This window comes from Rhipicephalus microplus, chromosome 5 (assembly GCF_043290135.1).
Source record: "Rhipicephalus microplus isolate Deutch F79 chromosome 5, USDA_Rmic, whole genome shotgun sequence".
NCBI lineage: Eukaryota > Metazoa > Arthropoda > Arachnida > Ixodida > Ixodidae > Rhipicephalus > Rhipicephalus microplus.
In genome coordinates, this window is record NC_134704.1 from 145,159,282 (window position 1) to 145,231,370 (window position 72,089).

General features: G+C 48.2%; 2 protein-coding genes across 2 annotated transcripts in view; both read right to left on the minus strand.

Moving 5' to 3' along the window:
• LOC142817951 (calcium-activated chloride channel regulator 3A-1-like) overlaps positions 1-13,024 on the minus strand; it is a 14,613-nt gene extending 1,589 nt beyond the window's left edge. The window contains exons 1-4 of the mRNA XM_075896017.1: positions 12,816-13,024; positions 11,083-11,210; positions 8,700-8,814; positions 5,606-5,833 (exon numbers count right to left, since the gene is read on the minus strand). Coding sequence (XP_075752132.1) covers positions 5,606-5,833; positions 8,700-8,814; positions 11,083-11,210; positions 12,816-12,884 — 540 coding nt within the window. The 5' untranslated portion in view covers positions 12,885-13,024. The remainder of the gene's footprint in view (positions 1-5,605; positions 5,834-8,699; positions 8,815-11,082; positions 11,211-12,815) is intronic.
• A 21,371-nt stretch (positions 13,025-34,395) lies between these two features.
• LOC142817585 (calcium-activated chloride channel regulator 2-like) lies at positions 34,396-53,447 on the minus strand. Its single transcript, XM_075894635.1, has 2 exons — positions 53,292-53,447; positions 34,396-34,731 (listed from the first exon to the last, which is right to left on the minus strand). The coding sequence occupies exons 1-2, from the start codon at positions 53,445-53,447 to the stop codon at positions 34,396-34,398; spliced, it is 492 nt and encodes a 163-aa protein (XP_075750750.1).
• Between the last annotated feature and the right edge of the window lie 18,642 nt (positions 53,448-72,089).

Consider the following 72,089-nt stretch of genomic DNA (forward strand, 5'->3'; position numbering starts at 1 on the left):
ATAAGAGTTAATGGAGAATACCTTAGTAACCTGCGCTTCGCCGATGACATTGCATTGCGGAGTAACTCAGGGGACGAATTGCAACTCATGATTACGGAGTTAGCCAAGGAGAGCAGAAAGGTGGGTCTTAAAATTAATCTGCAGAAAACGAAAGTAATGTACAACAACCTCGGAAAGGAGCAGCGCTTCGAGATAGGTAATAGTGCACTTGAAGTTGTAAAGGAATATGTCTACTTAGGGCAGGTAATAACCGCAGAGCCGAACCACGAGATTGAAGTAACTAGAAGAATAAGAATGGGGTGGAGCACATTCGGCAGGCACTCTCAAATTATGACAGGTAGATTGCCCCTATCCCTCAAGAGGAAGGTATATAACAGCTGTATCTTGCCGGTACTTAGCTACGGAGCAGAAACCTGGAGACTTACAAAGAGGGTTCAGCTTAAATTGAGGACGATGCAGCGAGCAATGGAAAGAAAAATGGTAGGTGTAACCTTAAGAGACAAAAGAAGAGAGCAGAGTGGATTAGGGGACAAAGAAGGGTTAAGGATATCATAGTTGAAATAAAGAAGAGGAAATGGACATGGGCCGGGCATGTAGCGCGTAGACAGGATAACCTATGGTCATTAAGGGTAACTAACTGGATTCCCAGAGAAGGAAAGTGGGTTAGGGGGAGACAGAAGGTTAGGTGGGCAGATGAGATTAAAAAGTTTGCGAGTATAAATTGGCAGCAGCAAGCACAGGACCGGGCTAACTGGCGGAACACGGGAGAGGCCTTTGTCCTGCAGTGGACGTAGTCAGGCTGATCATGATGATGATGACGTTCATGTGACTCGTGGTTGCACTTACTAAGAAGAATAGTATTTAGAAGCGAGCTTTATTTACTATGAACTGGACGGCGAGTGTAAGCCAGACTCCAAAACGGCGTAAAAGCCAGTACTCGCAAAAATTTCACTCTTCGTTTCGGCCGGAGTACGGCCGAAAAGTATATATATAAATATATATATATATAAAGAAATAAGTGTATACTTAAGGGATCGTTTTTCCGTGTTTGACACAATATTATTGAGATCTAACAGACAATAATGCCAAAGAAAGTATAGGGGACGATATTAGACCGAATTGTAACGTAAATATGAAGAAAGAATGGCGTATGAAAAGATAATTGCCGTGGGCAGGAATCGAACCCTGCGACCTTCGAATAACGCATTCGATGCTCTCTCTCTCTCTCCACACACACACACACACACACACACACACACACACACACACACACACACACACACACACACACACACACACACACACACACACACACACACACACACACACACATATATATATATATATATATATATATATATATATATATATATATATATATATATATATATATTGTGGGCATTTGTAACTTGCATCGTCCTCATCCCTTCATTATCACAATCACCATCATCCGCTTGTCTCTTTGCCCTCATTGCCACTCTGGATCATCATCGTCATCGTCTGTGTGCTGGCTTTGCCCGTTCGTTTTGCGAGGTCTTTCCTCACATAAACGCTGTCGCAGCCAAGACTACCAAGACTTCATACGTGGTGGAGGTGGATTTTCGGTCCTCTGACCTCCCGCAGCCCGCTATACCCCCTGGAGCTTCGTTCAGGCCGCCGCTTGCGCCCACAGTCAGGCAGCATGTCCCAGACCATGCCTGCCGGCACTGATGTCATCAACCACGCACCGCCGCAAGCTGCCCCTCCTACTTACATACACGGACATCAGCGGGAACCCCCGATCTTCGCTGGTCTTCGGGGAGAAGACGTAGAAGACTGGCTTGATGACTACGACCGCGTAAGTGTCGCTAATAGGTGGGACGAGGCCGCAAAACTGCGTTACGTGCCTTTTTATCTGGTCGGAGTCGCGAAGACATGGTATTTTAACCACGTCGTTGACTTACCAGACTGGGCTACCTTCCAGCAGCAGTTGCGGCACGTCTTTGGGACACCAGACATTCGATCCGCCGTCGCGAAGAGGACACTCGATACTCGCCGACAACATCCCGGTGAATCGTATACTTCATACATCGAGGATGTCCTCGCACTCTGCCAGCGTGTCAATAAATCCATGCCGGAATCGGACAAAGTGCGCCACATATTGAAAGGCATTCTGCCTGTTGCCTTTTGCCCTCGCTGTGCAAAACCCAGCTACCATCGCTGATGTCGTGGCGACATTCCAGCGCCTTGATGCGCTGGACTCCGTTCGCCTTCAACCAGACATCGGCGACCACCACTCCACGTCAGATGGCCATCTGCGTGACCTCATCCGGGACATTATACACGAAGAATTGCGGTCCATGGGCTTCACACCTCCTACACCGCGACCTACACAGCCTTCGGGAATGCCCTTACGTGACATCATCAGGGAGGAACTTACATCCCTGACTGGCTCTGCGCCCGTACAGCCACCTGCTTCTCACCCTATAGCCACGTACCCTCCAGTTGCTGCCGTGCCTCCCAGCGACGCCCACGCGACATTGCCACGTCAATCCTACGCGTCAGTTGCTGCCGCTACCCCGGTGAACTACCATTCCGTGCCCCCTGACCCTTCAGCCCACCTGACCGCGCTATCTCCAGGTGCCCCGAATGCCATCTATTCCCCACCGTGGCGCTCGTCCCGCCCTGTATGCTACTACTGTGGCTATCGCGGCCACATATCTCGTTTCTGCCGAAAGCGCCATCAAGATGAGCGTCGGAACGATGTGCGTGAACGGGATTTGTACACCGGGGCGTCTTATCAAGGTCTTAGGACACGTCGTTAGCAAAGATGGCATTCGGCCCGACCCTGACAAGATTTCTGCAGTCCTTCACTTTCCGCGCCCCGAAAAACCAAAGGAGCTTCGCAGTTTCCTTGGCCTCGCTTCCTATTTTCGCCGGTTTATCCAGAACTTCGCTTCTATTGCTGCTCCATTACACCAACTACTTGCTTCCAACGTCCCCTTTCTGTGGTCTCAAGAATGTCAAACGGCATTCGACCTGTTGAAGCGGGCACTCACATCTGAACCTCTGCTCTGCCACTTTGACGAAGCCGCACCAACTATCCTCCATACCGACGCTAGCGGCCTTGGTATAGGAGCCGTTCTTCTACAACGCGACAAGTCTTCCCTAGAGAAAGTTGTTACATATGCCAGTCGCGTACTCACCGCTGCTGAAAAGAACTACACTATAACTGAGCAAGAGTGTTTGGCTGTGGTTTGGTCGGTCCAGAAGTTCCGTCTCTATCTCCATGGCCGTCACTTCACAATCGTTACGGACCACCATGCCTTATGCTGGCTTTCCACACTGAAGAACTTGTCCGGACGCTTGGGTCGGTGGATACTACGCTTACAGGAGTACGACTTTGACATAACCTACAAGTCAGGCAGAAAACATAAAGACGCCGATGCTTTATCTCGTTGCCCGCTTCCAACTACCCATATGAGCGTTGGTGAGAACTCGACCGCCACATCTACCAAAGTTCATACGCTCGCATCAATAACGCAACCCTTTTCGGACGACGAGCCAACATTTATCTCCCGCCAGCGGTCCGATTCATACTGCAGACGCATGATGGACCACCTTTCGGGAGTTTCTCATCCACCAAACGCACGACTCCGTCGTCAACTCCTGCACTTTAAGCTGGACAATGGGGTTCTCTACCGCCACGTCTACCACCCTGACGGTCAGCGCTGGGTTCCTGTGCTGCCACGCTCTCTTCGACTTCAGGTGCTCGAAGCCTTCCACGACGACTTGACTGCTGGTCATCTTGGTTTTAAAAAAACTCTTGTCTGCATTCGATGTCGTTATTACTGGCCTGGCCTTTCTTCTAGTGTAGCTCGGTACGTCGGTTCCTGCTACCCATGCCAGCGTCGTAAACTCCCCACGTCGGCACCTGCTGGACCTCTACAGCCACTTCCGTGCCCTTCAATGCCGTTCGAGGTTGTAGGTGTTGACCTTTACGGGCCTCTCCCCGTCACATCTGCTGGCAAACGATGGATAGTGACTGCCGTGGACCACCTGACACGCTACGCTGAGACTTCCTCTGTTATTAGAGGCTCAGCAGTGGAAGTTGCAGACTTTATTCTTCACGCAATAATACTGCGTCATGGGGCTCCTCGTGTACTGCTTAGTGACCGCGGCAAAGTGTTCCTGTCACAAGTTGTAAATGAAGTACTGCGCGCTTCTGGAACTACTCACAAGACAGCTTCAAGCTACCACACTCAGACAAATGGTCTCACAGAAAGATTTCACCGAACCCTCGCAGACATGATAGCCGTTTACGTCAAACCGGACCACAAAAACTGGGATACTCTTTTACCATTCCTGACATTCGCTTACAACACCGCCGTTCAGCGAACAACTTGCTACTCACCGTTTTACCTCGTGTACGGACGCACCCCGACTACCTTTCTCGACGTCTCCTTCTTTAGCAGCCATGGGAATTCATGTCAGTCTTCTAGCGAAGAATACATTTCCCGCCTGGCCCAGTCTCGCCATCAGGCTCGCATCAATACTGAAGCGAGACAGCACGAGCGGAAGATCATCTATGACGAATCCCACCGCGTTGTGTCTTTCCAACCTGGTGACGACGTGCTGCTTTTGACACCTATTCACACTCCTGGTCTCTGTGACAAATTCCAACCACGCTTCATCGGGCCATACATTGTTTTAGAACAGACTTCGCCGGTTAATTATCGTGTGACACCACTCGTCGCCCCAACAGACCGCCGCTACCGCAGCACAGAGATTGTCCACGTTTGTCCCATGAAACCTTTCACGCGACGTTCCCCGTCACTTTGACTTACTGCGGCCAGGGTGTCCGCTTCCAAGTGGGGGAAACTAGTGTGGGCATTTGTAACTTACATCGTCCTCATCCCTTCATAATCACAATCACCATCATCCGCTTGTCTCTTTGCCCTCATTGCCACTCTGGATCATCATCGTCATCGTCTGTGTGCTGGCTCTGCCCGTTCGTTTTGCGAGGTCTTTCCTCAAATAAACGCTGTCGCAGCCAAGACTACCAAGACTTCATAATATATATATCCTGATGTCCAGCGACAGGTGCGTAAGCTGCGTACTTCTGACCTCTGCACTAGAGGTTACGCTATCCAATTTAGAATACTGGTGATTTCCTCAAACCGAAAAGAACCAAATACCAAGAAGCATGAATAAGAGTAAGCGCAGAAGGTAAAATTACGCTTCATGTGCTCAGTAATGGCTAAAATACAGTATACCAGTTTCTATCGTTTTCACATTCAAATTTTATGTGAGCTATAAACTAGCCGTTTCCTTGCATTTGCTGTCTTTTATTTTTGTTTTCTTCTCTTGGTGAGATTCTTCCGCAATTATTGTGTTGCCACTTTTCCTTGCTGCGTACACCGCTTTGTTATTAGCTAATTTTTTTTACTTTGTATTTGTGTAAACGTATACTTCTTTGTGCGATTCTGTTTTTTCATGTTACCCCGCTGCAATGTTGCCCTCGCGGCACTGCAGGTACTTGTATAAACGAATAAATAAATACTTAAATAAATAAATACGATAAAGTTTCTTTTCTCTTTGAGCACGCTCACTTGAAGGCACTCACCTGAAGGGTTCGTTGGAGGCCGCATCCAATGCACGTCTGCCCGGCCGCTTTCAAATCCTTCACCGCGTTCAAGAAGCTCTGCCTGGTAGAAACATTTACTGGCATTAATGGGTGGAGTACCGCTGCGCTGCTACTGAACGTAACGATGGCAAGGCTCTTCGATCCATCCGCAATGTCTCGGACGTATCGTGTCAATGCGTCTTTCAGGAAGGTCATTCGATTATCACCCTGGAATATTCAGAGAATACATGAGTGAAATGATTGACAACTTTTTAACTGCTCTACATCTGCACTCAAAAAGACCCCGATGCCTTGCACTGTAGTACAAAGTTCAAGTGGAACATTACCACAACTGAGAGCCAAATTTGTTCATGAGTTATGTGCGTTAATTAGCAGCTTCACAACTGATCATTGCGATATTTAATCGTAAATACTTAACATATAGTGTAACTAACGCTAGCATCATTATAACTTCAACGCCATGTATTAGATAGAACCACCGAGAATTATAGGGTTGTGTTTAAACGAACCGTCAGAGGCTGGAGGAGCCGTTTATTAGGACGTGAGGGTGAGATCAGCAGTCGCATTGTAGATAGAGACTTTTTGGAGAGAGAGACTACAACAAGAGACTTTTTATTCCGGGGTCCACCAAGGCTTTACCGAGCCATTTCCACCACGGATAACACGTTTGTTTTAAGAAAAAAAAATGGTCGGCATATTCACAAACTTAATTAACTGTTAACTTGTCACATAAAGCACTAGCCTCTTAACAAATAAAGGTAGTGCGATTAGCTAATTTTACGACCTAGTTATTAAATGATTGGGGCTGACTCGAGTTGTTACGCCATTACAAAACTGTTAGTAACTGCACAAATAGAGGTTTACGCCTATTTTGTTATGTATGCGCGTGCACTGTCATATCATGATAATGCATTTAATAAAGTATAGGGTACAAAAACAAGGTGGAGTCGTTTTCGTACAATAATTAATGGCTGTTCACTACTTGATGCGACTATACCGTGGTAAGTGCGCATCACAGCAACGTACTTATGGAGAACTGATCACATATTCACGGGATCACATCATACTCGCAAATGGCCCTACTACATATGGTGATGCTCATATGATCATAACATATGCTCGTGTGAGTATGAGAAGAAGAAGAAAACTTTATTTGCGAAAAACACTTCATTGCCGCTAAACCAGGGCAACGCTGCGTGTTCCCGTCCCTATTCCAAGGCGCCGCTGGTCCACGCAATACTTTTAGCGCTCCTGAATAGCATCCGCGTGTCCTCAAGGGCCGGGCTGGACAGCATTGCTTCCCACCTCTCTTTGCTGTTATCTCCTTCCGGTTCTTCGCTGTTCCGTACATTCCCACGTGTTGTGGTAGAGCGTTGGTGTGCTTCCACACCAGGGGAATATGTCTCTATGTTGTGGGGTAGTACGCATGCAAGCTGTGAATGTTTATGTATGTGTTAGTTTGGAGTCGGTGTAACGTCGCAGAATCTATGGCCGAAAGGTCCTTGTGTAGTGCTGCAGTGGGTAATGCCTCCGCAACTCCCTTTGACATTGCCGGATTACTTTGTAACTGGGGAAGCGATTCTCAAATGAAAAGAAAAGAAACGTGAGCCCCGTAACTGTCTTTCAAGGGGAGGACACCTCAACGGTAGTTCATGAGGGGTGTGGATAAAGAGGGATTAAAATGATATGAATAAAAGGCATAGAGATAGAGAGAGCGAAAGGAGAGAGCGAGGCGCAGAAACAGTCACATAGAGAAGTAAGGAGAAGGTAGGAAAGATGTGCACGGTCGCAGTAGTCCGAGGATGGGGCACCACTCGGCTAGAGCTCTTGTCGGCGTTCGGAGATGGTGTATAGGGCGAGCCAGTCGGTCAGAGCTGCGCTGTCGTCGGAGATCGCGGGGGCACAACCGGTTGGCATGAAATCCAGCCAGCGAGTCCCGCTTTGTAACTGGGATTTATGGGTGTCGGGTCCTCCACGGTTTTGCCATCGGCAGCTCGGTAATTCGTGAAACATCGAGCCGCCTCATGTGCATAGAGGTTCCCAGTGAAACCCTCGTGTACCGGGGCCCGAATGATTCTTTGGGTATAGCGTATGCCCAGCTGTCTGCTACATCGGGTGAGTATCTGGTGCGCACTTGTATAAATGGATCACAAGTGAGAACCCACACGCATACGCACACGCAACTTTTCGAGACTTCGTCATAGCAAATTTGTACTGTAGCAGACCTTTAAGGCTATATATACCCCTACTTTGGTATCGCCATCGTGTATGGGTCAGCAGCCATTGAACTAAGTAAAGAATTGTTGTTTTCGACACATCATAGGCGCTTCTATTTGCTGATGTGTGTCATTACGTAGCACGAAACTTCTGTGACAAGGTTCAAGTGCCCATGTTACAAGTGTCCATGTTACAAGTGCCCATGTTACAAGTGCCTATGTTGCAAGTGCCCATTCGTAAAAAAATACATGGCACAAAAACATCTCTTGAAAAGCCTATGAACCTGAATTCGTTGGTAAACATTTTTAGTAAAAATGACATCACCCGCTGAAAGGAACCATGGGAAGATGCGAAGAAGCATGTGCTAACGCTTACACTGGCGGCATTGACGCGCAGGCGCTGATCGCGGAGTTGCGGAGAAAAGAAACCTGAAGAGAAGCAAATCGCGCTGTGATGAACCGGTGTTTCTTACTGGGACACGCTAGTCGCTGCTAATGGGTAATGAGAGACAAAAAGCTACGATTAGACGTAGAGACCTTCAGTGCGTGCACTTTAGGTTAACGTGCATGCTGGGAATTTCTTTTGCAAAACAACGGCCAGGGAAGATCTCTTACCGGCACTATCTTTTAGGGTCAAGTTACAGTTTCTATATATAGAAGGGTGGCCAGTGAACTATGTTCAATGCCAGCAATCAGTTGCTTTCAATCATAAACTCACTCGCAGACGCTCGCTGTGTCAGCGTTGCGGGGTGAGATGGGAGAGCATTGAAGAGGAAAGAGAAGTACATCTGTGTACAGTTGTCGTGTATACTTTCATGGGATTCAAGCGTAGTTTTTTGAGACATCACATCGCTTACTTTCATGCTGTCCGAAACGTCAAGAGCCATTACAACCCGTTGGGGTAGATCTTCCGTGTGCTGCGTCTCTTCGAACGTTGTCTCGATGCGCTTGGACAACTTGGCACGGGCAAGGCTGCAACAACAATGGGAGAGTGCCAGAATGACAGGCATAAGGCTTGGGCGTGTTGGTTTGTGTCTGCTTAGACACTCTTACCCTCCTTTCCTTGGTGCACACCACGAGATATTCTGATGTCCACGAGTGTTGGCAACCTGTTTTTGAAAAATATCCTACGCCGAGGCAAAAATTACTCTACTCTACCCTACATACCATTTCCTATTGCTCTAAGTTTTTTTTGTACACCTAAATAGCACCGTGTAAAAATGATAGCGTAGAGATAACGTTCACTCTAAAACGTTCGGACATATGAGGTGCCTCCTGGATGAGCTCACTTATGACCGGGTGACGATCATTGACGCCCCATTGTTATGTCACAGTGGCGTCACAGGGAATTTCTGATGAGGTCGAGACCTATGACACTATATCTTGATGTCTTCTTGTAACAGACACGTTGCCGCCGACCATCACTTTTAGTTAAAAGACCCTCAACGCAACGAACAGATGGGATATGATAAAGAGAAAAAAGAACACACCAAGAAAAAAAGAAAGCTATTTGAGTGATGTTTGACGCAATGTCTGCTGTATTTTATGCTGGTGAGATTTAAAATAATACAGGCTCAATGCCGATCTTCCCAAGAATGTCACCTTCGGAGAGGTCATGAGGATCTTTCACATTTATCCATGAGCGATGGTGAGCGAAATGTTGAAATTGCCTTACGCCATCGCGGTGCTACCCTACGGTGGCTGGCGAAAAGTTCCGGAAATGCCCAAGCAGGGTCACTCCGCTATGGTTGGCAACCTTGGTGCACACCAAGTGCACTGTAACGCTACCTCCATTTACTCGATGAAACACGCATGCGCTTACGATCGAAAAAGTTCGCCGTGGTTGTACAGTGGAGTTCTCAACTGCTGACCCCAATATTACGGGTTCTGTCACAGCCGTGTCAATTGCATTTCACCGTCATTATCATGGCCACCATCATCAACTTCATAATCATCATCAGCTTGGGTACGCCCACTGCAGGGCAAATGCCTCTCGCTTGAGCCGCCAATCAACCTGGACTTCTGCTTTTCGCTGCTGTGTAATACCTGCGAACTATGCATTATCATTGGGCCACCTAACATTGTCTCCCCCCCCGTGCTTCTGTGAGAATCCAGTCAGTTACCCTTAATGACCAGCGGTTAGCTTACCTACACACAACGTGCGCGGCTCATGTTCATTCTTTCTTCTCGATTTCAACTATAATATCATTTTGTTAACCCCTGTTTGATACCCGACTCTCTCTACTCTCTTCATGTCTCTCAAAGTTACACCTATCATTTGCCTTTCCATAGCTGGCTGCGTCGTCCTCATTTTGGTGGGGGCGAAACGACAAAAACCTTTGTACTATGCTATATCAGTGCACGTTAAAGGACACCAGATTCCGGTGCCCTAAATTACGGTGTCTCTCCTAATCATATCGAGTTTTTTTATGTAACAGCCCAAATATTATTATCATGCGTTGGTAAACGCAAGCTTTATTCTCTGTTTCTAGATTACGTGATAGCTATTCATCTCTGCTGGGTGAGTTTCTAGGGACTGATAACTACAAATTTTGCACGGGGCTTTCACTCTACATCTTTTTACTACCTGATGGTGTGTGGCTCTACTGACAGAGCCTAAGCCAAGGCGTTGGATGTTTTAATTTACTCCTGTTGTTACGTGACTGGAATTCGAAAAGGTATCTCTTCATTGCATGTTCTAAATGAAAATTTGGGAATCGCATAACTCTTTTCTGCACTTTCGATTCTCTTAATTTCTTTTAAGTTTACCTCAAAACAATTAAAGTAGTTTATTGCATTGATAAATTCGCTTGGTTAAATCTCATTTAAGCAAATTGTTTTAACTGATCTATTCGAAAATTCTTCGGGATGACTTTCTTACATCGATTTCCTCCGTTCGTAAATAATTTTTGCCAAGCAATGTGCTTTGTTTAGGTATGCTAGAGAATACCCAAACATGCTTACTTCTTTATCTATAATGCGCCGGAATACAGTTAAAGAAAATTAAAAAATCAAAACTTTTACATATCACCCGAATTCCCGTCAAATCACCGGGACTGCGCCTCTGTCAAACCGAATAGCAGTGCCTTTACGGATGTACGGTTTCTAAAGAAGTGAACAGTGGCGCCGTTCTAATTATCAGAACCAGTTGTTTGTCAGAAGAATGTTACAGCGGTACGGTGATGTGTGTACAAATGAATAATTTAGGCGAGTAGATGAGAGAGAGAGAGCCATAGATACTTAGTGAAGTCTTCGTTCTCGCTAATGACTTCCCACGTGGATCTTCCATGGCAGATCGCATTCTGCTCACTGGGTGCGTATGGGTTGTGCTGGCGTGCTCCGTTAGTGGAATCACAAAAGTGGCTTACCTGCAATATTCGTTGGCATTATATAGCCAAAATACGTATGAACCAAGTATGAACCAACTAGTCTGCAATAAAGTATTGCTTCAATATACGTCGTTCGTCGAACAATCGTACCAATCTTTTATCGGTGTAGGGAAACCATTACACTACACCCGGGAATGCACGGCTGAGATTAATACGTTACGCTTTATTTGTCTCAATTTAAGACGAAAAACTTTAATAGACAGTCATAGTTTACCGGGCTTAGCGGGATAGCGGGATCGAAGTGCGCATGCGCAGTAACGCACGTGACCCGTACCGCTAACCGTACGCATGCTATTTTTCATATTTAACATTACTGTGTTAGCGTGGTGTATGCATTGTACGTAAAACACGTCGGCGTTTTTGGACGCCCGCTCCGAAGTGATTTTCGCGTAGTTGTTGATATATTCACTTTGTTCGCAGTAAACCACAGGTAAAATGGCTTCGCTTGCATCCAGTTGGCTTCGATGATTGAGAATTACGAATAAGTTAGCTTAGCTTTGAGATAGCTTCCCATTTCAAACGTCTTTAGGCCTAACTAGAAAATAGATGTAAAAAATTTGCAACATAATTTTTTTTCGCGGTCAGTGCGTGGTTAAAATTTATTTACAAATAATATTACTAAAATGAATTTGTACGATGGTTTCGCGTGGTGACATAGACAAACATCCTCGTCGTTTTTTTGTCACTGTTCTTTAACTTATTAACCCTTTGATAGGTGGTGCCACCATCCCAGATGGTGCACGTAAACCACGTAAGCGCTATCCCGCTAAACTATAGGGCGCTGTCCGCAACGAATTTTTGCTGCACGGTAACGCTATTCTCTTAACTGCCGCTATCATACTAATGGTGCACTAGAACTGTCTAATATTTCATAGTCGAGTTCATCCTTCCATGACCTGCAACGGTGCTAGCTGCGGTATCTCCCACCCCCTCTCAGCAATCACGTGACGGCAATGTGGCGCATAGCAACAGCTGCGCCGCTGTACCCCTTAGGGTGCTTACTCTCAGATATCACGTCATTGCTTAGGAAAAATGAAGAGGGGAGTAGAGAAATACGGAAAGAGACAGCGTAGTGTAGTATGGTTAGGGGTAGTAGCTAATTTCCACGAAAGAAACTTCCAGAACTGAGATTTTAGGTGTCAGTTCATTGATTGATTCAATCATTTATTTATTCATTTTCTTTCATTAATTATTTATTGTAGTTTTGTTAATTGGGCACGAATCTCCAGAGTTCATTCATTCATTCATTTAGTTAGCACTGTTTTTTGTCACATGCAGTTCATGCAAATAAAGATCTACAAAGGCAGCAATGCTTTTCACTGAGGAATGGCACAATTTTTTCTATTACTGAAGTTTTTTCTATCAGCCCAGAAATACTGTGCTTCATACGACAAAAAAAATTACGTTTTCGTTAAAATTCCCCAGAAAAAATTAAACTGCGCTTTCGTGTAAGCAATTGAAATAGATTTTCGCCGAGATTCATTGATATTCCTGCCTTTGTGGCCCAGGGGCAATCATTTTTGTGGGAAGTGTCAAAGCTTGGATGAACCAATAAGCATGCTTCGAATAATGGAAGGTACTCACGTTGGCGACATACGGCATGAACATGATCGATGATTCCACAGTATCTGTCACGTCTGTTTTGATACGCATAACGCACTTTTCATGAAATGTACATGTAGTTTTGTTCAGTGGGCACGAATCTCCAGAGTCCAGTGTCAAGTCGAAGGTAAACTTTGACGAGCACGCATTCAGTTTGAGTTCTCGGAGTCCTGTGACCTGAGTGAGCAGAAGGTAAGCGCAATTAGCAAAACATGAACATCGGCGAACTGCAAGGTTCATAAGCGAACTGCAAAATTGTCTTGATGTGCTAGTGCGTGTAAACGTTATTCAAGAAAATTGAAATTGAGGGAGAGTAAATGCTAAATACAGTGCTTTAGTTGTGAACTGCTAGTTTTGGCGTCCATAACTGCTTCTGGCAGCTGCCGTGGTCAGACCGAATGCGTCGCACCAAAAAAATAACTGCAGTTTATCCAACACGATCACAACTAACTTCTTTTAAGGTACCCCTGATAAGTTCATTTCTGTCCGAATATGCACTTACGGTCACTGTTTTTTTGGTCACCGGTCATTGTTTGTTGTTCCGACTGTAACTGTGTAAGAGTGTAATAGTGGGTCATGTATTACTTGTATTTTGTGACGCTGATGCTGATTGCAAACAGGAGCGTGAGCACTATGTGAGGCCCTTGTGGTCATTTGCTCTGGCTCCTTGTTTTTGTAAAGGAAGTAAAACAAACTTCTACGACTGGTTTGCTCAGGTGTGCACTTTTTCCTAGCTTTTAGCAATGATTGATTGATTTGTGGGGTTTAACGTCCCAAAACCAACATATTGCAACGTTCCATTTCCCAAGTTTTTGTTATCGTCCCAAAACACCACACGATTCTCAGCGCAAACCGCGCCTGCAGTTTTCTAGAAGGTTCCGGACTGTAGTAGATCATTTCGATAAGATCAAGCCCACTGTGCGAACGGTACAGATTGTTCTGGAAGCTACGCCACCGCCAGCGATAACGCTAGAACATTCAACGGCAAGAGTATAAATGCCGACGCGCTTCGCCGCTTGTCAGTTGTTGATCGAAGGCCGACGCTGCGTTCGCCGCTATCAGTCCGAGACTGCTATCTGCGCAAGACTGCTGCTGTAATTATACTTTCCCTTTACCGGGCACAGGTTCGCCCAAATAAACAGTTAGATCCCAACACGAAGTATCCTGTCTTCGGCCGCGTCACGACCCCGTGACATCTGGTGGAGGTGCTGCTTCGTTCATGTACCGGACGCCCCCGACAAGCCGTGAACCCAGCCCCCGTCGCGAAGAAGATACCGACGCCAACCAAGAGCAGCGAACGAGCCGCCGACAGCAAGGTCTCCCACCGGAGTACGGCCTTCTACAAGACAAGGCGCGGAAGACCAAGACCATGACCTCGACTGCAGCGACAATGACAACCGGAGCGTCCCAGCCCGCGATCGTCATTCATCAACCCAGGGAACCGCCAACGTTCCATGGCTCATCGTTTGAAGACCCGGAAACCTGGCTAGAAACATACGACCGTGTGGCCGCCCTCAACCACTGGGACAACGAAGAAAAGCTCCGTCGTGTGTACTTCTACCTGGAAGACACCGCAAGGACCTGGCTAGAGAATCGGGAGTCCACCCTCCGAACGTGGGATGTCTTCTGCGGCGCATTTCTGCAAACGTTCGCGAGCGTCGCTCGCAAAGAGAGGGCCGCTGCTCTACTCGAGGCCCGGGTTCAGCTACCAAATGAAAAGGTTGGAATTTTCACAGAGGAGATGACCCGCCTATTCCGTCACGCTGACCCAGACATGCCTGAGGAAAAGAAAGTTCGTTTCCTCATGCGAGGGGTCAAACAGGAGCTCTTCGCGGGACTAATGAGGAATCCACCGAACACCGTCCCAAAATTTGTATCCGAGGCGACCACCATCGAAAAAACGCTGGACATGCGCACCAGACAGTATAATCGTCGCCTGACTCCAGAATGCGCTGCTGCTCAAGCCAGTGACTCCGACGACCTGCGTGAAACGATCCGAGCGATCGTGCGGGAAGAGCTGCGCAAACTGTTGCCTTCGGCGCAGCCTCAAGTGGATTCGATCGCCGACATTGTGCGAGAAGAAGTCCGGCAATCGCTTCGAATTCCCGAAACACCGCCGCCCGAGCCAGAAACTATGAGCTACGCCGCTGCAGTGCGCCACAACGCTCCTCCCCGTCCACGCCAAAACGCCGCCCCGTCGCACTTCCGTCGCCAGACGCCACCACCGCCACCACCCCCACCGACGTTCTACCGTTCCCCAGCGGGCCAGCGCAGTGCACCGAGGAAAACGGACGTTTGGCGTGCACCTGAGAACCGCCCGCTCTGCTACCACTGCGGCGAGGCCGGGCACACATACCGCCGTTGCCAGTACCGACAGATGGGACTGCGTGGCTTCGCCGTCAATGCACCGCGTCCGCAGCCAGGAGATCGGCCACGTGACATCGCCGACTACCTGGCAGGAACTCAATGGACACCACGAAGTCCTTCCCGTTCGCCGTCGCACAGCCGCCGCATGTCACCGCACCTCCGGCAGTACTCTGGCCCAACGCGGGGCCGGTCTCCTAGCCCGTATCCGGGAAACTAAGGGCAGCAACCGATGGAGGTGCGGTTGCTGTGCGACGAACTACCGAAGATCCTCCGACGACGACGACGCCACGACGGAGCTTTCCGAACACAACGCCAAACAGGCAAAGCCCTGACGGCGAAAGCTCACTTACCGAAGGTGGCCTGACGACGCAACAGGGAAGCAGCGGAACAAGCCGACGCAGCCGTGACCCGACGCCACGCGCTAACTGTAATGCGAGACGGCGAACTAGCGACCTCGACGTTCTTATCGACGGCCACAGTGTGACCGCTCTCGTCGATACTGGAGCTGACTATTCTGTCATCAGTGGTTCATTCGCCGCGAAGTTAAAGAAAGTTAGGACAGCTTGGAAAGGCCCTGAAATTCGCACAGCCGGAGGTCATCTCGTAACGCCTGCAGGAATCTGCACAGCGAGAGTCACCATTAACGGCCGTATTTATCCTACAGACTTCCTAGTCCTAGAGCGTTGCTCGAGAGATGTCATCCTTGGCATGGACTTCTTATGCCTCCATGGTGCTGTCATCAACCTAAAAACAAAGTCGATAACGTTATCCACAAAAGAAGCACTACCGCCGCGCACGCCGTCAGGACACCATGCCTTGAATGTGCTGGAAGAAGAAGTCACCATTCCACCTCGCTCAAGCGTCATTATTTCAGTCGGCGCTCCTAAATCACCTGACTTGGAAGGCGTCGTTGAAGGCAGTCAGCATCTGTTGGTCACCCGAAATATTTGCGTCGCAAGAGGAATTGCAGAGCTGCGGGGAGGCAAAGCAACGGTTATGCTCACGAATTTCAGCAATGAGTACAAACATGTGAACAAAGGAACAACGGTCGCATACATCGAAGAAATTGTCGAAGCCACCAGTGCTTTCGCCCTCGCCGATTCTGCGGAACCTGCTCAGAGGAACCAAGCCCCTCCCATAGCTTTCGACGTCAATCCCAGACTTCCGAACGATAAGCAAGAACAGCTCAAGGCCCTGCTCCTGCATTACGAAGATTGCTTTTCGTCGTCATCGAAAATTCGGCAGACCCCAATCACGAAACATCGCATCATAACCGAAGAATATGCCAGACCACTCCGTCAGAGTCCGTACAGGGTTTCGACGCGAGAACGTGAGGCCATGAAAAGACAAGTTGATGAAATGCTGCGGGATGACATTATCCAGCCGTCCAAGAGTCCATGGGCATCCCCCGTGGTGTTAGTGAAGAAAAAGGATGGGACCCTACGTTTCTGCGTCGATTATCGCCGCCTGAACAAAATCACAAGAAAGGACGTGTACCCTCTCCCACGAATAGACGACGCACTTGATCGGCTCCATAACGCCAAGTACTTTTCGTCAATGGACCTCAAGACTGGCTATTGGCAAATCGAAGTCGACGAAAGAGACCGAGAGAAGACGGCGTTTATAACACCGGACGGCCTTTTCGAGTTTAAGGTGATGCCCTTCGGCCTTTGCTCAGCGCCTGCAACTTTTCAACGCGTTATGGATACAGTACTGGCAGGATTGAAGTGGCAGACTTGCCTTGTGTACTTGGACGACGTCGTCGTGTTTTCCTCGAGTTTCGACGAGCATCTTCGGCGCCTTGAAGCTGTACTTCAAGCCATCAAGACTTCCGGACTCACACTGAAGCCAGAAAAGTGCAGATTCGCGTATGAGGAGCTCTTGTTTCTGGGGCACGTTATCAGCAAGTCTGGAGTTCGTCCCAATCCACGGAAAACAGCCGCCATCGCCGACTTCCCGCCGCCCACTGACAAGAAAGCCGTGCGCCGATTTTTGGGCCTGTGTGCCTATTATAGGCAGTTCGTGAAAAACTTCGCCCGCATCGCCGACCCTCTCACTAACCTTACCAAGGCCGACGTGGAGTTTAAGTGGGAAACGCCGCAGGAACACGCTTTCCAGGAGCTTAAACATCGCCTCCAGACGCCTCCGTTACTTGCCCATTTTGACGAATTCGCCGAGACAGAAATACATACTGACGCAAGCAGCGCAGGTCTTGGCGCCGTTCTTGTGCAGAGGGCTGACGGACTTGAAAGGGTTATTAGTTACGCCAGCCGATCGCTATCCAAAGCAGAAGCAAATTATTCCACAACAGAAAAGGAATGCCTCGCCATCATCTGGGCTACGTCAAAATTTCGCCCCTACCTCTACGGCAGGCCCTTCAAAGTTGTGAGCGATCACCATGCATTGTGTTGGCTAGCCACCTTGAAGGACCCTTCAGGTCGCCTCGCACGATGGAGCCTGAGACTTCAAGAATATGACATTACTGTCATTTACAAGTCCGGCAAAAAACACTCCGACGCCGACTGTCTCTCTCGTGCGCCTGTAGACCAACTGCTACCCGACGACCCGGATGACGACTACTTCTTAGGAACGATAACTACCGACGACTTCGCTGAACGACAGAGGGCCGACCCGGAACTTAAGGCCCTAATAAAATACCTCGAAGGCCGGACCGCCGAAGTCCCGAAGGTATTCAAGCGCGCACTTGCGTCGTTCTTTCTACGAAACGGTCTTCTACAAAAGAAAAACTTTTCACCGCTTCGAGCTAAGTACCTCCTTGTGGTGCCTTCAGCTCTGCGACCAGAACTCCTGCAGGCCCTGCACGACGATCCGACGGCAGGGCACCTCGGTGTTTCTCGCACGTTCGCGAGGATACAAGAAAGGTACTACTGGCCCCGTCTTACCACCGACGTCACTCGTTATGTGAGAACATGCCGGGACTGTCAGCGACGCAAGACACCGCCGACAAGGACAGCGGGACTTCTGCAGCCAATTCATCCACCTTGCCGACCTTTCCAGCAGATTGGTATGGACCTACTGGGGCCGTTCCCGACGTCGGCTTTCGGAAACAAGTGGATCGTGGTAGCTACCGACTACCTCACCCGCTACGCCAAGACAAAAGCCCTGCCAAAAGGCAGTGCATCCGAGGTAGCTAAGTTCTTCGTCGAAAATATCGTCCTACGTCACGGCGCCCCAGAGGTCCTTATCACCGACAGAGGAACGGCATTCACTGCCGACTTAACTCAAGCGATCTTGGCATACAGCCAAACAAACCACCGCCGGACGACAGCGTACCACCCACAGACCAACGGCCTCACCGAGTGGCTTAACAAGACGATCGCCGACATGCTGTCAATGTACGTCGATGTCGAACACAAGACGTGGGACGCCATTCTTCCGTATGTGACCTTCGCATACAACACGGCGGTGCAGGAGACGACGCAGATATCTCCATACAAATTGGTCTACGAAAGGAGCCCGGCAACGACGCTCGATGCCATGTTACCCAACGTCACCGACGAAGAAAACCTCGATGTGAGCGAGTACCTTCAACGCGCCGAAGAAGCCCGACAACTTGCGCGTCTCCGTATCAAAAATCAACAGACGACCGACAGCCACCGTTACAACCTTCGACGACGCTTCGTGGAATACCAGCCCGGTGAACGTGTTTGGGTGTGGACGCCGATACGCTGACGTGGACTAAGTGAAAAGCTTCTGCGACGGTACTTCGGACCTTACAGGGTGGTTCGACGTCTCGGCCCACTTGATTACGAGGTTGTCCCCGACGGCATCACGAACTCTCAACGACGCCGATCGCGACCTGAAGTCGTACATGTCGCGCGCCTCAAGCCGTTTCATGCGCGTAAACAAACTGAACCAGTGTTTTTTTGTATTATTGTTGTATCGGAATTTATTCATTGTACTTTCTTGCATTATTATTGTACTTTCATCTTCAGTTAAAGCATCGGGACGATGCCTTTTTTCAGAGGGGGGCAATGCCACGTTCCATTTCCCAAGTTTTTGTTATCGTCCCAAAACACCACACGATTCTCAGCGCAAACCGCGCCTGCAGTTTTTTAGAAGGTTCCGGACTGTAGTAGATCATTTCGATAAGATCACGCCCACTGTGCGAACGGTACAGATTGTTCTGGAAGCTACGCCACCGCCAGCGATAACGCTAGAACATTCGACGGCAAGAGTATGAATGCCGACACGCTTCGCCACTTGTCAGTTGTTGATCGAAGGCCGACGCTGCGTTCGCCGCTATCAATCCGAGACTGCTATCTGCGCAAGACTGCTGCTGTATTTAGACTTTCCCTTTACCGGGCACAGGTTCGCCCAAATAAACAGTTAGATCCCAACACGGAGTTTCCTGTCTTCGGCCGCGTCACGACCCCGTGACAATATGATTATGAGACGCCGTAGTGGAGAGCTCCGGAAATTTTGACCACCTGGGGTTCTTTAACGTGCACCCAAATCTGAGCACACGGGCCTAAAACATTTTCGCCTCCATCGAAAATGCAGCCGCCACAGCCGGAATTTGAACCCGCGACCTGCGGGTCAGCAGCTGAGTACCATAGCCACTAGACCACCGCAGCGGGGCAATGACTCTATGGAAGTTTCGTCAGGGATAATTTCCGTCATCACAGATAATGTCTTGAAAAGATCGCTGATGACACGTAATGTGGTGCTGCACCTTAGCGTTAGCTGAAGGACAACTATGGGAAGGAGCTTCTCTGTAAACAACTTTAATAGAACTCTTTGAATGTGCTCCAGTGGTCATCATAGCTTCGCTGGTATTGTGAGTCCCGCCAGGTGGCGCCGTTTTGTTTGGCTGGCCGCATACAGTGCTCCACTTTCACGTGTTCTTGGCCCGTTACCGGGCCCCGCCCGTGTCTGGACAAGCTCACTATTCCTTCTGGAAGACTTCCGGGACACGCCGACACCATCCGGGCCCCGGTCCGACCCCAGGCTGGCCCCCCAGGCCCCTTCAAAAGTACGAAGCGGCGCGGCGCCGCGCTAACCCTAACGCGCCGCGCCTGCACCTCCACGATGCAGAGTCCAGCCCAGCACTCGACACCAACGACAACTGACGCCCTGTCGGTAAGCCCAGCCTCCTCCGGTCGTACCCCTGATACAGCCGTGCCTCCGCTGTCAATATCTGGCAATGTCACCAGCCCCGCGCCGACAACAATACAGCAACAGGCAGCGTTCCTAAACAGCGCGCACGGTCCAGCAACGTGCAACGCTGGTGGCGTCTCTGCTACTCTCAGCTTGATAGCCACGCAAACGCCGGAGCCCGAGAGCCGTAATGCAGCGTTGGCATTGCAATCAACCACGCCTGCTGCTCTCCCCACCTTATCTGCGTCTGGCCTACCCATTGGAAATTCCGAGTCTGTCGACAAGCGCGTTTCGACGAGCGTCGTTCCTTCCATCGCCGAAGTTTTGCCTTCCATCACTTCAGCTGACAACTTATCGACGGAAATGGACTTCACGGCATCGCAAGTGAACGAAGACAATACGCCATCCCCTGAAGGCAGCTGGAACACCGTTAGTGCCAATCGAAAACCTGCCTCGACCGCCCGCCCCCGCTCCGAGCTCATCACCGTCGGAATCCAACTTCCACCCGGAACACTCACGCCGAAACTGCCTCTCTATGACCTGCTTTCTACCATCATAGCCGCCGCAAATCTCTCTCCCAAGACCAGTGCGGAGGTCACCCTTCAAGCCAAACCTGCTCAGAGCCTTGTGTTTCTGAAAACGCACTCACCTCTCACTGCCCACCTCCTACTCTCCCTCACAAGTCTGGAACTTAATGGTAAGCCGATCACCATTAAGCCATATGCCCTCAGTCCTCCAATATCATGTCTCGGCGTCATACACAACGTCGGTGGTCATTTCACAACATCTCAGCTCTTGCATGACCTCGAATCCTTTACTTCAGATATACTCGCTGCACGTATGATGGGCTCCACTGAATCCGTCCTCATAACATTTGCTGGAACCATCATCCCTCGCTTTGTGTACTTCAAACGCGTCTCTTTCCGATGCCGTCCACATAAACCCAAGCCCCCTACTTGCACTCGGTGTCTTGCTATAGGGCACCGTGCTAATCAATGCCCCCAACACAGCGTTCCGGCCAAGTGCCGCCGCTGTGCGTCTCCTCTACCAGCAGATGCCGATGCTCACGTTTGCGCCCAACCCTGGTGCATCCATTGCCAAGTCAACACCCACTCATCTCTCGACTCCACCTGCCCCTACCTTCTAGCTAAGCAACGCGACTGCGCCAAAGCAGCTTTTCTCCGTCGCACAGCCATGCGCCGAGCCACTCAGCCTTCGCCGCCCTCCTCTTCAGCGCATGAGCTCCTATCACCTCCCGCAACATCCCCCCCGGGCTCATACGCCGCTAAGGTTAAGGGAACACCTCCCATGTGCACTTCTTCATCAAACACACCTTCACCATCTTCAAGTAACGAGAGCCGCTCCTTCGATCTGCGACTGGCTATGTTGGAGCGCAACCAGCGCGAGCAACAACGCGTCTCCGATGAGCTACAACAGAAAATACTTGCACTGACGCAGACACTCGCAACTACCACATCCTCTCTTACCTCTCAACTCACAGAGCTAAATAAGCAACTCACCACACTCACCGCCCCGACCTCCAGCTCCCATGTAACCAAATTGGCCGACATGGTTGAAACCACCACCACTGCGCATCACACTCGTTTGGTCCAGCTGGAAAATTCAATTGTCCGGATTCTTACGACCCTCGAAACCCAATCTAAGCAACTGGAATCTTTCACCTATATGCTTAACTCCCTGCAGGAGTCACTTCCCCCGGCAAAAAAGAAGGAACGCGCACGCGTAGGCGCTTCCTCTACTCCAAAGACCTAAATGGCGCGTGAAAAAGACCTCGATATTTTGCAGTGGAACTGCCGCAACTTTCGTCATAATAGGACCCCTCTCCACCAATATCTTCTCACCCGCCAAACATTACCCCATTTTCTCCTTATACAGGAGACTCGGGCGGCCCTTGCCGTCCCGGGCTACCGTGCATATCACGCTACGACGGGAAAGCCACTTGCGTCCATTTATGTACGCAATGACGTTCTCGTTGAACCACTAGACGTACCCTCCCCACTCCTGAAACATTTAGTTGGTGTGGTCTATTACCAACCATCTACCCGTATTTCTCTCGCTCTGATGTCATTTTACAACCCCCCTGTCACGTCCTCTTTGTTTAGTGCTCTTGACAAATTCCTGCACTCCCTTCCATCGACCACCCATATCCTCCTTGGGGGTGACTTTAATGCTCCTCATAGGCTCTGGGGTTACCCCCAAACACTCAAACCAGGTCGCCTTCTACACTGCCTCGCCCAGGAACGCCATCTCACCCTTCTTAATACTCCTGACACCCCTACTCGAGCGGGCACTGTTTCACAGCGTTCCACTACACCCGATCTCACGTTCTCTCGGAGTTCCCTTCCTTTTCACTGGCAGGTCTCCGCTGAAAATTTTTTCAGTGATCACTTTCTCATACACATCACCACCCCTCTTTCCCACAATAGGCGGAAACAACGAGTCGCTCACACTGACTGGGAAGCATTCCGTAATAACCTTTTGTCTGACTCATTTAAAACTTACGACGACTGGACGTCGCGGATCTCCGCAGCAATGACATCCTGTAGTCGCCGCGCTCGTTTTCAACTCCCCATTCCTGACCCTGATCCTCACTTCCTCCGATTATGGCGACGTCATAAACGTTTGAAACGCGCTCTCCGCTCCCAGCCACACAACTTCCAACTTTCCTTCCGAATTGATGCTCTGCGGGCTGAAATTATCGCTTACGGCACTTCTCTCGAGCACTCTCGTTGGAACACGCTGTGTGACGGCCTTGACTCCGCACTGCACTCGCGCTCTACATGGTCTCTGTTTAGGTCTCTCTTAGGTACCAAGCCTGCCGTTGCTCCCACCCTAGCTAAAGCTCTCACTCAAGGGACTCCATCTGATGTGTTTGAAAATTTAAAATCTCTGTATCTCCCACCCCCCCTCACACCTTCCTACCCAGATTACTGTGGCGAAGCTAACCCAGACCTGGACCGCCCATTCACGCTCAGGGAGCTGGAAGCTGCCTTAGCCACTCAATCTACCCGCTCGGCACCCGGTGAGGATGAGATAACATACACTACATTACGTAATCTCCCCGACAACGCGAAAGAATTTCTCTTACACACATTCAACGAAGCATGGAACAGCGGCTGTCTTCCAAGCTCTTGGACATCATCTCTAATTTGCATGATTCCGAAGCCCGGCAAACCTCCATCTCTCTCTAACCTTCGCCCTATCTCTTTGACGTCATGCGTTGGCAAGACTCTTGAGCGAATGGCCTTGACTCGACTGTCTGATTTTATTGAGGCGAAAGAGTTTTTCCCTCCTTCTCTTATTGGCTTCCGACGCCACGTTTGTGCGCAGGACATGTTCCTTGTTCTTCAGCATACTTTTCTTTCACCTTCTCGTAGTCAGATCCATGCGCTTGTAACCGTCGATGTACGGAAGGCATTCGATGGCGTGAGTCATGACCACATACTCGCTCAGCTCTCCTCCCTGTCATGTGGCTCCCGCATGTATTCTTACATCCGATCATTTCTTTCCAATCGAGTTGCTCGCTTCAGAGTCGATACTCACTTGTCTAACCCACACTCCCTCACCCGCGGCACTCCTCAAGGTGCCGTACTATCTCCTACACTATTTAATATGGCTATGGCCCCCCTTGCCTCCCAACTGTCCCAAATACCTGACCTCCACCATATTTTTTATGCAGACGACATCACTCTCTGGTGTACTTCTGGATGTCCCGGCCACGTGCAGGATACTTTGCAACGTGGCCTGGACCTTATTGCTTCCTTTCTCGCTACTGCTGGCCTGTCCCCTGCACCGGAGAAATGTGAGCTACTTTTGCTAAACCGGTCTGCGTACCAGCGCTCCCACAATACCCTCATCTCCCTACATCTTTCTAGCTCTCTCATCCCCATTGTTCAGCAATGCAAAGTTCTTGGCTTCCCTTTGCACGCGACAAAGAACGTGCAGGCCCTACATCACGCTGTGAAGACTTGCCACTCGGTGACCCACCTCCTGCGACGCGTTGTCACTCGGCAGTCGGGGCTCCATGAGGCTCATGCGTGCCGGGTTGCACATGTGCTTGCCCTTAACAAGTTCTTGTACTTTGTACCCTACGTTCATTTCACCGAAACGCAACTCAACACACTCGAAAGAGCTCTATTAGGCCTCTACAAGGCAGCTCTAAACCTCCCTCTCACTACCTCTACCACTAAGCTCTTTGCCACAGGCCTCTTCCATCCATTACGTTCTCTTATTTCTCTGCACCACGACTCTCAGATTGCCCGCCTTTCTCTCACTCGTCAAGGCCAATGGCTATTAGCCCAAGCTGGTATCCCTCACATTCCCGTTTCCGTTCCCACCTTGCCTTCTGCCGCGGTGATATGATCGTGGCAAAGTTTCGTATGAAGCGTCGGAAGTACGAGCACAGGCCCACGAAACTACGCAGTTCTTTGACGGACGCAGGTTTGGGGAATTCGGCCACGGCCCGAAGCTTGGCTGGGTCAGGAAGAATGCCATCCTTGGACACGACGTACCCAAGGATGGTGAGTTGCCGTGCTGCAAAGCGGCACTTCTTCAGATTTAGTTGCAAGCCGGCATTGCTGACACGTGCAAAAACTTCTTTCAGACGTTGGAGGTGCGTAGAGAAATCTGGAGCGAACACAACAACGTCATCGAGGTAACACAAGCACGTGTGCCATTTCAAGTTGCGCAGAACGGTGTCCATCATGCGGTCAAAGGTCGCAGGTGCATTACATAGACCAAACGGCATGACGTTGAATTCGTACAAGCCGTCGGGTGTGATGAATGCAGTCTTCGGTCGAGCGTCATCAGCCATGGGTACTTGCCAGTACCCCGAGCGCAGATCGAGAGAAGAAAATAATTCGGCTCCGTGAAGGCTGTCAATTGCGTCATCGATGCGCGGCAGTGGGTAAACATCCTTGCGAGTGATCTTATTGAGCCGTCTGTAGTCTACACAGAACCGCGCAGAACCATCTTTCTTCGCAACAAGAACAACAGGAGACGCTCATGGACTGTCCGAGGGCCGAATAACGTCGCGTCTGAGCATATCATCAACCTGCTCGTTAATTTCCCGACGTTCAGCAGGCGACACGCGGTAGGGACGTTGCCGTAATGGTGGATGGGCACCAGTGTCGATACGATGCGTAACAGCGGACGCACGACCGAGAGAACTTCGCCCGACATCGAAAGAAGAACGATATTCTCGCAACAGGTTCAGAAGCTGGGAACGCTGTACCGACGTGAGGTTGTCATCAATGCAAGGGCCAAATACATCAGGAGATGACGAATCAGAAGTGGAAACAGCACTGATGGTACGCAAATTGGGACAACGCGAGTCATCAGGTACGTCCAGGACTTGTGCGTTATCCACTGGTTCCACTCTGCTGAGACATTCCCCTCGAACCAAGGTGACAGTGTACGGGGATGGGTTGGTCACGAAAATAGAGGCGTTGCCCTGGGTGATTTGCACGGTCGCGAAAGGTACTAGCAACCTATCCTTCGGCAAGCACGGTCGGATGGCGAAACGAGTGCAATTGTGTCGGAGAGTCCAGCGCAGTAGACAGATACACCCATCGTGGAGCTTGGAGGCACTATAGTATCGTCTTTCACGAGAATCTTGCTCACTTTCGAAGAACTGTCTTCCGGCGTCAAATGCGAGAAGGGGGAGAGTTCAATTTCGGCGGCGGCACAATGGATGACGGCGTCGTTGCGGGAGAGAAAATCCCACCCCAGGATGACGTCATGAGAGCATGCGGGAATGATGATGAATTGGGCGACATACAGAACGTCCTGAACGACAACGCGAGCTGTGCACCCTGCTGTAGGATGGATACGATGCAAACCGGCGGTACGAAGGGACAATCCAGAAATTGGCGTCGTCACTTTACGAAGCAAGCGGCAAAATTTTTCGTCCATAACGGATACTGCAGCTCCTGTGTCAATAAGAGCAGATGCGTGAACACCGTCCACAAGCACGTCAATGACATTAGATGGGCGGCTCTGAGGGCTTTCACAATGCGATAGCATCGCAGTCCTTGCCTCGGGGACTGCGACGACTAGTTTTCCCGCTCGTGAGCAGCTGAACTTGGCCGCATGGGGGACGGGGAACGACGTCGTGGAGACGGTGACCTACGAGAAGATGAAGCTAGGCGAGTTGGCGGTGGCATAGACGGCGTTTCCTCGTGATAGGTACGCCTAATCTGGCCAGCAACAGGCGACGAGATATGGGGCGTCTGTACGCGAGTGCAATAACGTGCTACGTGGCCGGCGTAACCGCAGGCAAAGCAAATGGGCCGGTTGTCGGATGTGCGCCATCAGTTCGCCGGGGTAGGTCTTGTCCATGACGCAAGAGCCGATGGACGGAACGGTGGCTGGAAAGGCTGCAGGGGGTGCTGGAGCTGAGTCTGAGAGGTCACGTCAACATACGTAGCCGGCATACCCGCTGCAAAGGATGGAGGTCGTGCGGCAGCTTCGGCGTAAGTCAGTGGGGCGGGCGCTTGAACGACTGGAGGCGGCCTGGCGACCACTTGGGCGTAACTTGGGGGTACAGGAGCCGGAAGCTGTTGTGGGTGGTACGCAGGGATAACCTCCGCTATTTCCTGCTCAATCGCTCGGCGGATGGGGGGGAAAATGGTAGTGGCCGATTGTTGAGCAGCCGGTGGGTGGGCGAAGGGCAGGAGAGAGAACTGCCGTGCGATTTCCTCACGTATGAAAGACTTGAGGTCTGCCAGCAGTGTCACCTGGTCACAGCTGGCCTCCAAGCCTGCAAGCCCTGCATCTCGTGGTGTGGAGCGACGGGTCATCGAACGCTGCCGGCGGAGCTCCTCGTAGCTCTGGCACAGCGTGATGACCTCAGCTACTGTGCCTGGGTTTTTGGCCAGCAGCATCGTGAAGGCATCATCGGCAATGCCCTTCATGACGTTCCGGATCTTGTCTGATTCGGACATGCTGTCGTTGCATTTCTTGCATAGGTCCAAGACGTCTTCAATGTAGCTGGTGAATGATTCACCGGCCTGCTGAGCGCGTTCGCGTAAGCGCTGCTCGGCTTGCAGCTTACGAACGGCAGGGCGGCCAAAAACGTTGGTGATAGCGGTCTTAAAATCGGACCAGGTTGCGAAATCAGACGCGTGGTTGTTATACCACATGCCGGCCACACCCGCGAGGTAGAAAACCAGGTTGCCGAGTTTACCGGCCTCGTCCCAATGATTGGGGACGCTGACGCGTTCGTACATGACGAGCCAGTCCTCGACGTCGGTGCCATCCGCGCCGGTGAAGACAGGTGGGTCGCGGATGCGGGGGACACCGGAACATGGCGTCGGCGCAGGAGGAAGCGTTTGCTGGGCGGCGTCTTGTTGCATGGTTGAAGGCACGGTACGGGATCTAAGCTCCAAGGGCATCGAATGTGAACCGAAGATGTTTGAAGGGCACAGCACTCTCCACCAAAATGTTAAGGCGTTTAATAGCCGGTCCACAGCGAGCAAGCACAATGGCGACAGTAACGGCCAAGCACGGGCTCTCAGTCCGAGCGGCGTCCTTGTTGGGTAGCCCCACTAGAAGGTACTCAAGAGTTCGACCCATTTCATAGTTCGGAGGCTTCGCTACAATATATATATATATATATATATATATATATATATATATATATATATATATATATATATATATATATATATATATATATATATATATCAAGCACGGTATGCGCCAGGCTCCGATGATGACGTGTCCACTGCGCTACGCGTGCGCGATCCACCTTTTATCGACGATACCAATGAACGAAACGTTGAAGATTGGCTGTCGACATTTGAAAGGGTAGGTGCAAGCAACAAGTGGGACGACCCTTCGAAACTGCAATATGTGCCCTTCTACCTGAAAGAGGTAGCGAGTCTCTGGTTTACCAAGCACCACTCGGAATTCACCGGGTGCTTTTAAGCTACGCATTGCTGATGTGTTCGGTTGGACCCAGGTACGCAAGCTTTGAGGAGTTGCGTAAACAACGGGTCATGACACGGAGGCCAGCGGCCGCGGATGAAACTCTCGTGGCGTTGACCCTCGGCAGAGACCACAAAACACTAATACCGGAAATCAAACGATATGTGCGCGAAGAAGTGGCAGAGGTGGCAAAATTCTTTGCCACCTCTGCGTCACCGACTAGAACCGGAAAACTGACTGTCACAGCTCTGGAGGCACGAGCTTCGTCGTCGTCACAATAATCAAGTACTCGCCTGTCGCCCGCCAACGTTATGGAAGTGTTTATCGGAGTTTTATGAACTCTCGCCCTTCTTGATACCGGAGCTGCCATTTCTGGCATGAGCCGAAAACTTGGCCGCTCCATACTAAATGTCACGACGCCACCATCTGGATTTTCGGTTAGTACAGCGAGAGCGCAACGAATTCGACCGTTTAGAGCGTGTACGGCTGGAGTCACCCTTCCGAACATTTTGTACCACATCGAGTTTCTAATGTTGGCCACCTGTTCGCATCACGTAATACTCGAATGAGACTTCTTGCCATGCCACCACGCCGTAATTGAATGCGCTCGCGCTCAGGTGGAACTTGTGTTCGCCGATGTCCCGTCTGCCAACACCGAGAGACTTAGCGTTGGCAAGCTTCGTGTGGCCACTGACACTGACCATCGTCCTCTTAGTCATTGTCCCTGTTGATCGCACTGACCTTTCTGGCACTACTGTTACGTTCACTCCATCTGCCATTTTCAGTCATCGCCATGGCACGTCTCTGTCATATGCCATTCTGCCTCCCAATGATGATGCAACGGGAATACTTGTTCGCAATCCCAGATTATGTCCTCTCACCTAACACCATCACGAGACACTTGGTCGTGCTCACCCAGTAGACGAACGCTCTATCGTGCCCATTGAATTCCATATGACACTGGCCCAAAGCTTCAGTTGGATGCTGTACCTCCTTGTTTCCATCCGGATGACGTCTCTCTCGATGTAATCAACTGCTACATCGAATGCGAGCTCCCCCGGGATCAATGAGCATGACAAATAACGCTTCTTCGTGAGTTTCTACATTAATTTGTCTTTCCACAGAAGCCACTGAGTCAAACCAACACCGTCACTCACAGTATCGACATGGTAACGCATACTCCTTTGCGACAACGCCCCTACCGTGCACCAGCAACAGAACGCAATATCATTGCGGAGCAAGTCAATAACATGCTTCGCCACCATGTTATCACGCCCCGTTCAAGTCCCTGGTCTTCGCCTGTAGTGCTCTTCAGAAACAAAGATGGTTCGATTAGATTATGTGTGGATTACAGACGACTCAACGATATTACGCGTTAAAATTTGTACCCTCTACCGCGCCTCTCCACCACTATAAAACGAGGTTTATTGGCGTAAGTAGCACTTGCACAGAATGGTATGGATACTGAAAGCGTGCGGCAGCAACCGACATAGAAATCACAGCGCTAGGGCCAACCGCTCGCGCAGAATAGACCTGCTGTGCAAGCGCTATATATTCACGTCAAAAAAGCCCGTTTCACCTAGAGATATATGCCAGAAGGTTTGTTCATTGTTTTTGATGGAACTCGTCAGTTACAGTTTTAGAGTTTTCAGAATGAGATGGTCAGGTTGACATCTCTGTTTTCAAAAGTAACATGAAAATGATTCCTTCTACAACGATGACAACGATGCTACAACGATGACATCGTGTTCAATTTAGTTATGTATGCCTGATTAGATTTTTTTTTCAAGTACAAGGTAAGAATGCCTTCTCTAGGTCCACCTTTAGTCGGCCAGAACCAAAGGTGGGCGTAGCATACAAGTGTGGCCGACCTGTAAATTTGTAAAAGAGAAACCGAGGCGTGAGGTAGGGTACGAACCGGAGTTGTCAGTGACGTTCGAGTAAAATTCGCCAAACTATGAGCGATAAGTCGCCAAAAGTCGCCATTTGTCGTCAAATTTCGTGAAAACGTCGCTACTCCACTTATGTATGGCCAGGGTGGCTATAAAAATTGCAGCAGCATGCTTAACACCTCATATTATCTTGACGTTTTTCAATATCAGAAGCATCATCCGGTTCACCATGGGGGCACAGAAAAATGACATGCATGATCCAGCAGCGTTTTTGATTGTTACACCTCATAACAAAAGTTTTTCATGGTTTCGATTGTAGCGAATACAGGGCGACGCAGTCGGCATAACAACAAGGAGAGGGCGTGCGTAGCATTCGTGCAGATTTGAAAATTTTCGTTGCAGTCGAATCATGCGCCCGCTAATCGAGCAACTTACCTAACAAAACAACGGAAATAAATTCGGAAACGCATTAGCATCAGTGCAGCTTCTGAAGTTTCTAAAGGGTGCCTAAAAGCTAATTTTTTGATCGGCTGAAATAGTGTGTCAATAAAAAAGTCACAGCTTTGCCGCAAAGTCGAAGCATTGAATGCTATAGCAACAAATTGAAAAGTCACACGAAGAATGGCAAGCAGATTGAAAGTATACTCTCAACAATTTATGTACTACAATGTATGTTCAATTTTGTAGTTGTTGATGATTGTATACTTGCGATTACAAATTATTAACACTGTTATTTCATTAGCCCTGCTGTGAAGCTGCTGTCACAGCTCAGTCAAGCTGTGTCTGAGAACATTTTGTGCGCTTCTGCTGTCTGTAAATGTTCAAAGGAGGGAATAAAGAATTTGACTTGAATAACCAAATCTAAGAATTCTTACATTTGCGGCCGCTCTGGACGTGTGGAAAAGCTTTGTATTCTTGCAGAGTACATTTGTCAGCAGAAAAATATGTTATATTGCCATTTTAACATTAACACGTTTAATATTAAAAAAAAATATTAAAACATCAAACTTCGTTCATACATGCTGACCATGCAAATATTGTAGGTAGCGAAAGAACGGCCCCTGTGAGAATTAGTAGGGTGGTTGTACTGCACAAGATATGTCATTAAGATATCTCTCGACTAGATCTGTGCTTCGTTCTGAAAATCGCCAGTGGTGGTGCGCCGGTGTTTTTTCTCCAGTGACGGCGCATCAACGGCGAAAGGGAGAGTGGGGTGGGTTCAACATTTGTGTGTCCCGTGAATTTGAAAAAAAATGTTTTCCTGAAAGGGTGAAGCAGTGAATGCGATACGAACAAGACTTAATGTTATAACGATCTAAGGCGAGCAGCTTACTATTTTCATGCGATCTCTTCATACGTGTCTGTGTTTCACGCTTGTATATGGCTCCAAGTTTTTCATTGCCTTTACTTCTCCCTTGTTTACGTACTCCATCGGGTAAAAAACTGAAAGGATAAAAGGGCATTAAGCCCTTCAAGGCTGGAGGACGCCGCAGTGTGGAGACAAGCAATACCCTTCTGACTTCTGGAGAAAAGTACGTTGGGAGCTATCCTCGATGTGTTCATCTAAAGAAGTCCACAATCCATTTGAGCAGAGTACATTCATTTCCACTAGAAATAGAAAAGTGGTGAGCTGTAATGTTTGCTTTCTACCACGTCCAAGCACCGAACCCACCAGCACATTCCAAGGGTAAAAAGAAGGTGTGCAAAATTTATAAAAACGTGAACTTTTCAAGTTTTAACTTGCATATAAACGTGTCCCAAATGTTTGAGAACGATGCAGGGAGAAGGTATCGACCTTCACAACTCCATTAGAGTCCAAGTTAACCCTGCCTTCGATCAGCATTTATGCACGACCTCTGAGATGTACGCCCAAAAGCGGACGTCTGGGCACCTGCTTTCATTGCGCTAAAGAGCATTAGTGTCGATATTTGTTGAAACTTCCGGACATCGAAATGATGATGCTGAAAAAGAACCGTAAACAGTGATTGTGGTGATCGCTGATATGCAGCTGACCAACTGCTACCGACACGGACAGTACTCCAGCAGGACATATCGAGTATAACTTCACAGTCATAAAAAGAAAATTTGCACATCCCACGTATTGTGGGCATCGATGATTTTCGAAGCACGAATGATTAAGGTTGATATGTCACTTTAAAATGACCACAACGTTACGAGGCGGACGTAAATTATGGCGTTCATGTCTCCCATGCCATGATTATTATGTTTGGATGTGTCATTTGCCTTCGTCGTATATTCACGTTGCGTGATACCAAACTTAGCATCGCGTGACGTGATATGCGTAGCTTGCGAAACAGCCGCGACCATGCTATGAGCGTAACATGTAGCCATGTTTTGCATCACACGCATATCATGACCATCATGTTTGGACGTGTCATTTACCTTCGTCGTCTACTCACGTCATGTGATACCAAACTTGGTATATGTGGAGCTGGCGAAACGGCCTCGAGCACGCTATGAGCGTAGCAAGTAGTCAAGTTTTACAAGACACGCATATCAAATTTATCATGTTCGGACTTGTCATTTACGTTTATCGTTTATTGCAACGTATCACATGACACCAAATTTGGTATTTGTGGAGTGAGCGAAACGGCTGCGGGCGCGCTATGAGCGTAGCATGTGGTCATGTTTTACATGACACTCACGGGAGGATTATCATGTTTGCACCAGTCATATACCTTCGTCATCTATTGAGGTCACGTAACACCAAATTTGGTATATGCGAAGCTAGCGAAATTATCGCCAGCGCATCATGAGCATGGTGTGTAGTCATGACAAGTCATAACATAAAAATCAAGACATGCGTGTCCCGATTCTCAATTTACGGGTTGTTATTTATGTTCGCCATGCAGTCCTGTGATACTATACTGTTGTAGTTACCGGGCACACAAAGGTCATTGCAATCATTACAGTCTTCGTTTGCGAAAAGCGCGTGCTTTTCAGACACAGCGAAGTAACAACTGAGACGCTTATTCGCGTGCATCTGTACCTGTCAGTAGGTTTCGTGCGTCATTTGCACGTGAGATACGCGGGGCACGTTTCAATTTGATTTCCATTCTGTGCATGATCTTACAATTTGTTGCTATCACATTCATTTCTTCGCCTTTGCGGCAAAGCTGTCACTTTTTTTTTCATTCCAAAGAATTAAAAAAAATAGATTGCGACAAGTTGTAATTCCTGCAATGTATTTGAAATAAAATGAAGGCACCCATTCGGCAACACTGACGGATTAATATATTATCAGAAATGCTTGTACTCGTATACTCTTTAGGGGCGTTTGCTCACTTCCTGGGGCGCATACCCACAAAGTGGTTATTCTTTCTCCCAGATTATACTAACAAAAATGAAATCGTGCGTCATTTGCACGTAAGATACGCGGGGCACGTTTCAATTTGCTTTCCATTCGGTGCATGATCTTACAATTTGTTGCTATCACATTGATTTCTTCGCCTTTGCGGCAAAGCTGTCACTTTTTTTCATTCCAATGCCTAGCGAGTTCACAAAAGCGAACAAAGCGCCATAGAACAAGATTTTGGTGAATGCCAGTACAGATTCCCTACACCGCACAAGATAACAAAGCAGTACCAATACAGATTGCAAAAAAGGTATGAATCCGCTCTCAGGAAATGAAACATGCTGCTTGCCATGATCAGTATTGTTCAAAATACGCATAAAACACTGCATGACCAAAATTATTACTCCGATCCGCCTATTCGATGCACCCTCCCATTACATGTATCGGGAACACTGATACATTCTTAACAACAAGGCTACCGATGAAGCAACATGACAATATATTAATACAAAGATATGAAGTGGCTTTTTACATGAATAAGGTGAACGCGCGTCATTCTAAAGGCAACATCTCTCCGAAGCGTAGGACCCGTCTTTGGACCCTGCGGCTTCTTTTCATTTTAATTAAGATTCTACGTTTTTCCCAACTGTATATAAACATGATTTGCGGAAATAATAGAATATATGGTCTGAAATATATTTATGCCCTTGTTTACTTGATTAGGTTAACGTAGCCGGGGACACCGCAGGCGATCATGTAGCCCGACAGCAACATCATAGAGGTGATGCGACTTCCCTCCCAAAACCAGAAAATAAATGCACTGCATTATATTTGTATTTATGTTCTCTTTGTTTATGTAATTTTCGCCGTAGCACTTCTGAAACTTCGAATTCTCATGGCTGTCGGTTTATTTACCTTAAACCAGGAGGTAATCAAGCAGGTGATACATACCAGGATTTCCAAACGTCTTGGTTGTTGAATCGTTCAGTTCAGCTAGAAACTTTGGTGTGACTTTGATGTACTCTCCGGGCTTTCCACAGAGTTTCCACTGCTTCGTGAAGGGCCGTTCCTGCTCTTGTGACTCTGCAGGGAGGTCGATGCGTACGTCGCCTTTCTCGAATAAACTAGAAGACAAGCGGCGTGCACTGTTTCTCTTTGGCCACGTGTTCGGGAAGTTGATGGTCACGTGCTTAAAGTAGACAAGTCCATTGGTGGCACGGTGGAGGAACTGAGACGAAGACCTAAGCAGGCTCTGCAAACATGTGAGTAGATTCAGTCCCTAATTTTTCTTAAGGGTCGGTTTTTAGTGACAGGTGAGAAGAGCAAACTGTGGAATACCTAGCGAGAATAAATGGTAGAGAAGAAAAGCAAAAAGTTTACTCAGTCCAGGATAACCAGTTTTCTACCCTACATATGATCACAAGATGAATAAGATTGAAAAAGAGATACAAGAGACTGAGAGATAGTACAGCAACACACAAGACCGCAATGAGTAACAGTCGCCCACTACTGGTTGCTGTTGCTGCAAGCGGCTGTTGCCCCCTTCTGCTGACTGACTGCTCCTATCCCTATCGTTAATTTTTTTTTACTCTTTCTTCCCCTTCCCCATCCCACTACAAGACGCTGCGCCGTGCTCCCTTAAGGGCTGCATAAATTTGGCGTCTTTTCCTTGCTCTAACCTTAATCACCACCACTAAGAATCGGGCATTGAACACGATATGACTGTCACAACCACAAGTTTGTGCAACAGGTTAATACATCAAAAGCCTCAGTTGTCGATACTTGGAAATCCTTGTGAAAGCTTCTTCGTTGAAAAAAATTATGATGGATACGAAAACGAAAAAAAAATTCCGGAGGGTCGAGCCAAAATTGTAACCAAATAAGGCGTGGCAATCAAGTATTCTGACACAGGTCCCCGAAACTATTTCAGAAAAATGACCATCTATGTGAGATCAAGTACTGTGAAGGGTGACGCTGTTCTATTTAATATTGCGTTGCAAAAGCACAGGATATCAGCAAGCATTAGACAGTGTGGATTTCTTAACGATTCGCTGGTTCAAAGCTCTCTTACGAAAGGATGAGCTATAATTAATCCGCATTAGGCGTAGCACCAACAACAAGCACAGCACCACGGTATACCCTGATTTCTTGTTGTGGTCATGTGAGCTCTTGCACAGCATGCCACGCTTATGGCAGAAAATAAGATACTACCTTCTGAGAAGACAGGATACGCAAGCATGGACCCAAGTAGGAAGTCGGGACACCTCAGACGCTTACTAACAATTGAAGATGCGCTCAATGACGAAAAAGAAAGAAGGCATAGAAACTTATCTGCGCATGCCGATACAACTGGCGAACACGTCAACCTGGCATGTGTGGTGATCTACGTTAAGCACAACACGACTATTAAGGCATTTGATTTCATATTTGTGGAAGGTAATGAACGGTTGGCTTACGCATGTGCTACTACTACTATCGATATATCATGCTTCAACCATCAGACATGTTTCTTCATTCCTATGCAGGTACAGAATAGTGCATTGGTCTAACATTGGCGTGCACTCGCAATACTGAAATGTAAAGAAAAGTTTGAATGCCAGATTGAGAGGTTCGCATATTGCATGAGCATCAGCAAGTAAGCTTTCATCACTTCATTCATTTTATTAAAAGAAAAGCGGCGCACAAAAAGACGGAGACAAAGGAGGGAACCACACACAGCGCTAAGTCAGTTTCAAGGCGTGTGGAAGGAGACTTACGCCCACGGTGTGTAGTTGAGTGTGTTGATGCCTTAGCCAAAGCTGATGGAATTGCGCGGAATGTTTCACCTGTTTTTCATTTGGCTAAAGTGCTCGTAGGAAGGGATTTAAGACCAGTTGTGGCGGATAAGGAAGGTTTCTTTGTCATTTTGGATAGTGGAATGTATTCAGAAAAGGCATGTAAAGCTATAGAGAAGAACTTTAAGCCAGCCTCTGTGACGTTGTCCAAGGTCAAAGATAAGGCGGTTAACCTTTTGCGGGACCTTTATCTTGAGAGATTGGCCTCCTCTGTGGCAAAAAGCCAGGGTTTGGAATTGAGCCCGTTCTTTACGATAAAAACCCATAAGCCTGACATGCCTTTTCGTACCATAATTACGGAAACAGACACGTGGCAGAAAAATGTATCCAGGTATTTAGAAAGCCATCTGAAGCAGCTGTGCGTTCATGATCCCTTTAGAGTGGAAAATTCGGGTGCGGTGGTTCAGTTTCTTAGGGAGCGCGACACGAGCTCCTGTCTGGCGTTCAGTAAAGGTGTTGCTGACATGTTTTTTTTCGATTCCTAATCATAAGCTCCTAGTGTGTGTTCAGGAATGCATCAATGAAGACAATGATGAGCTTCGTTTCAGAAGGAGCAGTGGTATATCTGTAGAATCGTTCACTGAATTACTAGATTTTTACCTAAAGTCTACGTACATTGGTTGGCGAGGGCAGACCCTAATCCAGCGATCAGGAGTCTGTATAGGTTCGTGCGTTGCACCTGTCCTTTGTGAAATTTTTTTAGACAAAATAGATCGCATTGTAGACACAATCCTAAGCGGAACTGTGATGCGTATTTTCCGATATGTGGACGATTTTTTAGTTGTTATAAAGGATGCCACGTTCCCGGATAATGTTTCCAATGTGTTGAAGGTGTTCAGGACAGAAGGCATGGGTCTGTCCTTCACATCGGAGGTTCCAGAATCTGACTGTCTATAATTTCTCGATCTTAAACTTCGGTTTCAGAGTTCCCATATTTGCTGGTGTTTTGAGCCACGATCAGTGAAACCAATTCTTACTTTTGGATCAGCCCACTCAAAGGTGGTAAAGAGGGGCGTCGCTTTCACCTGCCTTAAATCCGCTCTAGAAAAATTGTGCAGACATATGTTGGGCTCTGGTTTTGCTAAGCAAGTTGCAAGACTAGAGGAAGCAGGGTTCCCCCCTAACATAATTGTGGCTGTTTGCGTCGCAAGTTAATTGGTGGTTTAAAAGGACGTGCAGCTAGAAAAATCAATCGGGAAAAAATGAAGTTCGCAGTAATTCCTTATATGCATAAACTGGCACATGAGTTAAAAAATGTTGGTTCCCGCTACGGAGTTGATGTGGTTTTTAGGGCACCCAATAAATTGGGAAAGATATGTGCTTTGGTGTCAAATCAGCTAGATAAGAAGGACAAGCCAGATGTAAAGAAATGTGCCGTAAACCATAGAAATAAGTATGTGCCTTGTGCTGTGGGGGTGGTGTACCGCATTCTTTTATCTTGTGGCCTTCATTATGTGGGACAGACGGGCCGCTGTATCAATAAAGGGTTGCGGGAGCACCATCTCTCTTTGCATCACGGCACGCCTTCCCATTTGGCTTCGCATTGTGCCACGTGTGGGTGCACACCTCTTCTGTCTAACGCTGTTATTATTTTTAAGCACCACGATCAATTCATCCGTGAGGTGTCTGAAGCCTATCATATTAACAAGTCACGTGATGCTTGGGTAAGCCAGACCTCGGTTACATTGCACAAAAAAGAGTTCACTTTTATTGATGAGCGTATCACTTAATCTCGTTGTACCTCACTTGTCATGCGCGGCTATTACTTTTTAAATTCTTGTTGCTCGGATTAAACTTTCAGTTGTGAGGGCAGCGCTGTGTGTGGTTCTCTTCTTTGTCTCCGTCTTTTTGTGCGCCGCTTTTCTTTTAATATGAATATACACCAACTCGCCCAACTTTCTATTCTGTTTCATTCATTTTAGTTGCAGAAGAGACAACGCTTAACGTATACACCACCTAGTAAGAAATAGAATGAAGCAAAGTATGACACCTGTAGATGAGAGTACTTAAAGTCAATAACAAAAATCTTCAGCTTCGCCTTTTAGAATTGAACGCGATAGGGAAATCCAGCTCCTAGTGCGCCCTTCAACCGCTAAGGGCATACTTGATAATAAGTTGTGTCACACACACAGACACACACACACACACACACACACACACACACACACACACACGCACGCACGCACACACACACACACACACACACACACACACACACACACACACACACACACACACACACGCGCGCGCGCACGCACACGCACACACGCACACACACACACACACACGGAGAGAGAGAGAGAGAGACAGGCAGACAGACAGAGTAGATCGTAACAGCGCGCAGCGCGAATGCTACATACAGGTTTTCGATCTAAAGCAAGAATCGCAAAGTGTCGAAGATACACGCCGCGCGCTCGCCATCTCGGAGGCTATAGAGAGTCTCACAATGCCTCTCAGATAGCAGCACTGGAACGGGGTTTATTGGCACAAGTAGTGCTTGCACAGCAGGTCTATTGATGCGGGAACCGGGCAGCAGGAACCGACGCAGGATACACAACGCTCGGGGCAACAGCTCGCGCTCGGCTCCTCTTCCTAAAGGCGTGACCCACTGCGGCACATATTCTTCTTCCTCTCTACAATACCCCGGCGACAAAGACGAGCCATCCTGGCAAGTCAAGGTGATGATATTAGGAGTGGGTCGTGATATGGCTTGAGACGACTCACGTGGACAGTCTCACGACCAAGGCGTCGCCTGTCTGTAGATGGCGTGACCGGCTCGATCACGTATGTGACAGGAGATCGACGTTCGACGACGCGATAAGGACCGTGAAACTTGGGGGCAAACTTAGCGGACAGACCTGGGGAGTCGAAGGGCAGTCGAAGCCAGACAAGCGAGCCCACGGCAAAAGTCTCGACTTGCTGGTCACGGTCGTGGCGGTCTTTTTCGAATGCTTGCTTGTCCGAGGTGAATGATCGGGCCAACTGACGACACTCTTCAGCGTGGTGCAAAATTTCAGAAAGAGGGCTGAACTCTGAGACGTCGGGACGATACGGCAAAATGGTGTCAAGGGTGGAGCATGGCTCACGCCCATATAGAAGAAAGAAAGGCGAGAAGCCTGTGGTTGACTGCGTCGCGGTGTTGTACGCATAGGTCACAAATGGGAGAATGACATCCCAGTTTGATTGGTCGGAATTGACATACATGGCGAGCATGTCTCCTAGCGTTCGGTTGAAGCGCTCAGTTAGACCGTTGGTCTGCGGGTGGTAGGCTGTAGAGGTGCGGTGCACCGTGCGGCATGCCTGAAGGAGTTGTTGTACAACTTCGGATAAAAAGACACGCCCTCGATCACTTAGCAGTTCACGTGGTGCCCCGTGACGCAGTACGAAGCGTCGCAAAATGAAATTGGCTACGTCACGTGCACCAGCCGTAGGTAGTGGAGCTGTTTCAGCATACCTCGTCAGATGGTCGACGGCGACAATGATCCATCGATTTCCAGTGGCAGTGTAAGGAAGGGGACCATATAGATCGATACCAACGCGGTCGAAAGGGTGCGCCGGACACGGTAGAGGCTGTAATAACCCGGGTGAATGGGCAGCTGTCTTTCGTCGTTGGCATAATGAACAAGACCGAATGTATTTTCGTACAAAAGTGTACATACCACGCCAGTAGTAACGCTGGCAGATCCGCTGATATGTTTTTAACACACCAGCGTGAGCATGTTGTGGGTCGGCATGAAAATACGCACAGACATCAGATCGCATGTGGCGTGGTATAACCAAGAGCCATTTACGACCATCCGCGTGGTAGTTTCTGCGGTATAGTTGCGCGTCCCGTATCGCGAAATGTGTGGCTTGGCGGCGAAGAGCGCGTGGGTACGCAGACGTTGAAGAGTCGGAAAGAATGTTAAGGAGAGATGTTATCCATGGGTCTTTCCGCTGTTCAGACGACATGCTTTTGACGGAAATGGGAGCGATGGAGAAGTTGGTGTCCGAATGCAGGTCTGCGGTGGATCTCACTGGTGATCGTGAGAGGGCGTCCGCATCAGAGTGTTTTCGTCCTGAGCGGTAGACGACACGAATATCGAATTCTTGTAGTCGAAGAGCCCAACGTCCAAGGCGACCTGAAGGATCTTTTAGCGACGCCAACCAACAAAGTGCATGGTGATCGGTCACAACGTCGAAACTCTGTCCGTACAAGTAAGGACGAAACTTGCTTAACGCCCAAACGATTGCGAGGCATTCTTTTTCAGTTACGGAGTAGTTCATCTCCGCTTTCGTGAGTGCGCGGCTTGCGTATGCGACGACGTACTCTGCAATACCTGGCTTTCGTTGCGCGAGTACTGCTCCCAGACCAACGCCACTGGCATCTGTGTGCACTTCAGTGGGGGCACTTGGGTCGTAATGGCGTAAAATCGGTGGGGACGTAAGTAGGCGGCGCAGTGTAAGGAAAGCTTCGTCACATTCCGGGTTCCAGTTAGAAAGGTTAGCTGGACCGTGCAGTAGTTGTGTAAGTGGGGCTATTATTGTTGCAAAGTTGTGGACGAAACGACGAAAATACGAGCACAAGCCGATGAAGCTCCTAAGTTCTTTGAGTGAAGTCGGCTTCGGAAAGTCTGCTACAGCTCGAAGTTTGTCTGGGTCGGGGGAAATTCCATCCTTTGTCACAACGTGACCAAGTATCGTAAGTTGGCGAGCCCCAAAGCGGCACTTCTTTAGGTTAAGCTGGAGGTTTGCCTTGGTAAGACACTGAAGAATGGTGCGCAGACGGTCGACGTGGGTAGGGAAATCAGGAGAAAATACAATAACATCATCGAGGTAACATAAGCATATCTGCCATTTAAGGCCGCGTAAAATGCTCTCCATCATTCGCTCAAACGTTGCAGGTGCATTGCACAGACCGAATGGCATAACCATGAATTCGTATAGGCCATCCGGCGTAACGAATGATGTTTTGGGACGGTCACACTCTGCCATCGGTACCTGCCAGTAACCTGAACGTAAGTCCAGCGAAGAAAAGAATTCGGCACCTTGTAGGCAATCGATAGCGTCGTCGATGCGGGGAAGAGGGTATACATCTTTCCGGGTAATTTTGTTCAGTCGCCGGTAGTCGACACAAAATCTAATCGAACCGTCTTTTTTCTTCACTAGCACCACAGGTGAAGACCAGGGGCTAGAAGATGGTTTGATGACGCCCCGCTGAAGCATATCATCCACCTGTTCTGCAATTACACTTCGTTCCTTGGGTGATACGCGGTAGGCGCGTTGCCGCAAAGGAGGGTGCGTTCCAGTGTAGATTGTGTGAGCGACGGTGTTAGTTTGACTCAGTGCCTTTTGAGGAAGGTCAAATGAATCTCGGAATTCATGGAGAAGGGTCATTAGCTGGTCCCGTTGATCCGGAGGAAGCTTGCTGTCGATGGAACGATTGAAAATATCCGAGGAGTAGTCATCCGGCGTGAAAAGAGGAGTAACGGCGTTCAGTTGAAGTTGCTGGCCAGGGTCGTGGGACTCAATAGGCACAATAACGTTGTCATCAACAGAATGAACATAGCCCAGTGTTTCGTGAGCTCTTAAGGTGAGAGGGCATGAGCTAGGATTGCAAACGACAATTCCGGAAGTATCCTGGTGAGGTGGCAGAACGGCGTATGGCAGAGACGTACCGTGGCGGCGACTGAAAACGTCAGATGGCGAGAACACAACGGTAGAGCCGGATAATTCAGTGCGATTGACGGGGACAACGATGGCACTAAGAGGAGGAACATCAACGTCGGAAGCAACAAGAAGCTTGCCCAGGTGAGTGCACTCATTGTCGGTAGATGGCGCATCTGAAAACACAGATAATTCCACCTGCGCGCGAGCGCAGTCAATTACGGCGTGGTGGCGTGACAAAAAATCCCATCCAAGTATCATGTCGTGGGCACAAGTGGTCAACACGAGAAACTCGATGTGGTACAGGACGTCTTGAATGTTTACTCTCGCCGTACATGCTCCGACTGGTCGAAGTGGTTGCGCACTAGCGGTATTCAGCAAAACGTCGGAAGGCGGCGTCGTTACTTTTCGTATCGAACGGCAGAGTTTCTGACTCATCACAGATACGGCGGCACCCGTATCAACAAGCGCAAGAGTTCGTATACCTTCAACAAACACTTCCAGAACGTTTGTGGGGGACGGGCAAGGACTTGTACAATGCGCCGATTTCGCAGCTCGTGCCTCCGGAGCTGCGGCAGTCAGTTTTCCGTCTCTACAGGGTTCGGTCGGCGACGCAGAGGGGACGGAGAACGGTAGCGGCGTGGTGAGGATGAGCGACGGGGACCGAATGATCGGTAGTCGGCAGCAGGGCGGTGGTCTAGTTCGGTTGGTGACGGGTCGCGTTCCACTGATTGTCGGTCGCATTGACGTGGCAGTTCTCGTTGCGCATTGTACGGGGCCGGTAAAGAGTAGTCAGGGTACCTCGGAGGTGCAGCCGGATCCGTTGCGAAGCGCCGGCGACAGAAGCGCGCCACGTGACCTGGATATCCGCATGCGTAACAGATCGGGCGATTGTCAACTGTGCGCCAAGGGTTTCCGTTATAGCGCTGTTGTGTTGCTGGAAATGGCGTCGTTGATACTCGTACAGGCTGGGGAGTCGGCCCAAGCGGAGGTCGTGGTGGAGTAGCAGCAACAGTAGCATAAGTCAATGGCGCGGTGACGGGTGCTGTCTGAGAGACGGACGGCAATGCCTCAGAGACCTGCGCCTGTATTACCTGCCTGATGGCGGGCGCGAGACGCTCAGAAGAGGGTTCCGTTGCCGGTAGATACGACAGGCACGAAAGTTGTCGGGCCACCTCCTCGCGCACATATCGTTTGATTTCGGACATTATTGCGCTGTGGTCTCCACCCAGGCTCAATGCCGCGAGAGTTTCATCGGTAGCCGCTGGACGCCGTGTCATGACTCGTTGTTTGCGCAACTCCTCGAAGCTCTGGCAAAGAGTGGCGAGTTCGGACACGGTACGTGGGCCCTTGGCCAGCAGCATCTGGAAGGCGTCGTCGTCTATCCCCTTCAAAATATGTTTGATCTTGTCTGCCTCAATCATTGAAGGGTCAAGGCGCTTGCACAAGTCGAGCACATCCTCGATGTAGCTTGTGAAGCCTTCTCCTTGAAGCTGTGCGCGTCCCCGTAGGCGCTGTTCGGCACGGAGCTTGCGTACCTCGGGGCGACCGAACACATCGGCAATGCGTAGCTTAAAGGCACCCCAAGTGGCAAATTCCGACTGGTGGTTGTTAAACCAGAGACTAGCCACCTCTTTCAGGTAGAAGGGTACATATTGCAGCTTCGAAGGGTCGTCCCACTTGTTGCTTGCGCCTACCTTTTCAAATGTCGACAGCCAATCTTCGACGTCTTGCTCATCAGTACCGTCGAAAAAAGGTGGATCGCGTACGCGTAGCGCAGTGGGAACGATGACCATCGGAGGCTAGGTCGTACCTTGCTGGATGGTTTCTTCAGCCATGTCTGGGATGGCAGGTAGTTTCTGGTTGCGGAGTTCCAGGTTGAGTTACCCAGCACTTCCACCACTCTGGAACGGGGTTTATTGGCACAAGTAGTGCTTGCACAGCAGGTCTATTGATGCGGGAACCGGGCAGCAGGAACCGACGCAGGATACACAACGCTCGGGGCAACAGCTCGCGCTCGGCTCCTATTCCTAAAGGCGTGACCCACTGCGGCACATATTCTTCTTCCTCTCTACAGCACATTATTCTCAACTTTCACAGATGGTGGCGTCACCATGCGGCATTTGTCGTAACTGTCGTTTGGCGAATGTCCACGAAGCCAGCCCATGCCATCGTTGAGCCGGCCTCCCTTCGCCGGCTCGCTGGTGCTTTATATTTTGTCGCTGGCAATTTCTACTATGGTTATTGTGAAGTCGGACAGTTACTGCTAGTTGTAGTAGCAATAATTGTTTCTCTATTGTAGTTTTGGGTGCACGTTAAAGAACCCCAGGTGGTCGAAATTTCCGGAGCCCTCCACTACGGCGTCTCTCATAATCATATGGTGGTTTTGGGACCTTAAACCCCACATATCAATCAATCAATGGCGAGCAAATGCCACTTCGGAGCCTCTGCAATTCTATGGCCCGTGATCAGCTGTTCAGAGGAATAACTGCCCAAAATGTGCGAATACGACTGTTGCAACTAGGTTCTACCCTAACCTTACAGCAAGCAATTCAAATTGCGAAGGAACAGGAGCGCACCGAACTGGAAATGCAGGAATTCGCGAACCACGCTAGTTGAGAAGATCGGATTACATCCGGGTCCTCAAGATGGCCGCGAAGAACAAAAGCATGGCCGATGGCCTCCCAGACAGAGCTCGGCAGGAAGCCAACATGGCCACGGGCATCACGACTGCCGTCCTACTACATCGAAATTTGGACGCCACCAGGAAGGACCACACCGATCTGAATCCGGTGTCTGCAACAGATGCGGATCTCATTAACACTACGCAATTTTTTTAAATTGTCTAGCCCGCAACCGCACTTGTTCTGCCTGCAGAAAACGAGATCACTACCAAGCTGTATGCCGCTCATCAAATGTAAGCACGTCTCAATAGAACGTAATTGAATAACAAGATGCTACGATAACAAACTCTGTTACAATCCTAAACATTGTTGAACGCTCCAGCCGTCCTTCGCCGCTGAAGATTACAGTTCAAGTTGGTCAAGTCAACATTCCTTTCCTCGTTGACACCGGTGCGACCGTATCATTGCTTAACTTATAATATTTCAAGAAGTACTTTTCGGGGGACCAGACTATACTTTACTCGTACGTTGTTCTTCAGGACTATTTGAAGAAAGGCATTCCCAACCTCGAATACTTCTCTACCAACGTTCGGTACAATGAAAGCACTCACTGCTGCTGTCACACTTTACGTGACGAAAGGGGGTTTTTCACTTCCTGGGTCGGATGCCATTCGAAGCCTGCACATAACCATTCGCGGTGCAACATTGTCCTGCTCACAAGTTTTAAGTTAAAAAAACGCCAAAACTTTTTGCCAATGCTCCTTCTAAATTTCACCACCTCTTCACCCAGAAACCCGGACTGGTTAAAGGCTGCATGCACGAAGTGAAACGCCGTCCAGGTGTGCAGCCAGTTGCTGCCAAACTTCGCAGATTTTTATTCCTGCTTCGGCAACGATCTCAAATGATCTTTCTCGTCTTGAAAAAGCAGGTGTCACCGAACGAGTTTCAGCATCACAATGGGTCTCTCCACCGGTCGTGGTGAAGAAAAAAGAACGGTTTCTTAGGACTTTGTGTGGAATTGCGTGAACCAAACAAAACTATCGTGGTTGATGGGTTTCTCCTACCCCACATCGAAGAACTTCTCCAGCAACTTACAGGGGCTGTTTACTTTTCGAAGCTAGATCTTGCATCAGCGTACCATCAGGTTAACTTGTCAGAATCAAGTAGAGACCTAACTTTCTTTGTAACACATGTTTTACTCAGATTCCGTAGAGTTCTTTGGGCTTGCATCTGCCCGCGCTCTTTTTCATAAAGTTTCAGACATCTTGAAAGATTGCTCTGGATTTCTGTGCTACGCAGGTGACATTTTGGTCTAGGGTGGAACGCGTGCTGAGCATGATGCTAATTTAAAAGTTTTACTAAGACGCATAAGCAACACAGTAATGAAACTGAACGACCAATATGTCTGCCGTCCGTCAAGCAAATTCCAATTTGAGGACACAATGTTAGTGCCAGAGGATAGTCTCCTCTTGAATTCGAAGTGCATGCTTTGTTAATGCATCTGCAGATTGTAAAATCTTGCATTCATTTCTTGGTCTCGCTGGCTATTACACAAAATTCATTTCACATTATGCTGATGTTGTTGAACCACTGCGTTCTATGTTGCGTAAAGGCTAAACATTCAATTGGTCTGGAAGCTAATTCGGCTTTCAACTGTATCAAAGAAGTACTGGCTGCAAATCCTGTCATTCAACTTATTGACGAGAAGCTTCCAATAGTCATTACTACTGATGCGCCATCATAGGATTGGGTGTCATGTTTGACATTTGTACTTATGGGATATACATTTTACATAACGCACTGATCATCAAGCTCTTGTTACGTTACTTTCTGCTGTATCAGAGGGCTGACGCCCATTACGCATTTCACGCTGGTGTGCCAGGCTTTTATACTGCAACTTCACTGCATAGTACTGCAAGGGTGCACATAACGTTGTGACGGATGCACTTTCTCGTTTACCTGTACAGCTTCCAGTCTGCCCAGAACTAGAAGGAGAACTAGTCTCTCTCGTTACTTCTTGCATAAGTAAAACTGACCTACAGGCAGGAACTGCTGAAGATGCTGCATTACAACATGTGCTTGCACTCATTGCCAATTGCTGGCCAGGTAACAAATCTCTGCCACCAGGATTACTGTCCCAGTTTGCAGTCCGATTAGAGCTGTCCTGTGTAGAAAACTTCGTTTTCCGCACAAATAGAGTCACAATTTTTGCATTAATGTGCGGTAGACTCGTGAAATTGGCTCATGAAAGCCACCCAGCCATTTTCAGGACGAAACAACGGCTTAGAGAGATATACTGGTGGCCTAGCTTGGATAGTCAAATTGAACGAGCAGTTCGCAACTGAATCGTATGTCAAACAGCTGATAAATCTGCTAAAACTATTTTTGCACCCCTCCAGCCTGTTCGGTGGCCAAGCAAACCTCGAGAAAAGCTAGGCATGGACATTGTCGGTCCACATGAACGTGCTCCATGTGACTGCAGATTTGAAATTACATTAGTTGACTACCATTCTAAGTTGCCGGAAGTCTGTTTTACTCATGCAGTCACTTATCAAGTGGTCATGACATTCTTGACAGAACTTCTTAGTAGGGAAGGCTACCCTGAGGCAATTGTTACGGACAACGGTCCTCAGTTAAAGTCTCAACTATTTGAAACTTTCCTCTCAGAAAGAGGCATTCAGCACCTTTGCTAATCGAACTACTATGCACAAGGCAACAGCCAATTTGAACGTTTCAAAGGAGTTCTGAAAGAGCAAATTCAGCTCAGTCAACTTGAATGCCGCCCACTGATACTTTCTGTTACAGAGTACTTAGGGACATATCACTTAATGCCTCAAGCTACTACAGGGTTTTCACTTGCACAATTTTTGCATCTTCACCAACCTCATTCTGGAATCGACAAGGTAGGGTTACACCTAAAGTCTTCTGCTCCTTTTCCAACGTTGGATAATGTGAGAACACGAGTATTCAATAAGCAACAGGCAACTAAGCAACGCATTGATTCAAAGCGTGAAGCAAGGCCACCTAAGCTACAGGTGGGCCACATGGTCAAAGTACTGCTTCATGCAGAGCAAAAGTAAACTTCACAGCAGAATTCACTTCGTCTGCCTAATTCTTCATTCATGCAACAGAATAACTCCCCACCTCCCTTCTCCTGCAACGACCCGGTTAGTGACACTTCCAGAAACCACCTTACAGGCATCTTCACAAGAAACGGCTAATGTGCCCAGCCCCAGTGCAGATTGTTTTGAAGGGGGAAAGATGTCTCAGGTACTGATGTATCATGTACGGACGCTCCAGAATCGCTACAGCTCTCCGAGGATGAGCATGTAGGTGAGCCCCAAGGGTCAAAATCATCTGAGATTGATAAGGCTCCATCGGTAAATCCTTCACCTCATCCTCCGGCATGCCGTCGTTCCAAGCTACGCCGTAAAAAACCGGCGCGTTAGGGCCGGTTCACGCTAGCGGCAAGCCTGCCGGAAGACCGGTGCCGCTCGCAGAAAAGCCGCTCAAATTGCACGGCAAGCTCCCCCGACAAACATGGCTGCCCTTCCGAACGCAGTTGTCGACCACTTTGAGTCTATCAAGCGGATCCGTGCTCCCTGTAGATCATAAGCTCCGAACTGAACTCTGAACTGATGATAAGCTCTGAACTGATGCTTCCATTTGCTTTAGACTCATATCTTTGAGCTTCGACAGTACAGTACTCGAATCGATTCGGCACCGTTTTTGAGAACCATATACAAATAATTGATGTTCTAGGCCTGAGCAAGCCTTCCCGAATTTCAAAGGGCATACAATACACGTTTGTTTGTTGTTGCTAACGCTGAATAGCTGGCGTCACTTGTCCAAACGCCTGCTTTAGGGACGTCATTTTGAATTGCTATGCGATTTTTGAGTACCGGACAGGCGAAAATGCTCTATTAGCTGCTGGAACGTAGTCTGGAAACGATACGTACGACATATTGCGAAAACCGCGGAGCAAGAGGCAAGCAGCTCGAAGTGTCGCGCGGTAGACGCAGACAATGCGGAGAGGCGAAAGCAGACGACGCGCCTCAGCCATGTCGCTCCTCCATCACTGATTGGCTAAACCACTATCCGGCAAATGCACAAAAATGGGTCTCGGACCCATTTTTCGAACGTCGAAGAACGGCAGACGTGCGCGAAGCAAACAGCCGCGCTCGGCTGCCTGAGAACATGAAACGCCATACGGTGAGGTATTCTTGTCGCTAGCGTGAACCGGCCCTTACAAAGATTATTTACCTTGAGCGTATTCATTTATATTACTCTAATTCCTACATGTGTTAACTATTGTATAATGCTGTTTTCTTACCGATTTCTTACCACCGTCCACAATGGGTGCCGTAAACGCTACCGATGGGGACATGAAAAGGTAATAAGTGAACTCGAATGCTTCACGTGTGCATTTCAGAAGCGGCAAGTGGGTGCTGTCTGATGTACTGAATTTCGTGAAGAAGAAGCAAGTTCAATATATTATCTTGACCTAAAAATTCTCGATAGTTTTGTTGTGTTGAATCCGCAAAGCTGAACGGCAGTCGCTGCTTCGTTTTTCTTTGCGCTAAGTAAATACCACACATGGTACGTGCTCGTTCTGCACTTCTCGGAAGCAGCGTAGTGCGGCGCACGTGCAAAGAGGAAATGTAAAGCGTGGTCCACTGTCAGAGAGAACACGCAAGCTCGTGGCCGGTGGTCCACGTGGCGCATACTGGCGGCGAGATTTTTAAATACGGTGCGTGCGCAGTGAATTGTAATGGCGGTGCGCACCCAGTTTCGTCTGCTATTTCTCCGCCTGCGCGCACGGAAGCGTAGGAAAGGGTTTCCGTATTTTGCAATGCAATTGATCTAGCTTTCACATTGCCTGCTGCTCGTCGGACTTTAAGCAAGAATAAAAAATCTATGGTTTTAATTTTATTGCTGCAGTTTTTCGCAAGCTCTCACCGTCCAGGCTGTCATATTATTCACGTATATATACTGCTCGCTCCATCTAGCCGCTTTAGATAACAGATAATGTTACTCAAGACTGATGAAGCAGACACTCCAGGCTCGTATTCACCGCCAAGAAATATTGGCTCATTTAAGAATTGAGATGCCGAGTTGGTTTCAGTTGATTTACAGTGCGAAAGCGAGAAGCGCGAAGGGACATCGCTTGCTATCACATGCCGAGTAGATGGGCAGTGAAGTAGCAGGCGACGCGAGGAAGGCTTCACCTTCATGGAGCAACGCGCATGCGCCGCATTTCGAAATCTCGCCAGCAGTTAGCGCTCCGCAGACCGCCAGCCACGTACTTGCACGTTCCCTCTACAAGTGGACCGTATTGTAAATGAACGCACCCTGTACCACGGCGTTACGAAAAGGAAAACAATGTACACTGTCAAATAGTTGGTCAGGAGCCACATGTTGGAGTTGCTCTGGAGCCAATGAAGGCAGATAGGTTGCCATTTCTTAAGATTTAACATTGACCTAGTTCCCGCAGCAACGATGAAATCAACAGGCTGCCTGACAATGTGGTGAGCGTGCACCGCTGTTGCAGAGAGCAATTTACACTCACGGCCACCTGGATTTCAGAGACTTCAGCCTGGATCGTCGCGCACAACTCCGCACCCGCCCGATCCACGTGGCTGTCTCACACTCTGGTCTTCACTATACTCTGTTCCAGAAGTTACCTTAAGCACTGTGGAGGCTACAGGGCCCCCAGCCAATAGAAAATGCAACTAGCCCGTTCACATGTATTCATCCGCGCCGTGTCGTAAGCTCGCCGTCTTCACAGCGTCTGCTCTCTTAATTGTCCTTACACGCTCATTGAATAAACCACGGGTGCTTTATTTAATAGATGAGTAAAGCTGTCAAACAAGTCATTACACTGCAACTTCAGTAAGGTTTGGGCACTTGGGAAAGGAGGGTTGGACACTTCGGAGTGGGTATTGAGAAGCGTGTTGCTACTTTAGTCCCGGCTAGTCCAAGCAGTTACACTATATGCTACCTTTAGCTAAGAGAGTTGCGCATCTTCTTATCAGAGTCGCTAGCGACCATGCACTGCGGAAAAGCTGATGCACAGGCCGCGCCCGCGAAACATGGCTGCATAGCTGAAAGCAGTCATCGTCCACCTGGAATTTATCAAGTGACCATCGTGTGCTTTTTAGCTCATTAGCTACAAACTGGTGTTTTTATTTGCTTTAGATTCATGTCCTTAGGCTTCTACGGCAAACAATTAGCGTATATTCGGCATATATCTTCGGAGGCCTCTGCCACGTCAGCTACGCCGTCATGCAATGACGATGAAGGCCGATGTCGGCAGCGGCAGGAATGGCGAAGCTCATGAATGTTGAAATTTCTAGCATGGGCGAAACGTGACAGACCATCAACTTTGGCTCCGCATGACAACCAAGTAAGATCGACCCTACAACTCGGAGGCTACAAGGCTAGAGTAGTCGGACCAGGGATTAAGATCGGCAGTTAGAAGGGACATAGACAGTTTAGTTTGGACATGCAGGCATTTAGTACTCTTGCGTTTATTTTGAAGACGATAGTCTTTCTTGAGATATTTCAAAGCAGAAATTCGGATCTGTCAATCGATTGAAACACTCGAGCGAAAGTTAAACGCCTTGCTGAACACCCGCCTATTTTGATATCCCTGCTGTGTTCATACTAGTTAATATTGCCAATAAAAAAGCAAATATTGCGCATATTGTGCATATTTGAGCGCGACAACAATGCGTGAGTATTAAGTAGTGACCTCCGCAGCGGCGGCTACATAGAGCGTCCGCTCCCAACGTGGGAGGTGCCGGGTACGATTCTCAGTGCCGATCATGGAACCCATCGATTTTTCCCAGTGGGTAGAGGAGTACGCCTACCTAACGCTCGGTTGTTTCTGGGCACTCATCTCTAGAGGTAGCCCATAAGGGTCTGCAAAGGCCCCTGGGCGTAACTAAACCCGCCACAGCCTTGGTGAAATAGTTGAGCATCCGCCGCTGCTGTGGTAGGCAGTGAGTTGCTGCAACCTGATGCAGTCTGGTTAAATAGGTACAATCGCACTTCCGGCGTAATGTTCGGCAGAACAGAGTTTTAGTCTCTTTAGAGGGCACCCACCCCGTGGAAAATCGGCGGCATGGGACTCTCAGACCTTAAATTAAGTGATTTTTTTTACAACGGCTACATCATATGATCCCTGAACTCTTGATTGCACATACCGCTATTACCACTATAGCAAAAGAAGGCCGTTCAGTAACTGCGTTTCAAACAAAATACACATATACCTAGTAATGATTCAAAAATAGGTTTCCTTTCCCCGAGAAATCACACAGGTTTCTTGTGAAAAAGTGGCGTGTATAAATATCTATCGCCTTGCAATTTAGTGAGTTGTACTTGCATAGTTGTTATTTAGGAAGTCTGGGTATTGCTACACATGCCTTGTTTTTGTGTCTAAAAATATTACACTACACCATTACTATAAATAAGTCTTACGGACAGGCCTCGAAGCATCAGTATTTTTCTAGCAATCTTTTTAAACTATAGTATCAAAAGTGTGAAGCTGTCGTTACTTCTTTTATTAAGATTGTTTACCGTATGTACATTACTGCTCCTTGTGTTTCTTATTGATTGGGACGGGTGACGGAGCCTTGTCAGACTTTAGTTTGCCTTTTTTCCTCTTGTGTCCCTAACTTGTCAGTGTGTACTGTGTAACTCATTTATGATTGACTGAATGAAAAAAATCCAGATTTTTGAATGTATTGATTCTTAATTATAAAGACCACGGTATTTGTTTTCAAAGTTGTCTGCATAAGCTGTTCGTGTTTCAAATTCCGCGCGTTTGCCTTGGTAAATATGGTGCGCCGGTAAGCATGTCTTAGTTCATGTTAACTGCAGCTGCCTGAATCCGTGACACTCACGCATACTCTCCATTATTATCGATATGTCGTTCGCCTCAGTCATCAGACGCGTTTTACATTTGTATGCAGGCACAAAAGAATGCATTCATCCAACATTGACATGCACTTACATTCTCGAAAATGTAAATAAAGTTCAGAATGCCAGATTGATAGCTTCGCATATTGCATGGGCATAAGCAAAAAAGTTTTCAGTTCAGTTAGATAAACTTTCATCGCTTAAGCCATTTTAGTTGCCGAAGGGATGACACAAACGTATACAGCGCGTAGTGAGAAATTGAACGAACCAAAGTAGCGTGGGTGTGGATAACGCGTACCCTAAACGTATGCTAAAGCTGATCGGTGTCCCATGTCGTCGTCCGCGTTGGTGGCGTCAAGACGAATGATAAAAAAGGGGGATAATGGCTCCATAGAAGGTCACCATATGATGTCATTGTGACATTCCAAGTCGGAAAGGGTGTGAAGACATTATGTTGTCTTTGACGTCATCACACCAAGTCACTGCTTGCTCAAGGAATGTGGTCAAGGGTGTGTTGATCTCGAAGGCAGTGCTAAACGTGTTGAGGTGCTCAACGTTCATCATGCCTGCGATCCCAGAGGTGTTGCGAAACCACGCTATTTGCTGGAAGCTTCTGGAAGAGGTGCTGCAAGCTTCAGTATATTGAATAAGAAGAAAATAAAGAGGGCTTTCGGCTGAGGCCGGGGATTTTGTGAGTTTTCTTCTGCCTCTAAGACAGCACAACCTGATTTAAGTTCTTGCTTTTGCCAAAATATATGTATAAATTTTGGGAATGTGTTACATACCTTGATGTTCACAACGATGGTCTCGTTGTACGGCACATCCTTATTGATCGAAATCAGCAAGTCTCGGTAACCTCCGTCACTCTTGTCTATCTCCAAGGTGCTCCCACAGATCAGCAGGCACAGCAGTGCGGTAGCTACAGGCATTCGCGAGGCCATTCTCAGATAACACGCTGTTGAACAGAGCGAGAGACAAATGGTATTTACTATTCGACAGCCAGCAAATGCACGGTGACTAAAAAAAGGTGTTTCATTGACTTGTGTCTATAATAACAGCTTTCGTTGTAGCAGTTGAGCGTCGGGGCCCAGAGCTCGTGAAAGACGCGTTCATTTCCGGAGCATTTCAGAGCGTGCAGTAAAAGAATATACGAGAACGTAGTTTTGAAGCATGTGCTTATTCGTTGAAAACAACTTAGCGACGCGCGCTCGTGGTCATTTGCCTCTCACAACCCGCCAATCCGGATTTGCCCGATTACTTATTTCTTTATTGATTTAATTTGCACACGCAGATACACAATGACACTGACAAAAAAGGGAGAAAGAAAGAGCGAACATGTTTTTGGTCACGTGGCGAATGGCTGTGATGCCTTGAGAGGGCACACGCCATCGATGAAACGATACAGCCGGCCGGCGAACTCTGTCATCAAGACACACGACGCGAGGCACATCACCTCTTGTTTCGAATACATTCGGACCCTGTGTAGGGATGGTAAAATTGAAGAATTACTCCATGAATTGTGCATAATTAACCGAACAATCGTAAGCGATTTCTGTGTTATATTTAATTGAAATAATTGATTAAAACTCTTCGAATAATACATTGTGGCAACCACTGTTTTCCCGCCCCCCTCAATACTGCCCCACGGCCGAACCCAAGAGGCGAGGTAAGCTATGCCGAGATGCGAAAGACGAGCTCACGAAGTCTGTTCTCACTGCAGCGCATATTTGTTCGCTAGTAAAATGAACCAAAAGCTGGAGGCGGTCCTACGTCATAGAGGCAGCAATGAACTCACCCTGGTCTACGTGGCACATGGCATCCACCTCCAAACCTCTAAGTCTTTCTCAACGCTTCAAGCACGAACAGGAAGTGGCCCCAACGCGACGTGGCGGAAATGCACTTGCCCGCTTCTGAAGAAGAAGATGATTATTATGATGATGATGACCTCATATGATGATGACCCACGAAGGGGGATAAGCCAAGAGCCGGGTGGCAGGATGCTTAAATTTATGAACTGCGAAGCTAAAAGCAATCTGAGTAACTTCATTCATTCATTCATTCATTCATTCATTCATTCATTCAAAATACCAAGTTCGCAGTTAAAAGTATGCAGACGAGGTTCCCAAGTCGAGTGACTGCAGTGGGACCTGTTATGTCGTGCGTCGGACGCTATGCACGGGGCATCAAAGGGGGCCGGTGCCCAGAGCGCGAGCCACGAAGAAGCAGAGAATAGGAGCCGAGACCCAGCTGACACTCACGAAACCCCTTTCATTAACAAGGCGCCAAAATATATACAGCAGCATAGCACCTTTTAACATATGTATTGAATCCAAAAGCACTATACAAAATCATCCCCCCCCCTTTTTTTTTAGAAGGGAATTCTTATACAGAAATGAATGAAACCAGTATACAAAATAAAATGCATGCAGGCAACTAGAAGTCTGCACCGCAACGCATGCAGTCACTAATGCTTACAGTAATGATAAAGGATATCTTTATACACTGCCTCTGAACCTGCACCATTCAGAGCATGTCATTATGTCTTCTCTCCCTCCGGGAGGAATGTTGCCTCGCCGGTGCGGCATCAAAATAAAATTACACAATGCAAGGCATACCTAAATATTGTTGTAGAACAGTCAAACTATACAGAATTCATAGTATAATGACCTTTGAATGGTCTGGAGGCTTATGGCGTTCCAACGGATGGCACGGTGGTATGCATGAAAGAATGGCCTCCGCCGAGTCGCGTGAACACCCTCCAGACGCTGATAGCCATGTATCTTATGCACATTAACATTGCAAGACAACGTAGCTGACTTCTGACATGACACTACAGATGGACCTTGTACTGGTGCCGGAACTGACGTACGTAATGCAGTAGCACGCTCTACAGTAGACGCGAGCAAAGTACTGGCACTAGGCACAACCGCATTAACTTCACAGGCTACACCAGGTACATGAACTGTATGCGCTTTAAGCCCGTTAGAAACACTTTGCATGCACCCGCGGCGATAAAACAGTCGCATTGGTAATGCATGAAAACGATGCAGCATGGTAGGCAATGGCAACGGATGCGGCTTAACATGGCTTCTAGGAAAGTCACTGTGATTCTCACGCATCTCAGTCACTTCAGTATTGCAGTCGAATGACCTCACCCTCTTTAGGAGTCCAGCTTCCTCGAGCCGTGCAAGGTCATCGGTCACCTCCTTAGGCAGCCGCAACGAGCGTTGCTGGATCTTCCTGGAATCTTCGTGGCCCGGCCGGTGATCCCGTCGGTGTGCTGACTCCCGTACTCAACGAGCGTTTGGTTGAACCGCAGTACAGGTCAAAGTCTCACCAATCATCACCAGCTGAAGCGCCTGAATTGCGTCAAGTCCCAGAAGCGACGTGCCCTTTTCAGGGACAAAAACTTCACCGGCCCGGTCTTCCTTTGGTATTGCACAGACGCTTAGAAGAAGCCCAAGTTGTCAATCACCTGTTCAGAATGATTGTGGATGTTGAAGTGTGATTTCAGCAACTTGACCTGCGAAAAGTGCTTCTTGTAGTTTTGGATGCTGAGCTAGAGTGTACTAGAAGCTCTAGTACACACTAGCTGAGCAGTGACACGACGACTCCAGTGTCGACGAGCCATTTTATCTGGACGCCATTGATAAGTACGGGAACGCGCATTAATTGAACGTCATTGACGACTCCGTGCACGCTGAGGACGGTGATCGCGTTCGTCACAATACGCCCTCGGCCTTCTTCACCATCTGGTGCAGACGCCGAATCGCCCGACGAAGGGCACATCCTAACTGACATGGTTGTCATGTATCATCTTGTGTAACTAATTATCTTGTGTAACTAAAATCTTGTGTAACTAATTAAAATACAACACAATTTAATAATAAAAAGGAGAAAGAAAAGATAAAAAAAAGAGGGGAGGAAAATGCAAAAAAAGATAATCTAAATAAGGCCAGCGATCAGGGCTGGTTCATCCCACTTCTTCTTTCTCCGCTTCTGTCTCTGCCTGTCCGGCTTGGCTTCCGATCACGACTTCGTCTCCCAACCTCCCTTGTAGTCGTCCTCATCGACGCACCACAGAACACAAAACCACAACCACCGCACACCTTACGAAAGTACCGCGCACAACATCACACTCACTTTTCAGAAGTACCACGGACATAACAACTGAAGGACTTGCCACAGCCGTATTCTGAACGGAAAATTACGCAGCTTGAGCATTTTTATGGTATTTATTATTAAGCACGCAGTGTTTGAGTACAGAATGACTAAGTGAGTTGTGACGAATTGTATGAGTGAATAAGGAACAGATGTTTCGTTAGTAAAAAGAAAACAAGGAAGCGGTGAGGATAAACATGTGTTGCCGAGCCCCGGTTGTCGAACTGGTTGTCAGACGTTAAAAACGTAAAGTTTGAAATTTAAGAATGAGGGCAAGCTCACAGTCGTTTTCTTTGTGTATTATTCGCTTTGAAGCACCGAAGGTAAGTATATTGTCAACTGTGAAGTTCCGCCACGGCTAAAAGAAAGGAGCAACAAAAAGTTTTTTTTAGTAATCTGTACCGGCAATATGATGAAAAATAATGTTCTATTGTTTCGGTTCTGAACAAAAGTTGCATTCAGGCGATATAACCAGACCAGCCCTGTGTGAATACAAATTTAACGGCGGGACACGACTCGTAATCTAGTTAATACGACTTCCAATAGTATAGCAGGTGTTACGACCATCATCATTATTGAAGTTCTTTGGCCTTTGTGAACGGAAAGAAAATATTTCGACGCATTCCAAGCAAGGGTGTGCCATCAGAACGGGTTGATTTCCTCTCGGCAAAACCTGAACGAGGGGTTCGGGACTGGTTCGCGCAAAGAAAACGCACGAGCCAAGAGAGGCCATTGTGAGCTCGACTCAAGAAAGGCCATTGGGTTTGCTGCGAGCAAGGCTTTCGGGGCAGACAAGGAGGCAGCTGTGCCATTTTTGAGGTTACCGAGGATCTGGAAATTTCGGAACCAGCATGGTATGTGCAGTTCAGTCTGAAAGCTAAAGCCAAACTGGTTGTGGCTGCATCTTGTGAGGAGAAGCGGAGCCCCAGAATATGCGCAGCTAAGCCACAGTTTCTAGCAAACAACCAGGAATGGAATGTGGGGTTGAAGGAAAGAAAAGGGAACTATCTGCTGTAGCCCTTGCGGGAGCCTGCCTCGATGACGAGGGATTAGCCGGCCACTCCTCCTTCCCCCTTTCTCTATAAGATCGGCTGAATGGGGCGGCATATTTTGACGAAACGCTGGCACACCACTACATTGTCCTATACCCAAACAGTCAGGCAAGTTTGACACGTGTACTGGCAGCCGGTTTTTTTCAATCTCGCCCAACTGCCAGAAGAATCTTGGAAGCCAATATCATCGGACGTGAGCGAAACTTGGTAACGTGTGCGAAATCGTCGGTGCAGTGCGTTGGTGACCATATTTGGGCACCGTGTAGACTGTGCCCTCTCTGCATGCATTGTGTGGTGTCTTTCCTCTCCTTCGTGGATGGAGCACCTAGAGCATGGAACGCCCTATTGGCGGAAGCCGCGGACAATGTGCCCAGGGTTGGCAACGAGGCGCTATATAAGCTGAAGTCTTTAGTGTGAGAATCCACAGTTCAACAGTTCTCCTGTACAGTTTTTGACTTCTCGTTCTCCTTCTCAGTTACTAACCATGTAAATAAATTGTCATTTTTAGGAGCGCCCCATCTGACTTGTTCGACGATGGGTCCTAGGACGGGGGCCCGCTACCAAATTGAAACCCGCGGGACCCGGAGTCGCAACACAGGACACCACTCAATTTTCAACGTACTTTGAATACATAAAATTTGTCCATTACGGTATTGATTCCATGGCATCTTTATGAAGCGAAACTTTTCTGCATGTTAATACAGTTATTGTAGCCATTTCAGCAATGAACGAAAGTATTGGACCACTTAATGCCGCTTGTCCTAGAAAATGCGTTACTACCTTATTCTTTATTCTCCTCCGCACATGGCACACACCCTGACGAGTAGGTGAATAACACAGTGCAGTCGCCGCCTTTTAATCTTCGCTGAACAACGTCCAAATCACACTTCTTTTCATATTGCTCCTTATTCCGACAAGACAAATGAAGCAGCATGCACGCCAAAATGCAATAATAACGTACTATACCACGCAAGAAATACACGTACTTTGCCCTCAGCTAACCGGCACAACATAGAAAACAGAGGGGGCAAGACGAGGTGAATGGAATGTGAAATGAGTGAATTTCCATTGCATAGATTAAAAAATTTTGAGCATATATGGCATTGATGAAAGGAACAGTGGGAAGTTTTTTGTACCAGATTACGATGTGAAGTTCAACAACTGAATTATTTCTTTAACAACGCTGGACTCAAGGCCTCCCCGTTGTGGATCTTTCGCAACGAAATTGAAACAACTTAATTTTTTTTTCATCCTGTCGTTGCTATTACTATCAGAAAAAAAAATTCCAAGAAGCTTATTTCAGGAGTTAGGAATTCTAGTAATTGTTTCAGTAGTTTTATCTGTTGGCGGCTCTTCGTTGGGTTTTTGCCGAATTTATTGCTCTACTTTATTTGAATACAGCAAAACGAAAAGATTACCATGTTAGCGTATTCTTATTTATTCACATCTTTGGTTTGTAATACGTCGTGTCTATCAGGCCTGACCACTTAATCAGTGGGCATTCTTATTCATTCGATCTTTTATCTGTAATGCTTACTCTAATGCATGCGACTATTTCCATGTCACATAAATCATTTACTACTTTGATCAATAGGCTTAACAACGAACTGACCGATGTCGTTAAATAATGTCGTATGAACAACTTAATTTTAAACCATCCTAAAACTCAGTTCATAATTTTTAAAACCTTTCAAAAAATGCTTTCTTTTATGCCACAAGTGTCTATTGACCATCGCTTCATTACTGCATTTGACTGTGTGTGTTTTCTGGGCATAAATTTAGACCCTTACTTCAAGTTCAATAATCATATACTTTATGTTAAACAAACAACAGTATTTGTTATAACATCACTCATTAAATCTCGTCCGTTTTTTTACGTCAAGCCTTATTGTCATTATACTTCACCTTCATACATAGTCACATCACCTATGGCATTACTTCACAGGGTAATACCTATAACACTCATCGTTCATACGTACAGCTCATCCAGAATCAGGCCATTCGCACTATTACCAGCAGTTCACTATATTCCAATGCTGCCACACTCTTTCAGGCTTACCACATTCTAACTATGTCTGGCTTGTTTCATTTTCAGTTAGTCATATTTTAATTGAAACACTGAACAAACAGCTTGTCTTTGATTCAATCGATGCTAGATTACTCACTAACACCAACAGCACTACGTTCGCTCATAATCACAACTTTCTTTTACATAAATGTAACACCACCTATATAGCGAAATGACTTCCTCCTTCACGATGATTAAACTTTAACGCAATACCGTTTGAGAGCTCGTGTCGCAGAAATCTCGCCGTCGGTGTCGGTTCCGTTGGTTGTGGGCAAAAAATCGTCTGTGCGTCTGTGACCGAAAAATCAAGTTACCGAGATCGCCGCGAGAGGCCGCTACTTGCCTACGCGTGCGCACGCGATCACACTGAAAAAGCTACGCATTCGAAGAAAAAAAAGTTCTCAAGGTCACAAGGCCCGGTAGTTTTTTTTGTCCCTGCCGCCCCTCTCCGCCTAGCTTCCAGCGCTTTCGTCGGGACGAGAGAAGAGAGAATGAAATCGCAGCATGTGACGAACCTTTGTAACTCCACACGCACTGGACGAATTCTTAAATTTTTTGCGACGTTGAATTCGGGAGACAATAAGATATTCCAATAAATTCATTCCACGATTGCTTGAAAAAGTGTTTCAGGGCCCTTTAACGCATCTCGTTCGAAAGGTTTAACGACGAAAACGAACCCATTCGACGATTGTGTGTAGGCGCATTTGGGAAGCTTCACACTACGTCGAAATAGGCCAAGATAGTGCAGTCATCGTTGCTAAAAACACACCGAAACTTTCAAACACCTCTGAAAATGGACAACTGTGCCCATCTAGTGAAAAACATATCGTGCCTTTCCAGAGGCGTTGATCAAGCAAAACAGAAAACGCTAGATAATGTGCTGCTATCTGTGAGGCATTGTGAGACTATGGCCTCAGAAATGGCGAGCACGCGGCTGTATCTTGGAGGCCATGCGACTCTTGTTTTTTTGTTTTAGATCAAAAACCTGTATCCACCATTAACGTGCGGGTGCTGGAACGATCTACTGTGTGTGTGTGTGAGAGAGAGAGAGAACATAAGAAGTATGCGCTTAGCGGTTGAAGGGCGCACTTGGGGCCGTATTTTGCTAGCGCATTCAACTCTTAAAGGCGAGGCTGAAGGGTCCCCCAATTTTTGGTATTATTACCCTACCCACTTAAATCATTGTCATCGTTACATGCATTCAAGCGTGAACTTAAAAATTTAATCTTGTATAACTAGGCTGACAACAATAATAATTTTAATGCGAAAGTGTAAGCGATTACAAATTTTATGCTGGGTTTTCTTCTATGGTCCGTTTGATACACTTGTGTAACTGTTTATTATGTACTTGTATCGCTTTACCGTGTTTTTTTGTTCTTTCACTTGTTTGTTGGAGCTTTTGGTACATCCACAGTTCACTTCCACTTACGTTTTGTAATATTACATGCTGTTAAAATCAAATGTTTTATTGTTATTGTTAACCGAGGGTTCTGTTGTATAGTGGTTTCGGTTTGGTTTCAATACATATGTTAGGTGGCGCTGTGCTGCTGTATATATTTTGGCGCCTTGCGAATGAAAGGGGTTTCGTGAGTGTCAGGTGGGTCTAGGCTCCTGCTCTCTCCTTCTTCGCGGCCCGCGCTGCTGGCGGCGTGTTTCCGTACCGTATACCAAGAGATGTATGGGGGAAATGCGGCGCCGCTGTTGGCTCAAGGAGGTCAGTTGATCTAAATGCGCTTCCGGTTTGTTGTGTTTATTTTTTGTTTCTTTTCGTGCAAGATAGCGGCGCCCACAGAGTGGTTTTTGCGAGGCTGGTTGAAGCCGTACGCCGTAGAAATTTTGGGTTTTTCGGTGGCAAGTGTTACGCACGGCTGTCCAGATAGTTTTACGATGGACGCAGTGGTGTTTAACATATATTCGGGACTGTGTAGTGCATGCCCCTTTGGCGTGCGATCATGTGTTCGACACCACGCAAGGAACTTCCCGCTCCGTACAGAAGAAGCCGTCCGTGCGCCGCAGGCATGACGGACGCCGAAATGTTCGGGATTTCTGTTGCCAAAGGTTTTCGCGGCTGTTGGCAATGTAAACGTGGATATTTTTACGATGGACGACATGGTGTATGCGCGGATTGTGTCGCGATGGGAGAATTAATGCACAACGTAAATCTGGAAGCGTGCGCATGCCCCTTTGGCGTAATATTTATCAGGAGATCGTGTGTTTGCCTTGACGCAAGAAACCCTAGCCCTTAATTTTGCTCGCGTATGAGTGCAATCGTATTCAACTACGGTGTAAAAAAAGACGTTAGGCGACTTGTGAATATTTGTTCATTTCTCACAACTCGGCTCGATGCCATTGCAATTAAAGTTGATGCTATAGAAATGTAAGAGAGAGAGAGAAAACATTTATTAAAAGAAGCTTGTGAGTGAAGGTGGGAGGGTCCCTTATTCCAGGAACCCTCTGGCTTGGACAGCCCGCCGAGCTCAAGCGACGAGTTGACGCTGCTCGACCAGGTCCGGCTGGGAGATCGCAGCCTCCCACGCTTCACTGAGGAGGTCTTGGTCCGCATCTGGTGCTGCTGCTCGTAGTCTTGGGACGCTTACTTTGCACTGCAGTAGGAGGTGCGCCAGGGTGTCTGCCACATTGCAGTGAGGGCAGATGTAGCTGTGCAACGTTGGCCTCATATGGTGCAATAGTACGCCGCGTGTGAACGTGTTGCTTTGAAGACGCCTATAGTCAGTCCCTTCGTCTCTTGTGAGTTTTGGATGTGGCGGGGGGTATAACCTGCGTTCGAGCCGATAATGTTGCAGTAATGCATGGTACGTTAGTGGTATGGCTTCTCTTGTCTCTGATTCTGTTGTTGAGTGGGAGGTGCCTCGGATGTTGTATGGGAATGCCCGGTTGACGCATTCGCAGGCTGCGGTGTGTGCCGCTTCATTTCCCTCGAGACCTTCATGACCCGGAATCCACACGATGCATGTGTAGGGAGGAGGATTGTCCATGCGCTTTAGTAGCCTAATTGCCACCGTGGAGACCCTGCCTTTCAGGTAGTTCCGTGCCGCTGTTTGTGAGTCGGTAAAGAGGACGATGGGATCCTCACTCGTCTGGGTGGCGAGTGCTATAGCAGCCTCTTCAGCTGTTTCCGCACGTTTGGCGAGGATAGTCGCCGATGCCAGTACCGCGCCCTTTTAATCTGCGACGGTAATCGCGAAGGCATTATGTCTCGGATATTTGGCTGCGTCCACGTATCGCGCCTGCGGGTCATTGCCATGTTTTTTTCGGATCATGTTAACCCTGGCGAGGCGCCTTTCTCGGTGATGTTGAGGATGCATGTTCCGAGGGATCTGCTGAATTTCAAGGGTTTCTCGCAGCTGTGACGGTATTTTGCCTTTGCGTTCTTCGTTGGGTTCTAGAGTGGTCTGGTATCCTGTGCGTCGAAGCCGGCTTGCCCTGTGAGTGATAGCTTGAGTCTCTCGACCTGGTTGATGAGGTGTGCTTCGGTGAGTTCTTCCCACGTATTATGAACTCCCATGCGAAGCAGTCGGTCAGTGGAGGCGGCTGGCGGCAGTCCTAGGGCAAGCTTTGTAGCCTTTCGTATCAGCAGATTAAGTTTTTGTTTCTCCGCTGTCTTCAGGTTGAGGTAGGGAGTTCCGTACGTTATGCGGCTGTAAAGGAGAGCTTGTACCATTTTTAGGGTGTCGTGCTCTTTGAAGCCACTGCGGCGATTAGCCACCCTTCGGATTAGGTGGGTGAGCTGTGTCACAGTGTTCTGCAGCCGGGGTAGGGCAGCAGAGGCAGACCCATCTTTATGTATGTGTAGTCCAAGGACTCGAAGCGTGTCAACTTGTGGTATTTGGACTCCCTGTAGAAAGACTTGTGGGTCAGGAGTGTCGTAGCTTGGTGGTCTACCCCGGGTGCGTGCCGCAAGTACGAACAGTTCCGACTTTTCCGGAGCACATTGGAGGCCGCAGGTCTTGAGATATCCTTCAGTGATGTTAATCGCCTCTTGAAGTCGGTCCTCCTGTTCACCCGTGCTTGAACCTCTTGTCCACATAGTGATATCATCGGCGTATAACGCGTGATGTATCCCAGGGACAGCGTCCAAAGAGACGAGGGAGCTTAAGGAGGGCCAAGTTGAAAAGCACTGGTGATATCACTGAGCCCTGCGGCGTGCCTTTGTTAGGGAGTTGAAAAAGCTCGCTCCTGATATTGGCAATCCCTACAGTGGCAGTGCGGTTGGTGAGGAAAGCCAGCATATAGGCGTATGTCTTGGCACCGCAGCCGACATCTTCCAGGCTACGCAGAATGGCTTCATGGCTCACATTGTCAAATGCGCCCTTTACGTCCAAAGCTAGAACAGATGACTTACTGTGCTTGCTCAAGCGGAGAAGAATATCTTCCTTTATCTGCAAGAGGACGTCTTGTGTGCTGAGCATTTGGTGAAAGCCGAACATGGTGTTCGGATAGTGACCATTGTCTTCGAGATGTGTGGTGAGCCGCTCGTTTACCATGTGCTCAAAGAGTTTCCCAGCGCAAGATGTAAGGGAAATGGGACGAAGATTCGCAATCGAGATTGGCTTGTTTGGCTTGGGTACCATGGTCACCTCTGAGTGCTTCCAGGCTTGTGGTAGCTCGCCCTTCCTCCAGCAGTCGTTATAGTGCCGAAGGAGCGCCGTCAACGCCCGGGGCGGTAGCTGTCGTAGGTGCTTATTGGTCACTCCGTCTTTTCCCGGGCTTGTATTGCGCGTAAGCTTAGCAAGGGCCGCGTGTAGCTCTGCCAGCGTGAAAGGCTGGTCTAGTGCTTCGTTCGGTGCTCCTCGGTACTCCCTGGGCGTCGAATTGTTGATGGAGATAGCTTGCAGGTTAACCGAGCCACAAAGTTTTGCTTGAAGTTCTTGGAGTAACTGGTGCTCTGTGCCCTCATAGTAGTGTATGAGCCGCTTAATTGTATTTATTTGGTTAGTTTTGGTGTGGGTGTCGTCAATCAGGGCTCGAAGAATGCGCCAAGTCTTCTTTGTGCTCAATGTCCCTTGAAGTTTGTCGCAGAAGGACCGCCAGTTCTGGCTCGCAAGGTTTTCGGCGTACTCCTGTGCCTGTCTAGTGAGTACGGCGATGCGGCGCTTCAGCTTGCGGTTGAGCTTTTGCCGTTGCCATCGTTTAATAAGCGATCTTCGAGCTTCCCATAGGTGAAGTAGATGATTATCGACTGCCGGATTGTCCTCGTTCAAGTGTATCGTTTTGGTATGTCCGTCAGCAACACTTACAATACTGTTTAACCAGGCTTCAATGTCTTCGATAGTCGAATCATCATCAAGCTCATTCCTGTAGGCGGTCCAGTCCGTGAGCCGAGCTTTTCCTGTCTTGAGCGAGCGATGAGCGTGTTCGACCTCTATTTGAATTATGTGATGGTCACTCCCTAGAGTGTCTGGTAGCCTTGTCCATGTTGCGTTGTGCACGTCTCTAGTGAACGTGAGATCAGGATTAGTATCCCTCGAGACGCTGTTGCACACTCGGGTTGGATGGAGCAAGTCATTCCACAGCGTCAGACCGTGTTGCTGCGCAGCGTCGTGAACACGCGCCCCCTTCTTGGTGGTGCTGTGATAGCCCCAGGCCGCGTGTGGAGCATTGAAGTCCCCAACCATGACGAGTCGGTTGCCGTTAACCATTTGACGGAGCTCGTGGACGAAGTGGTCGTATTGGTGTAACTGCTCCCGCGGAGGACTGTAAATGTTGGCCAGGTATAAGCTTTGTTGAGTCTTCCGAGTGGGGATTATCTCCACGATGGTGTGTTCGATGCCAATGTCTTCAATTTCATGAGCCTGTGCGGTTAGAGTCTTCTTGACTAGAATTGCGGTGCGGGGTGTGCATGTGAGAGTGCTGTAGCCAGGGAGCTTGATTTTTTCTGTGTGGGTTTCCTGCAACGCGATCATATCTGGATTATTTGTTTTAACATATTCTTGCAAGTTTGCAGAACGAGGTCTGTAGGATCTGCAATTCCAGTGCCAAATTTGAAGAGTGGGGAGTGGCTCAGACTGTCTATGTGTGGGAGCTGCCATTCTGGCAGTTGATTCCCGCCTGGTGCTGGTCGTTTGGTGCTGTAAATCGAATTTCCGCTGCAGTTTCATCCCCTAAAGTTTTTCGCTCTTTCCGCTTGGTCCCTGATTGCTCTACCAGCTGCTCATGGGTAACGAAATTTTTGTATGCATATGTTATGAAGTTATGCTGTTGTGCCATGAAGCCATCAAGCTTGGCGTCGAGCGTGCTTACGGTACAGGTCAGTGGGTCTACCTTTTCCATAATTTTAATAACCACTTTCTCTATGGTTGTGTCTATGGATGCGAGGAGTTTCGCATTGAGGGCTTTCTCGAAAGCTTCAAGGCGTCGTTCGACGAGGTCGAGCATCTTCGCTTCATGTGCTTGCAGCCTTTCTTCTACCCGCTTCATTATTCTGGCTTCCGTCTGTTTTAGTATGCTGTTGTCAAGTTCTAGTGTGCTACACTCGGCTGCTGGGCGTTGTTGTATCCTCCGTTGTAGATCTTGGACTTTATTTTCTAGAGCCCGGATGGTCGCTGTCTGAGCAGGCGAGATGGTCGAGGCACTTGTAGTATTTAGAGAAGTGGGCCCGTCACTACCGGTTACCGCGGCGGCGTAACTGATTCCCCTAACGGAGCGAGACCGTGATGGCGTTCGGGATCCAGAGCGACCTTTTTTCTTAGAGCGAGAGCGACTTCGGTCAAATTTTGGGGGAAAAGAGGGGGCCCGTGAAATTTCTGGTGTGATAACTGACCCGGGTAAATCATTGGTGCAAGCACTCCAGTGATTCTTACGGGCGCGGGCGTTATCGAGCTGGTGGCGTCTTACTTGATAAGGAGGGGGGTTGCTGCGGAGTTTCTTCTTGCATTCCCTTCCAGCAGTCTCATGGTCTTCTCCGCAGATCTTGCACATCGGTTGGCAGTCATGTGGTTCTGTGTCCTTGTCGTGGCCGCATTTGTAGCAGAAGTTCGCTTTCGGCTGAGGGCAGATGTCTTGTCGGTGACCTAGGGCGCCACAGGTTCGGCAATATTGGATGGACTTCCGGTATGACTTGCATCGGTAGTCTCCACTGAGGTACGTCACGTAAAAAGGAACGTGCTGCCCGTCGAAAGTGATAACTGCAGCTGTGGAAGATCCCAGCATGCGCGCGCCGAGGACGTGGTATCTTGGGTCTACGCGAAGTCCTGCAACAATCTCTGTGGGGCTTGTTCCTGGTTCGAGGCCGTAGATCACTCCGCGGTACACATCAGGGTGTCGAATGTGCGGATTCACTTGATATATTACTCCACCGAGGTGTATAGGATTTATACTTTGCAGTTTGGAAGCTCGTTCAGTACTTGCTGTGCTTGCGATGATCACATTCTCTACTTTTTGCACCTGCACTCGCACATAGTCATAGAAGTCCTGCTGGGCCAAGCCACTGGATCTTCCGATGGCATGTGTAACCTCGATGAGTGTTCGTTTTGAAAGATCTAGTAATGGTTGCGGGCGGAATACAATTTTGAAGTCATCAGTAGGGAAAGGCCGCATCCTAGTACTGCGTTGACGTTGCGGTTGAGATTCGGCGTCTGGCTTCACAGGTTGCGTAGCTCGTTCTTCGGCTGACTTTTCTTCTTTGGCTGACCTGCCTTTACGGCCAGCTTGAAGCCACTCAATGTGGGCTTTGCCTGTCGTTTTGCCACTATTTTCATCAAACGTCCATTGTGATGCCGTTCTTGAGTTACCCTCCGTGTTGTCCACTTGCATCGTACTCGGGTTTTGTTGACGTGGGTTAGACGTCTGCGTTTCCGTGAGAGCTCTTTACTTCAGACGCTGCGTCTCTGTGTTGCGCGAGCAGCGTGCTCGTGCACCTACGAGACGCTGGCGTCCAGCTCGTTTCGCAGGCCCGTCGCCACAGCGGCGTTCGCGTGGAGCGCGTCCTCTGAATTCCTTGGCGCGTCCCAGCTATCAAACATCGTCATTGTAAACGTCTAAGCTGCTGCTGGTAAGTGTACACTATTTTGCAAAAGGCAGGGAGCACTCACCTCACAGCCTTTCATGTGAACTAATCTATTGTTAATCGCAGCTATGACTTGAGCATGTTATAAAACACCCTAAATGTTCACGTGCGATGCATCCGTCACAGTGAATGAGGCATGCATAACCATGTAACATAAATAGATTGCCCATCAGGACTATAGTGTCGAAACTAAAGAAGTAAAACACATTAAAGGCGTGTTTTTTTGTTAGACACAACAATGTGATCGAAAAGGTAATCTTGTCAAACAAAAAGTACATTCAAGGGCTTGTTTTTGTTTTTGCTAGACAGAATAATAATGATATCTAATGAACAATCATGCTAAATGTTATGATGGTCAGTTAGATCTCATTATATTGTGTCTAACAAAGAAGACAAGCCCTTAAATGTACTCACTTCCTTCATTCATAATGAGGGAGTCGTTCTGACAGTCTTGGTGCCTTCAGGTAGTATATGATGAATTATTGGTCAGCGGCCAACTCATAATAAGCTCAGAAACTACGCGACGCCAAACAGACACAAAAAAAGTGTTTCACACTCGCCGTCATGGCTACTGGCCATACTCTCACACTTAATTTTCATATACCCCAATGAGTGAATGGAAAGGTGGCCGCCGTGGTAGCTCAGTTGATAAAGTATCGGACGTGTTATTCGAAGGTTGCTAATTTGGTCCCTGCCCACGGCAAGTTGTCTTTTCGCCCAATTTTCTTTCTTCACATTTACATTACAAAACCAAAACAGAACATACTGTGGAACGAAGGATATTTAACAAGCTTAGCAACGTGGGCAGGAAAGAAATAAAAGAAAACACGTATGCGTGGGCAACAATTGGCAGGCGTGGATTCACGAAATGTGCCTGGAGAATATACCTATATTTTGTAAGGTCCTGGAATGTCGATTGCGATTCACGGTGGTTGGAACATGTTAGCTGTAAGACATATCTGAATATGCATCTCTAATACTGCGAAGCACGAACGAGAAAGGTTGATATGTCAGTTTAAAATCAGCACAATGTTACGAGGTGTAGGTAAATGGTGCCGTACATGACTTCCGTGTCATGATTATCATGTTTAGATGTGTCGTTTACCTTCGTAATCTATTCACGTCACGTAATACTAAATTTAGTATATGTGGAGCTAGCGAAATGCCCGCGAGCACTCTATGAGCGTGGTATGTAGTCATGTTCTTACGTGACACGCGCGGCAGGATTATCATGTTCGCATCAGTCATATATTTCGTCGTCCATTGACGTCACGTAACACATAATTATGTATATGTGGAGCTAGCAAAACGGCCGCGAGCGCATGATGAAAGGCCCATTATACTCCAATGTAGCGCTGATGCGCGATGCGCACATCGACGCTAAGTTAGGAAAACGCGAGCACTCTAGTCTGACGCAAGGTGCGACGCTTGGACCAGCGTCTGTCGGTGCAGCCCGACGGCAACCTGCGCGAAATGTGACATACTGCATTTCTTGCCGATGCGTTACCCAGACAACACTGCGTCTCCCTCTTTTAGGGGCGAAGCTCCTTATGGCGTGGCTTGTGCATCCCTCGTAGTACGTAACCACTAGTGGCGCATACCCGAAATAGGTATAACATTTGACCTCCAAGGTGGTGCCGGTGGGAGATTTCTTCTGTGCGTTGTTTAACAATAAAAAATAGTGCTCAATGTACATGCCAATGGCTGCTAATGGAAAATGAGAGACAGGAGCATTCGGCTTTTAGTCAACGCGCACGCTGCGATCCCCATTAGCAGCCGTTGGCATGTACATTGAGCACTATCTGACAAGAAAGGGTTGCTACGTTGTACTCGCTGGGCGTAACCTCCTTGGTTTTAAAAAGATTTAGCGAGCATTGGGCCGCAGTGCCATGAATACAGTGAACTAGTATATACCATGAACTCAAGGTGGTTGAAGGTGGGAAGTAGACCCGAAGCGCAAGCCGTAAGAAAGTGTGCGTGTGCCACCTCTCGTTTAGTCCTTGGAATGTCCACTGAATGGCGGTGCTTCTATATGGGGAATATATGATAAAAAGATGCGAGATGGTGGGACTTGGAGTGTTGAATAGATGGACGAACGGACACACAGACAGATGCATGGATGGACGCATGAAAGGACGCAGGGGCGGATGCATGAACGAACGCAGGGACGGGCGCACGAACAGACGCATGGACGGTCACACAGACGGACGCATGGAAGGACGAATGCTTCGCCTCACTCTCCATCATTCACTCCGTGGATATGCTGCCAATTTTTTTGTGAAAGAGGGACCCCGGACGCGCTGAAACGAGCAGACGTCAAAGCAATGCAGTGCGGCACGTGCCTGCGAGTATATGGCAAGGCCGGAGCCTGGCGTGGCACAACGAAATGAACGCCAGAGAGCACGCGCACCACGTCACGTCAAAATGTATTGGGGCCTTGACTGTGGCATGTAGTCATGTTCTCACATGAGACGCATCTCATGATTATCATGCATGCACCAGTCAGATACTTCGTCATCCATTGACATCACGTAATACCAGACTAGGCATCTGTGAAGCTAACGAATGGCCGCGAGCGCATCATTAGTGTGGCATGGAGTCATGTTGTTACATGACACGCATGCCGTGATTATGATGTTTGAATGTGTCTTTATCCCATGTCGTCCGTTCGCGTCGCGTTATACCGAGTTTGGTATAAGTGAATCTAGCGAAACGGCCGCGAGCGCATCATGAGCGTGGCATGTAGTCATGTTGTTACATGATACGCATATCATGATTTTCATGTTAGGGTCTGTCGTTTGTGTTCCCCATGCAATCATGTCATGCCATAATAGTTTTTCAACGTGGCACGTGAACAAATCCACCGCAAGAGCTGTAGAACCATGAAATGTAAATTATGACAATCATGACATACATGTCATGATTTTCATGTTATGACTAGTCGAATATGTTCTTCATATGGTCATGTTTTGCCATACGAAGTTTGGTATCAATACTATTATCGAAACGGCCAGGAGAGATAAAGTCCTAGGCGGCTAAATAGATCGATAGATATATTGAAATACGACGGTTCAGCTGACTCTTTATTCAAGCAACAGCAAGATGGCGCCGATGATGAAGAGAAATGGAACGAAGACTGATGATGGTTATTGACAGATGAGGAAGATGACCTCCAATGAATTCTTACACTTATTTCCCCCGTCCACGGAAGCGGCCAGCCTGGCCCCGCATTACGCTGTGGGACGCATACGATAGGGCTTGAGACGCAAAACGTGCACAATCTGTGTCCCGCGGCAGCGTTGGTCAGTGGGGGCATGAACAGGCGTGACACGGTAGTTCACCGGTGAAGTCTGTTCGACAACTTTGTAGGGGCCAAGATAGCGTGATTCAAGCTTCTCGCATAAGCCAGTCGTTCACGCAGGAGTCCACAGAAGTACATCGTCGCCAGGGCGGTGGAGAACGACGCGGTGAGTGGCATCGTAACGATGTTTGCGATCTTCTTGGCTAGCTTCAGTGTTTACACGGGCAAGACGACGGCATTGAGAACACGGGATAGAAACTGGTCGCAAACGAATGGTGAAGGTTTGACGCGGCCAAAAAAGAATGAAACGTCGAGTGGTGATGTCGGTTGGCGTCCGTATACTAGGAAAAATGGAGAATAGCCTGTGGTTCGCTAAACTGACGTATTATATTCATACGTGAAAAAGGGACGTATGGCATCCCAATTGCGATGGTCCGGTCGGATATACATGGACAGCACGTCACACAGCGTGCGATGAAATCTTTCCGTTAAGCCATTGGTTTGTCGGTGATAGCTAGATGTTGTTTCATGAACTGTTTTTGATGCTTGAAGAACTTCACTGACCGTGCTTGAAAGAAATGCCTTGCCCCGGTCGCTCAAAAGAACACGAGGGGCTCCGTGACGTAGGCAAAATAGCATTCAAGAAGAAAGTTGCTACGTCCGAAGCAGTTCCTGAAGTGATCGAGGCCGTCTCAGCGTACCGGGTCAAGTGATCAACCGCGGTGACGATCCATCTCGTGCCATCTGATGTAGTTGGGAGGGGCCCGAAGAGGTCAATTCCGACGACAGTGCCTTGCCGTCATATGGGTGACGTCAAAGTTTCGTCCTTACTTCTACTGCAGGCCTTTCAAAGTTCTGAGCGACCACCACACCTTGTCTTGGCAATCTAACTTGAAGGAACCTTCAGGTCGCCTTTCCCGATGGCGCCTGAGACTTCAGGAATACGACATTCATCATCAGCCTGACTACGTCCAC

What these genes read in the sequence shown, in the direction of transcription:
- LOC142817585 (XM_075894635.1), bottom strand. Translation starts at nt 53,447, where the DNA reads ATGGCCTCGCGAATGCCTGTAGCTACCGCACTGCTGTGCCTGCTGATC. An exon ending in CCATCGTTGTGAACATCAAG is followed by an intron (nt 34,732 to 53,291) that starts GTATGTAACACA and finishes ACATGTTTGCAG; the next exon opens with AGCCTGCTTAGGTCTTCGTC.